Here is a 71,745-nt window from a genome sequence, read left to right on the forward strand (position 1 = left end):
TCTTCTATAAGTGAGAATGTGTTTGCATTCTGTTCAAGCAATTTCCTTTGCATTGTTTGCAGTAAGTGGCTCTTGAGGTGTCTTCCAGGGCTAATTTGTTCTGAAAAAACAGTGTAACAAGTTTTCAGTTGGAATGAAAATACATTTTGACAAACTGACTTTATTTAAGGAATGTGTAACTTTTTCATCATGCAGAGATAAACTGAAGTATTTGACAACTACATTTATCCAGTGCTGTAATTAATGGTGCTGTCATTTCTCCCTGACCCCAGGAAATGATGTATATCTGGAATGGCTATGCTGTAATTGGAAAATGTCCCAATTTAACAGAAGGCATGTTAGAAACTTTAAATGAAGCAGAAGAAGCATTGGCAAGAAGTTCAGGTAACCAATGGTAGGGTTTAAGCAGTTATTTTACACTGTAATAGCTAGAGATATTATCTGTGAATAGAGACACACTCATTAGTAAAGTTAATTGGGTCACAGGAGGAACATAGATAATGAAACCATAAACTATTTATGCAGATAGGAATATTTTTTATTTTTAAGGTAGCAACTATTTACAATAATAGTAAGTGATTTTTCCATCCACAGGTGTGTGTCAGGAATGGTTTATGACATGAAGTTCTGTTTATTATGTTAGATCAACATGAGCATATTCTTTGACTTCATTTCTTGGATCCTGAAGCTCTGTTACCCTCAGATTTTGTTATCCTCAATTTTGAAGGATAAATAGGAGAGGACTTGTTTTTTTGTTTTAAAAGTGCTGTCAGTTTGTGATGTGACCTTTGCGTTGAATGTTCTGGTGTCACCAGTGTGCTGCAGAAATCCAGGACACCAGGGATGGCCTTTCTGTCAATGAGCACAATATGGGATTGAACTGAAACAGCCTCTGCTACTACATTTTCTGTCAGTCTCTTAATTAGCAATCCATGAGAAAATTGAATTGGTGTTTACTTCTTGTCAGTCTTTCCCAGTTCCTGTGGGAGTCAAGCAGTCTGCATAGCATTTGTCAGTTTTTCCTTGAACAATATTTGATCTTACTACTATCCTTCCTGCAAAAGGATCGAGCCCCTGTTGACAAAGGAATATAGGCTAAAACACTGCATTGCAGTCTTTTCTAGGGCCTTGGACTTCTGTGCAGTGTTACACAAGATAGAAAAGGGTTGCCTGAAAGACTGGCTAAAACTATCTATGTTTAATTAATTGAAAAAGAGTATGGGAAAATATTTTCGGTGAAGGTGACATCTTAGAAAAAGGCTTTTGACTTATTCACCTTCTTTGTCACCCATTTTGTTTCATCATTTTAAATAAGTGAAGTATTTCCCTGTTCCCTTTTTTTTCTTAGTTGGCAAATTGTGGCTAAGGCTGCATTTTGCAGGGATTTGTAGCAGATTCATGTTTGTAGAACACTATAGGACATGTAATTGAAAAGTGGGATATATTTTAAACATGTCACCAATTTAAAGTGTTGCCTGTTCAAAATATTGACTTGCTGTTTTCAGGCATATTTAATGAATTGGAAATGAGCAACCAAGCTTTGCCTGTTAACTTTTAAGGATAAGCTGCCCATATGGATTGGCTAGAAAAACCTAGCAGTTTTCCTTGATATGCATTATGCAGAAATTTTCTGATGGAGGAAGAGTGTTGATAGTAAGGATTTTGAACTAGGTGAAGCTGTAAAGACTCTGGGCTCTCAGAAGTATAAACTCGAAAGAAGGTATGGTAAGATGTGAGGTACAGGTAGCAAAGTTTCACATATTTTTATTTAGCCAAATGGAGGTGAAGAATTGACAGAATCCTTGCCCACGAATAGGCCATGTGACTACAAATCAGAAGCAAAAGAGCTGTACAGGGCAATAAAGGCAAAAGGTTGAGAGATTGTAAATTGGACTTTAGTATTACAAAAAGGACACCTTAAATGAGTTCTTAGCTGTCAGAGCAGTAAGACTGTGGAACAGCTGTTCCACAGTGGGAGTAGGGAGGGAAAGAACAGCCCAACAAATTTTTGACAAAGTTCGATCAATTTATGAAACGGTTGATGTGAGTTTGTCTCTGCATTAAATTAAATTCACCAACTAGTTCTTTACTCTGTTTCTTAAGATGGACTGTACTCACACAATCCTTTGAAAAGTTTCCCTACAGGCAGGAAAGTCTTCTCTGTTGTAGAGTTTTCTAAAATGTGCCATTTCCTTCCTCCTGCAGCTACTGAACTACTGGCAGATGACCGATGTGTGATAAAGCTGTTAAAGGGATTATGCTTCAAGCATTTGGGCAAGATCTCAGAAGCAGAAGACCACTTTAATTACATCTATTTAAAGTAAGTTTTCATACCTGGCATGTAGGAGAGCTCTTGAGTTTCAAGTAAGAGGAGATGCAACCATGATATGAATAGAAGGGAGAGGTTTGCAGTATCTTTAATGTCTGCTCCATGGTATTTCCATTTTAATTTCCACTGTTATTAGCCATGTGTGGAAGTATTTCAAATCTTCATTTTTTTAATTTTATTTTAAAATATTTTTAATTGAGGTATTTTCTTCTTTTTGGGGGACTGTAGGTGCACACAATTTTTCAGATGCCACTTAGCTTTTATTGCCCCCTTCCTCTTCCCAGTCATGAAGAAGCTGTACCCAAAAAACCAAATGCACTCTGCAGAGACAGGTGGGAGCATGATTACACTGGGACCTTCTGCACATCGTGTGGTGAATGGCACCTCTTTTTGTCAGCTCACGTGGATAGAGCTCATGATATTGTCATCTTTTTCTGACTTTTCCCTGATAATAAGGCATTATTTTCTGATCCTGTGATTATACATACCGTGTAGGATGCTTATGCAAAATACACATTTAATAACCCAGGAGGGAGCTTTGGATAGAGAACATGACAAGTGTTGTAATAGAGATTGATTGCTCCTTCTGATCTTAGCTAATCTCCTATTTATTTGTGTGTGGAGCTGTTAAATGAGGGAAACAATATATCATTTCAAGGTCTCTAGGCTATTTCTTTTCCAATGCAGTGAGAAGAAGATAAAATATGACCATTATCTAATTCCAAATGCCTTGCTGGAGCTGGCAATACTGTATCTGGACCAGGATAGAAGAGAAGAAGCAATAAAACTTCTGGAAAAAGCAAAGTAAGTGAAAAGCCTGTGTTGGTGTCTGATGAATCAGTTTGGTGTTTCACTGGTTAGCAGGAAGCAGAATAATTTCATTAATATCGTGGAAACTCATTTCATTTTTCCAATGGAGCATGCATTTCTTAGTTTTGGTTTGGACTTTTCCAGTGGTAGGTGTTGCATTTGTTCAGTCTTGGAGCTGAAAAAAGAGCCAAAAAAATTAAGTATCTTAGAATGTCAAAGGCTCCATAAGAAATAATCCATGTTAACAAAATGTAATAATCTTTGTATTCTATTTGCTTATTCATATAAAAGATGTATTAAATTTAATCAAAGCTCTGTGTTATGGCTAAAATAGCATTACTTAAATTGATGGCCAGCAATGCCTGTTTCTTTCCTTGATGAAATACATTTAAGATAACGCTTTAGGTTACACTTGGTATCTTTGTATTATTTCATCTGCATCAAGGCAACTAAAACACCTGCTTTTACTGTTTTGTGTGATTGATTTTTCTAGCAAAGTAGGTTTATGGGAAGTTGGACTTGATAATTTATGTTCTTTATTATAAAATTAACAAAATATGAGTTTTGCCTCTGTTTGAACCTTTATTTCTCTGCTGAGCCAAAATTTTGGCAGTGATGGGGAGGGAGGAAATCCAACCCAAACAACTCTCCCCCTCTTCATGCATCCAGCAGCAGCAGGGTAGTTCACCTCTGCCCGGGTCCTGAAGGAGGCCAGATGTGCAGAGTCACTGCCACAGGTGTGAGCAGCTACAAAACTGATGCCTGCCCTTGGGTCAGAGAGGTCAGATGGAGTTTTTATGTTGCTTTTTGTTCAACTCAGGCAACTCTGCAAGTCAGAGTAGCAAATCAAGTCTACCAAAAATTATGCCAAAAGCCTGTCAGCACAAAAATTAAAATATTGCAATCTTTAGTCTCCTGTGCTTCTGAGCCTGGTTCTCTGTAGACTCATGGAAGATATCAAGAGCAGCAAAAATTGCATTAGCAAAGTGCAGTGGAAAGTGCTTCAATTGGCTTCATGTTCCTCAAAACACACCTGTCCTCATTTCCTTTGTTCAAATTTCTCTTAACAAGAGAACTAGAAACGAATGATTTGGAGGTGCTGATTCCAAGTCAATCAGAAGTTTGTCATTGCTGCTTGGTCATTGCATCTTTCCCTGGCAGCTCTGAGTGTCTCAGGTCCTCTCAGGAGAAAGTGTTTGTCTTAACAGACAGCAGCACTAAAAAATGTGCTGTGCCCAGTGTATGAAAGCTGCTACTCAGACTTGCTGTGCTCAAAGAACTCTTGAAAACTGTAATGACTGGGGGAAAAAAAACCAAAAGCACAAACAAAAAACCCCAAACAAACGACCAAAAAAACCCCCAAAAAACCCAAACCTGCCCTCATTACAAACCCCCTTGTTTCAGTCAGTCGCAAATAAGGGTGCAGCTCTTACGTTTCCACCTGTGGCATTACAATGCTCTGGGTTTATGAACTTTCAGCTACCAACACTGAATGTCTCAGGAGCCACGAGAGGGAGAGCAGAGCGTTGGTGGGGCTGGGGCTGCAGAATTCAGTTGGCAGGAGCGCAGGCGAGCGCTTGGCTGGTGCCTGACGTTTGATTTGCCTGACCTAAATCCACGTCCTGCTGCTGGCTTGGATCCTCAGCTCTGGGAGAAAGAGTGGGATGAGATGATAAACTGTTTTGGCTTGGTCATGCATGGAAATATTTCTATTTGTATGACTGGAAACTACAAACAAGAATATCAGCGTACTCACGAGAAATACAGGCTCGGCATGACAAAACTGATTTCATTTGAAGGAAAAACTCCAAGGGCTTTTCAGATCAGCACACAGCAGAACCTGGCCACCTCCTTTTCTCAGTCAACCTCTTGGGTGTTGCATACATAAAATTATAAGCTGGTGTAGGATGGGCATGGAATTCCTTGTTTTGGCCAAGAGACCGGCACTGCCGCAGACAGATACCACGCTGCCATGCTTGCTTTGAATTATGAATTCAGAACTGAAATGCTGTTAAGATACACAGAGTTTAATACTTAATGTTATGTTTCTGTAAAGATGACAAATATTTTCTACAAGAAAATTAGCATGGTCTAATCCTCTTTTGTATCTGGATTCTGTATCCATCCTGTAGGAGCTGACATGTTAATTCCTACTAAGTAGGATCTGCAATTTCTATGTGGTTCTGGGGGAAATTTTCTTTTTTTTAATATAAGCTTTTCCATGAAAATACAGGTTCTTTGAATCTTCCAGTAACTCTTTAGAGTATGACAGAACTACAAGAAGCTATAGGCAGATGACAGTGCAGAGCTAGGCACTGGATGTGTGTGGTGGAAATCCTGCCAGTCTTTCCCTGGGATGGTGAATTGCTCCTCAAAAGCTGCTATGGAATCTGGTGTGTGCCCACTTTCTCTTTCCAAGCTCTGGAGCAGCAAATTGTCTGCCTTCATTTCCTACACACAGAATTCACATTGTTGCCAACCACAGGATGGAGATGGGGTGTTTCCCTCCTCTGGTTCAGGACAGTTTCCCTTCTCTCTCCCTCTCTTCTTTTTCTTTTTTTTTTCTCCCCTCGTCTTTACTTTCTTGAAATGAGTCTGTCTTATTAAAATTAACTTTTTAAATGCTGAAAATATTTGTTTTCAAATCTGTCAGTTATACTTTGAGAGGGGGAAAAAATGTTCTAATTTCTGAATGTAAACTAACTGGATGTTACAGATAATTAATATGGACTCAATATTTTGATTGAGTGGACCAGATTCAATTTCTTACTCAGCTATATTTTTCTGGTAATTTCCAGACAGTGGAACTACAAATAAAGAACAAAGAGCTGCATTGTTTGGCCAGGAACACATGCCTTGTATTTTAGAGTAGGCAACAAAAGAGTTTGTGAAGAAAGAATTTTTTGCTGTCTACTGCTGTTTTGCTTAAAACAGTAATACAGAGATAACTTAGAAATGTTTAAAAAATATATATTAATTGGAGTGGATCTTCTTTTGTTTCAGACAAAACTACAAGAATTATTCCATGGAAACAAGGACACATTTCAGAATTCAAGCTGCCCTGCACCAAGCCAAATCCGCCCCAGAAAATGGAATGCACTGTGGAGCCTCGGCAGTGTCGTAACTTTTTCTTCTTTGATGTTCTGTTTGTTGCAAACTTTGGTGCAGAAAATTACTGACACTTTAGAATTATTTTTCCTTTTCTTTCAAGTCAGTGAAAAACCAAATAACTTAAAATTTCAAAGGCGATGCATAAAACATTAATCTAGTGTAATAATATGGCAAAAAATCTCTCAAACCAACCATAACCCTGAAAAATATTGTTTTTCCAACAGTGGCTTTTTGACACTTACAAACACCTACATCTGCGTAATTCATTTTTCACTTGTGTGCCTTTTTCTTGCATTTGCAACATTATGTTGTAGCTTGTTTAGTGAAAGGGGAACATTTGAAAAAAAAAAGCAAACAGCAAAACTTTAAGATTTCCAGATTTAATCTGTTAGTTCTAAATGTTTGTTTGCATCCATACTGCTAGCAGCTGAGAAGGAAGCATTGCTTTTTCCCAGTACCTGCTTAGTTGGAATGGTGGGAGAAAAATCTCACAGCAGGGTGGAGCTCTGGATCCTGGGCATGTCTAGTTGTGCACAGAAAACCTCTCTTTACCAGAAGAGAAGCTATTGTCTTCACATTTTTGCTTCTGTAAGAGCCCTGCTGGTGAAAAGAATTGTCTCCCTTATGCAAGTACCTTGACTTTTTCTTCAGTTTGGTTTTTCTGTCAAGTCTGCTGCTTGTAGCAGCTGAATTAATTTACTGAGGATTGCAAGGGGGAAGGTGGTGATGGCATAAAACTGCATCACTTCTTCTTTGACAATGGGAGGTTCTTAGGAAATGTAGTTTGTCAGAATGAACATGATCTGAAGCTTATGTCAAATTGAAAGCACAAGTCCTTGAAGGTCATTTAGGAAATGGCAACACTGCAGTGGCTGGAGCGATACAGGAGTTACTGTGACAGTGCAGCCCTTCCTGCAGTGGCTGCTCTTGGGATTCCCAAGCTGAGATGTCCCTGCTGCACAAAGCTGATGTTCCCTGTGGGAGGAAGCTGGGGCTGGAGCAGGCTCCCTCAGCACAAAGGACAGCCCTTTATCTTTCCGCTCTTTATTGATCTTTTGGGAGATTTTCTGTCTCAGGGGCTTTGAGAATAGAGCAGCGAGCTGGGTCTGCTTTCCAATGCTGCCATGAAATTCCTGCTTTGCTGGAAGACTGGTGAAGTCAGTGGTGCCACAGCTTTGCCTCGTGTTTGCTGTGCTCCAGGCTAGCTCCATGTCTGTATGCCTCTGGGGTTTTGGGGCACACTTCTACCTCCCTTTTGAAAGAGCTTTTTCCCCATTGCCCATTCTGATGGGTGGAGATGGGAGGTCTTCTGACAGCCCTTTTTCTCCAATGGAGACGTTTGTCAGGAAGATTCATATCTGTGTACCTCACAGTGCATATACTTTCTAGAGTGATTGTTCCCAGCAGAAGAGAAAATTGACAGTTTATAGCTCTGCTTTTGCCTCCTCAAAGGAAATTAAATTGTTTTATAACTGTAGATTAATATGCAAGGAGACAGAACCATCAGTTCCTCAACATGGAGAACTTGCATTGTCTTAAAAATAGATGCCCTTTAGAAAAGTCTTTGCAAGTTAAAAATCATAGATGAAGAATGCGTTTTTTAAAGTGACTTTCTCAGATAAATTCAGTTCTGATAAATTTCTCGATTCAAATAAAAATCCGGTATAAACAGTTATGCTATTTACATGTTGCACATCAAAACGTCAGTGTAAAAATTCAGTCATTCTTTGTATAGAATAAAAAAAGTTTCTTGTTCTACTTCATGCATATAATGCCTCTTCTTCCAGTTGTCCTTTTCAAATATTTTGGCAGCCTTAGCATCTTTTAAGCAAGTAATGCCACGTGAAAATTAGCATAAATTGTACTTTGCAGAAAGTGAACAATCCTTCTGAGTTTAGATTCATTTCTCATCTTTGAAATTTCACCCACAACTCGGTTTTGCCTGATCTTATCTAGATCACAAAAGGATGTACTGTGTGATGCTCAGCCAGCTTCCCTGATGCTTTGCAGCAATGAAAATCCCAAGATTTTCCTATGGTTTTCATAACCTTCCTAAGATTTTCAGAGTCATCTCCAAACACCAGCACCAGTCACACTGTGGACCTGATCTCCAGCTTCAGCTGAGTGCTTTGTAGTTCACTGTGATGTTTGACTCCTTGGCTCCCAGTTTGCTCCCAAGCCATAGCAAATAATCATCTTCCTTATGCAATGAGGATTTTTGGACTGTAATAATATGGATTCGCTTGAGGAGAAGATGAGTGGAAGTTCTGGTACATTGTCACTGTGTAAGTTTTTTTATGTGTTACATCTGCAATTGCCCAACATCACTGTGCTCAGCAGTCCCTTCATTTTGGTGTTCCTCCATGGCAGGGATCCAAACTCCGTGGGGTCACTCTGGGCTGGAAGCTCAGTGCTGGGCTGGTTTTTCCATTGCCTCTCCAGCAGCTGCTCTGTGGTGCCTGGAGCAGCTCTGCAGGACAGTAAATTGCTTCATCAGTCTGGAGTCCCAAATGCAGTGTATCAGGGGAAGCACAGAGGTGTGAGTTCTCCCCTCAGGGTACTCAGCAGAAAATAGCAGATATTGTCATTGAATTGCACAGCAGAGACTGAAGCATGGCCCAAGATTCAGGAAATGGAAGTATGACTGCAGATGGATATAGTCCACACCTCAACTCCAGAAGGAGCAGTTTCTTCTGCATTCAAACACTGAACTGTCTAAGCAGTGCTTAAGAAACCCACTCTGTGCACCAGCTTCAGCCAACAACTGCTGCAATCAGCTTTTCCCCATCCTCAGCAAAGCCAGAGATGTTACCCAAAGACAAAAATTACTCAGCAGAAAAGTTTTCTGCATTTGGTAGGACTTTTATCATAAAACCCACAAGCTTTATTTCTTCTTCTATGTCTTTTTTTTTTTTTTTTTTTAACTAGGAAGTGTTTTCCTGCCAGTAACCAGGGAGGGGTAGAAATTCCTGCTCAGTTTCCTGGATGTCTGTAGCAGCAGCCGTGGTGGCCCATGGGACAATGCTGTCACCTGAACGTGGTGCTGGCAGGAAGGGCGAGGCACTAAAAGGGGCATCCCCTTGTCATGAGCTGTGATGTGGAATCCCTGTGTGCAAGGTGAACTGAGGGAGGAGAGGGGCTGAAGAGCCAGCAGCTCCTGCTCCCATGAGTAACATGAGATGAGATACAAACTGCTGGGTGAAGGATGTTGGGCTGGAGCTGGACCTGGACACAGCTTTCCTGGATGGTTAGAAGAGAGTTTGGTGAAGTCACAACCATGATACTGTGATCTGGAAACACACATTTATTGCTCAACTCCACCTGTGTCATAGGAGCCTGCTTTGCTTGCTGACATGCAGTTCAATTGCCATGCACAGCTCACACATGCCATCAGGGATGGGTTTAGGGACTGTCCCCTTCTGACTGTGCCTGGCCTCAGGCTGTTTACATCTCAAAGCTTGGCTTAGGAAACAGCATTTTATGAAATACAGCAGCATAGAACAGGATAATATCAAACATTTCCTCCCATTTCACACTGGTTTTGGCATTAAATTCTGTATTGAGTGCTTTAGTATTTTTAGTTATCTGTGGTCTGGGTCCAAGACTAAAAGCTCACTAAAAGCTCACAGGCTGACAGCTTGTGTGCCTCTGGCCCAACAAAGGCATCAAGTAATGTTTCTCCATATGAGACAAAACTTTCCTACAGGTCAGTGCCAGAATGCAAAAAGCACTCCCAGGAGTTCAAATACAACACTCAGCCTCCAGTTCCACCTGCAAGATGCATTTCTTTGCCTTCTCAAGCATAAAAACACAGCAGCAAAGCAAATGTATATGAAATGACCAAAACAATGCATTCAACACTGTTCCCCTCTGGGAGGAAGAGGAGAAGATAAAGAGGTGAGTCATGTTGTTTACTGCTCTACAGGAAAATGGGTAATGGTTGGCAACATCACTGATGAATGAGACTGGGCAACCTGAACAGACTAGAAAAGAACTTGCTTCTTTTCTCATTACGCTCTGCAAATACATTTTGGTGGCAGGTGATGTGCAAAGCGTGTACCAGCAAGTGTTTTAATTGAATGATTTGTCATCATAGAATATTTTTAAAAGATGCTATCTAGGTTTGCTTCAGGTGTTAAAAAAAAAAAAAAATCAAAGCTCTTTCTTTTAAGTGCATGCCCAGTCAATCCCTGTCTCCAAAATTTATGATTAGCAACAGGGCTAATAAATACCTGCATGCACTGTGGTAAAGTTCTGCATAGTGTCTGCTCAAATTCAGTCATGATTCTGTAGAACTGGGCTGTGCTCCATTATCTTCTGTATTTTTTTTAAACCTCAGGACCTACTTATTTTTATTGCTGGCTAAGCATAGGCAAAATGTTTATTTAGAATTATGCATTGCAGGGAAATCTACTTGCTTTCTCTTTCCTTGGCTATTTTACAGGAAGAATACAAAACAGAGCAGTTATAACCCCCTGCATGCGCTTTTTATGGGCTGATTCAGTTTTAAAAAAGGCAAAGAAAAGTTTATCTTGTGCTAGCAAAGTGCACTTTCAGGCCTGTGGCCTAGAAGTGATGTGGTGGAAAGAGAAGATAGGCAGAAGCTGCAATACTCTGGACAGTTTTCCTCTTCCTATTCCTTTCATCCTGCAGTGCACAGGTGTGAAGGTAAGAACATCCTTGGTGCTGGAGCTGTGTGGGATGTTTGTCTGCAGTGCTGCAGCCCTGGGGCCATGCTTGGTGTCAGCTGTGTCACAGGGGCAGTCCCAGGAGGAGCTGGTGCTTTGTGGAAGTGGTGCTTTCCCTGATGCTCTGGGGAAGGTGCTGGTGTGATATGCCTGCAGATGTGGAACAGGAACTGTATGTCAGTGGAGTTCTGTAAATCATTCTGGGGAATGAAGCAAGGCTGTTATCTCCAGAGGATCCTAGAATTATATGGCTTATGTTCAGTGTCATCTTCATCTGGGTACAGTACCCAGCACTGCTCTCACCAGCACTAAGGTTGTGCAGCTGCAGAGGTTTTTGGATGCAAACATCAGGGCCAGTTACAGTTTTGATATTTCAGTCATAGATACAATAGCAGGTTGTGAGGAACCTCAAGCATCATCTAGCCCAGCCTTTCTTGCCAAAAGTAAAGGCTAGGCAAGGTGACTCTGCACCCTATCTAGCTGAATCTTAGAAATATCAGTGCTGGGAGAGCTAACATTGCTTGGAGAGATTATTCCAATGACTGATGCAATTTTGTGAAATTTTGGTTTACCTTTCATTCTTATGGCTTGTGGATACCTGAGTCAGGTTTCCATTTTGTGATGCTGGCTGGGCTCATCACTGATGCAAATAAATGTTGGTTTTTCTAAGGAACAGCAGGAATTCCATGCACAGTGTCTTTGCTACAGCTCTGTTGTTTGATCTGTCACACACACACATACATAAGGAAAAGCTATATAAATATACATAAAACACCTATGTATGTATGTATACTCACACATGGTGGTTACAGCTTCTGGAGCCAAAGGTTTTTGAAAAGCTAACTGCTTGAACTATTTATTACATTCAGGACTTAAAAAAGGCAAGATACTTTAAAAAGAAAAGAAAGCTTTGGTGATGGCTGAGGAAAATGCAGAAGTTGAAGGCCTGTACTAATGGTTTGCAGGAGGGTCACACTGCAGGACTGTGCAGTTTGCAGCCTTCTAGAAGATGAAATCCCAAGGCAAACATGCAATCTAGCAAGAGCCCTTCAGTGGGGTAACCTCACCAAAATGCAGTTTTATGCTCTAGATTTGAAGGCATCAGTTTTCACTCTGGACTAGCAGAGCTCTGCCTGAGTGGGACAGTGCCTGGGATGGCTCTGTCCTGCTCAGAAAAGAGATTTGGAGTGATTCACCCTTTCCCCCTTTGAATTCTTGCCTTGTCTGCCTCCCTCAATCTGCTGCCCTAGCGTGAATCCTGGATTACACAGGCAGCTCCTGCTAACGTGGCAGAAGTGTGGGCAAAAGAGGCTGAAAAGGTGAAGTTTGTCTGTCATGGTGCAGTGAGAACCCTGGCAGAAGTGCAGCCAGAGAGCAGAGTGAGGCTGGAAAAGGGCTCATTGTGGGCAGCCAGGGCCCGTGTGGTGAATCCAGCATTTACTGCTGCGTGCAGAGCTCTTGAAATGCCTTCCTGGAAAGAAAGAGAAATGTTTTGTAGGTGTTGGTGCTGCAAAGAGCAGCTTTATTACGTTTCAGGGAGGACAGAGGAGGGCTGGGGGCTCTCTGTGCACGCTCCGTGTGGCTGGGCCCCTCTTGCTGACTGAGCAAATATCTCGGTGCTGTAGGAGCACAGAAAGGGCTCTGCACAAAGGATTGCTTCATTATAAACTCCTCTCTGCAGCTTTTACTTAACAAAGAGCACAGTGGATGTTGTAATGAATCAGTTGCTAGCGTGAAAATACAGTTATTTCTTATGCTTAAATCAAAAAGATGCTTTAGCAGAATGCATGTAGACTGTTCTCTTTATCACAAAGCATTAACTTTGCATTTCATACCAAGAATTCCAAAGCCCCGAACTCTTATCCCAGAACAGGTTTAAATGCAAGATAATCTGCAAAGGATGGTTAGCATAAATTATCTTCTTCAAAGTTAAATGCTATATAAAAGTTAATCCTTGAAGCTAATTTTTATTCTGGGTATTAAGTCAAGAAGGGTTCTTCTGAACAGATTTTATTCATGTGTTTTATAGGCTGATTCTTCGAAGTTAAATGCTATATAAAAGGAAAAGTTAATCCTTGAAGCTAATTTTTATTCTGGGTATTAAGTCAAGAAGGGTTCTTCTGAACAGATTTTATTCATGTGTTTTATAGGCTGTCAACTAGAATGTATGTTTTTAATAAAAATGTGGTATCTGTACCAAACTGTGTTTGTAATCAGCCACCATCCACATTTTTTTCCTGAGTCCTTTTAATCCAGGATTTAACTGCTGAGACTCTGTATGTTTAGTTTCAGCCATCTTGTTATTTATTTCACTGGCAGTCTGACTCAAAAGAATTTTCATCTTTACCACAATTGCACAAGGACAGGAAATGTCAAAGTCCTGAAACTGTGGCAACTGAAGTAAGTTCAGGTATTTCATAATCCCTCAGCCCAGAAATGTACCCTTCTGCCACTGGAAAGGGAGACTGTCAGCCTTCCAAACACGGAACTGCTTTCAGCCTGGGAAGCTGCAAGACTGTCAGAGCTTTTAAACCCTTATGTGGCTCATGTTCCTTAGAAAGAAATGCTCTGGGCTGCGTTTGTTTGTTTATCTATGATTCTCCCCCAGAATTACATAATGAACTGGCAACAAGTAATAAGGATTACCATCCTTAGATGTAAAATGATTAAAGTGGTAATTCCTGTAGCATGCAAGAATTTTTAAGCATGAAGGTCTGTACAAAACTGAGTATTCCTTACTTGTCGTTACATCTCTGGCTTGAGGTGTGTGGGAGTTTCCCCTCTCATGCAAGAGACAAAATCTATTTCCTACTCTAATCTGCAAGTGGAACCCAAGCACATCCTTTCTGTGCCTCTGGGTGCAGGTGCTCCCTCCCTGCAGTTTCTGTGCAGGGGCAGCAGTGATGTGGTGCCCCTGACCTGGGGTGTGTGGCTTTCACAGCCCCTGTCCCTTGTGCTGCTGAAAGGGAGCCTGGCTGTGTGCCAGGGCTGCTGTGCCACTGCCAGCTCTGAATTACAAATGCCATCACTGCACTCTGTGCTTCCATCACACCGCACAGCCCTGTGAAAATGCTTCAAAGCAGCAGCTCTTGAGGGCTGTCGAGCACCTCCGCGCTCAGGTGCCTGCACACACTGGCTCAAAGAGGCTTTTTTGTTTGGTTTTTTTCCTTCAAACTGTTTTGCAGACATTTTTCTACAGACCTGCCCACCCTGGCATAAGAAGGACTTTGGGTGAACAGGTCCAGGTGAGGCAGAGCCAACTCCTTCCCTCACTCAGCTTCAGGATGCTCCAGCTGGGAACAGCTGTGCTGTGCTGGACTGTCTTAATGTGTCTGAAGTGCAAGTAATTTGTTAGACACCTCTAGGGCAGGAGGTAAATATATCTTCATCTTATAGATGGCAGAAATAAAACACAGATCTGGTTCCACAATTAGCTAGAATTCAGATTATACATTATTTTACATTATTTTGCATTAAATTTAGATCAATTCTTCTTGGAATTCGAAATCACCCAGAACAGTATTGTATCTAAAAACGTGAAAAATAATTTGATTTATTTGTTTATATTTACACATTTTTCTTTAAGCTAAAATTTGAACTTTTTTTGGAATAGTCTTGTGTCATCAGCTCCAGTTTTAGCCCTTCACACCTTTTCGCTTTTTAACAAGTATTTTAATAAATGTAATTTCTTCCCTTAGCCCCATCAGTATCAGTGTTAAAAGTTCAGCTGCAGGTGTCAGCTGCCAAGGAAAGCATTCAGCTCAGTAACCCATCACTTCCTACTTCTTTTAAATCTTTCTTAATCAAGTCTTGTAATAAATAAAGATTAATACCACCATGACAAAACTGTTTTTTTCAAATTGTTCATTTGCCAGTTTTAACAAGATAAAGAAATGAATACTTAATGTGGACATTGTTTTACCAAAAAAAAAAAAAAAAAAAAGAAAAAACCCAACCTCTGAAACAAACAGACAAAAAGGAGGACACAAAGGAACACATATGGAATGATGAAAAGGAACAATGATATTGCACAACTTCAGGTCTCTCTTCCCAGATATGGATCCATGTAATTAGGTATGCATGAATTCAGCAAAACGTTGTGTCCAGATACGTGTGTGGCCATTTGAGTGAAACTAGAACTGCAGAGTGTTTTCAGTTCCTTCTGACTGCTCCTTGGAGCTCTTCTCTAAGGGAGCAGGGTGCTGTCAGCTGCAGGAACAACAACAACAAATGTTGACTCTCCATTGTGCTGACCAGTTATCCATAACCCACAGAATTACAATTCTCCTCTACTGCAAATGCAGTAAGTCCTCAAAGGACCTGGGTCTTTAAACACAACTTCTTGTATCAAGAACTCAAACCACATCTGAAACACAATCCAAGAATATCCCCCACTTTGCTGTGGTTAACTTGCGATTGCGTTTCACTTCACGAGACCAGGGCTTCTCACTGTGTCAGGGTGGCACTGAATGCACAGAAGTCACAGTAGGTACATCAAGGGAGTGGGGGAGAAGAAAAAAAGGAGAAAATCATGTTAAGTGGAAAAAGGTCTTTAGAGCTACGATCTTTGCTGGAGCCTCTCTTAACAAGCACGTACTGTTTGCTACAGAAATCAGGGAATTGTGTCATTCTGGCTATAGCAGGACTGTTTGCCCCTCCACTGCTACCCTGACACTCTGTGTTTATATAAACTTTGCATTTATGTGCAGAACAAAGTCTGTTTTTCTCCTCTCTGCATTCATTCCTGTTTGGTGGACTGATGTGCCAGCCAGCAGGGCTCAACAGATACATTTAATACAGGAGACTGAGATACAGTATGTTTATTCTTAACTTCTGATAACCTAAGAACTACAAGAACGAGAGATGCACTATCCATTTGCTATTATCCAAGACAACCATTTTAGGGAAAAAGAATAGAATAAGTGATCAATGCTAACACTACATTAGTTTCAAATATTTTTTTTTTTTCAGTTATGGCAGCTTAACTATTTATTGTTCATCTGGCCCACTTTTAATCTGATCAAGTTAAAGGTCACATATTAAAGTTTAAGGACTGTTATTTCACCAAAACCGAAGGAAGTTATAAAAAAACCCCATGAAACCAGAGTTTCACTGCAGGACTTGTGTCATATCTTCATAATCTGCATCACTTGTAGAAAAGGGATAATGCATCTCAGTTTGCTTATAAGCTAGGAGATCACTTTGAAGTCTGCATATTCCTAACTGCAAACAAAATATAGCACTTTTAACAGGTTATAAATAAACTGGTTTTCAAGCATAGAGCCAGCCCAACAATAACAATACACTATTAAAAAGACCTAAGGCAATGAATTCCATCTCCAATGGAAAAAAAAAAAGAAAAAGAAAAAGAACTGTGCAAACAAGCTTAAAACTATTTCTTTGTGCCAGTGTTATAAAATGTAGATTTCAATAAAGCCTTGACCCAAATGCCAGGACTTGTGAAAAGAATCAGAACAAAACTGGTTACTTTATTTAGGAAAAAAATACTCTTATCTTGCCGCTAATAAAATTGGATACACGCAGTTTAAACATTTACAGTTGCTGTAACACTTTACACAATTCCTATATATGGGTGTAAGAACAAACATTAAAAGACAATGGTGGGTCAAGGCTTTACATTAAAAATAACAACCTACTTTTCTATAGTCTCTAAAATACTATGTTTTCCAATATTTGCAGCCATTCAGGAATATTTTTTTATTTATTTATTAGGAAATGTATACTTTGTGCATGATCTTAATTCCTAATTCCTGGCTCTTTGGGCTGAATGACAAAAGGATCAAACCCATTGAAGTGGATGGTCTCCTCGAAGGTTCAGTAGAGAAACCCTGGCTCAGTTAGTCTCATATGATGAAAGCAGTGCTGCATCCACTGGCTCCATGCAGGATGGACAGGTAAAGGATCTCATCAACCAGTCATCTATACAGTCCAGGTGGTAAATGTGCATGCACGGCAGAAATCGGATAGGGTCCCCATAAACAAAGTCCATCATACAAATGACACATCTGGAAGGGGGAAAAATAAAATATTAAGCTTGCTGTCACCAACCTGGAAATTAAACACAGTGTAGTATCTATTCCTGGATGTTTTTAGTATTTGTAGATACTGTGAGGAGTAGCCTTGTGTAAGACAGAGGAAAGAGCCTCAGATGCATGGAGTGGTTTGGGTTAAAGGGATCTTGGAGCCCAACCCCCTGCCCTCAGCAGGGATGCTAATCACCACATCAAACCTTCTGCAGGACTTTATTTCTTTTTTTAAAAAGCTACAATAAATCCCAGTCCCTGAAATAAACTCGGGATGACAAGGTCAGGTTTCCCAGAGTATCATCCCAAACCAAGGCAACAGCCACATCCCTTCCACTGTGTCCCAGGACTTACTCTCGGATCTTCTTCTCGGAGCCGTCCCTGCCGGGGTCGTAGACTCCCTTGGGAAGGTGCTGGATGAGGCCGATGCGCTGCGCTATCCGGATCTGCTCCTCCTCCGTCAGCTGCGTGGCCAGGCGCGTCTGGCTCGGCGTGGGGTGATACACAGGAACGGGCACCTGCTCCTGGAAGCAAAATGGTTCCATGAAAATCCACCCCAGAGCTTTCCCAGCCTTCCACAGCACAGTGCAATTCACAGTCCTACAAATATTTGTACGAACTCCCACTCCTACTTTGCAGTTTTGGGGCTATAATTGTAATGAGAACAGCATAGAGGACTGAGGGCAGTGTTTGAGCAAGGAGCTGCTCGTGCTTGTTCTCTGCAAAAGCTTTTGATCTCCAGGAATTGTTCAAACAGGAGACACATGGACAAGAAACTCCACCAGCCAGCAGTCAAATAAACCTTACAGGCACCTGGTGAAGTGCTAAGGTACAGAACTGAGCACTGTAAGGGCTTAGGGAGAGCCCCCAGTACCTGCAAATCCAAAAGCAGATTCTATGATTTTTATCTTCTTTTTACATTTAGGAAGAATTCTTCAGAAATATGATGATACTGCTTACTCTCAAAAGTTTTAAAGAGGAGGGTTTTACTTCCTCTGCAATAACTAAAATGTATGTGAACTGCTTTGGGCCACACAAGCTTAAATCTAGAACTGTAGATTTAATCTTCACATGTTAAAAGAATGTTACCTGGACAGCACAAACAGCAGCTTAAGTAAGTAACCCAAGTTTTGCATTTCTTCTCGTACACTAATATGACACTACAAGTTCTCCCAAGCTGGATTCAACTATGGATATCTTTGAGGTATGTATTTTCAAAAGAAATACAGGAAACATATAGCTATTATGCAGTCCTTCCTTGACCACATTCTGAGAAGCTTCTTTTGAAGATTAATCAACTTTAGATCAGATATTGCCACTAACATTTATATTAACATGGTATTCAATTTACTTGCTTTTAAAGCATTTTTGGTACATAAATACCAATTTTGAACAGGATACACTGTTAGGACAGTATTGGCCAGTAGCCATAAATCTGCTATTAACAGGGAGGCAATTTCTTGCAAGAGACCCATTTTAATGGTCCTTCCTAAACAGCAGAAAAAAAATTCAACTTATAGATGTGTCTGAAAATAAACCTGCTGCATCAGACACACAATGCACCGAACCATCTGTTTGGCAAATGCCAAATTTGCTGTTTTAGAGGACACTGGTGAAAGCTGAGGCCAGGGCAGGTGTGTGCAGCAGGCAGCACAGGTCACCTCTGACATGTAACCCTGCATTTGTCAAACCCAATAAAGCTTTTCTCCTTTCACTGCCAGGAATCACAGCACGTGGACAGCCAGCCAGGACTCCCATGCAGCTGAGGCAGCACAGGTCACCTCTGACATGTAACCCTGCATTTGTCAAACCCAATAAAGCTTTTCTCCTTTCACTGCCAGGAATCACAGCACGTGGACAGCCAGCCAGGACTCCTGGAAGGCCAGGAGAAAGCCAGGAGAGAGCAGCCTCTCGCTGGTGCCACCCAGCAGTAGAAGCCCTTGCTCGTGAGAAATGGTAATTACAGATACAAGTCTGCCTGGCAATTCTTCACTGAACACAGTGCCTGCCACTGGCAATTCAGCTGTGGGGTAAAATTCACAGTCATCTCTTCATTTAGCTAGCCTAGGATTTCCCCTTCTCATTTCCTGGCAGAACTCAGAGGAATTATGAGAAGATTCAAAAGACAGAATGCCAGGGGTTCTCCAAGTGCAGCAGCCTCTTGCTGGTGCCACCCAGCAGTAGAAGCCCTTGCTCGTGAGAAATGGTAATTACAGATACAAGTCTGCCTGGCAATTCTTCACTGAACACAGTGCCTGCCACTGGCAATTCAGCTGTGGGGTAAAATTCACAGTCATCTCTTCATTTAGCTAGCCTAGGATTTCCCCTTCTCATTTCCTGGCAGAACTCAGAGGAATTATGAGAAGATTCAAAAGACAGAATGCCAGGGGTTCTCCAAGTGATTAATTTCCTGACTACTCTAAACCATATTTCACAGGATCACAGAATTCTTTTGGATCAGCTGCCTTTTAGTGTTTTAAATTATCCCAAGTACTCTCTAATTTGGACAGAGAAAAGCACCAGATGAACCTAGAGCTGGCCTGTCAGATATAACAGTGTTCAGAAAGTGACTGCAACCTTTGGTGCCAGCAAAATAAAGTATTTTCCCCTGACAATGCTGCAGACCCTCTACACTGAATACTTCATCTCGAAGCAGAGCCTGGTCCTGGTTTTATCTTTCAAGAACTTAACACCACAAACTATCAGGAACTTTTTTTTCCCAGGGCTTTGCTGTACTTCTTTGAACAAGTTATTAAAGCAATAGCAGGGTATTACTGCTACCTCCTTCACTTGTTACACAAATGTGGAGAACAATCAACACTGGAGAGGGATGTACCCTCCTTCCCATCTAGGAAAAAGCAATACAACAAACCCCAGGCACAGCACAGGCTGGTGCCACCCAGCAGTAGAAGCCCTTGCTCGTGAGAAATGGTAATTACAGATACAAGTCTGCCTGGCAATTCTTCACTGAACACAGTGCCTGCCACTGGCAATTCAGCTGTGGGGTAAAATTCACAGTCATCTCTTCATTTAGCTAGCCTAGGATTTCCCCTTCTCATTTCCTGGCAGAACTCAGAGGAATTATGAGAAGATTCAAAAGACAGAATGCCAGGGGTTCTCCAAGTGATTAATTTCCTGACTACTCTAAACCATATTTCACAGGATCACAGAATTCTTTTGGATCAGCTGCCTTTCAGTGTTTTAAATTACCCAAAGTATTCTCCAATCATCATTTGGACAGAGAAAAGCACCAGCTGAACCTAGGGCTGGCCTGTCAGATATAACAGTATTCAGAAAGTGACTGTAACCTTTGGTGCCAGCAAAACAAAGTATTTTCCCCTGACAATGCTGCAGACCCTCTACACTGAATACTTCATCTCAAAGCAGAGCCTGGTCCTGGTTTTATGTTTCAAGAACTTAACACCACAAACTATCAGGAACTTTTTTTTCCCAGGGCTTTGCTGTACTTCTTTGAACAAGTTATTAAAGCAATAGCAGGGTATTACTGCTACCTCCTTCACTTGTTACACAAATGTGGAGAACAATCAACACTGGAGAGGGATGTACCCTCCTTCCCATCTAGGAAAAAGAGAGGAGCAATACAACAAACCACAGGCACAGCACAGGCTGGTGCCAGCGTGGGCAGGAGGAGAAGAGGGAATTGTATTTAATAGAGCTCCCCTGGCTGAAGCCATGGCTGCAAGTGATAATGCAGAAATTCCATGAAAGGCAAAAACAGGAAGCCAAAAGATCCAAGAAATCCTCAAAATGTCTTAAAGTAGCAATGAAAACTGACAGTGAATGTCTGTAGCAGAAGAACAGCAAACTGATGATCTCAGCAAAAATGATACAACAAAAGGAAACTACAGTTTAAGTAAGAATCTGCTGTGAGTTAGAACAGTCACATCTGGACAACTCTGAAGTGAGCGACAGTCACACACTGCCCAGTCAACAACTGCTTTGGTTAAGTTTTGGACAGGAAATCAACACAACTTTTAAACCTGCGACAGGCCAGACAAGAACAAAACCTCATTCTCTTGTTCTAGTCTTCTACAGGCATTTGTGACTGACCACTGAGACCCTGCAGCTGGGGAAGCCACTTGTGCATTAGTGCAGCGCCCCTCTCGCCCGGGTGTCACCTTCCCTGCAGAGGGGCTGCAGCACCCCGGCCCCCCTGGCCTGCCAAGCACACAAATGCTTTCCCCACCGCCGGCTGGATGGAAACTCCTCCCTTTGGCATCCAGTCTCGGGTTCCCTCCCGGCACAGCCACCCGACGTGTCTGACACAGCCCATTAAGGCAGGAATTTATAGTCGCCAGCTGGGGGCTTCTACAATTTCACATTCTAGACAAGAACCTCTTGTCAGAGGAGTAACTGGGTGAAAATGGTGGTGTCTTTCACCACGATCTCCTCACGCTCGTGAACGCAGAGAGCTGGGGTTGGTGCGGCTGTTGTGAAAAATGCAGAACAAATTACTGTAAATAAACCACAGAGACCACTCGATACGCAGGCACTGAACACCCTGCCTGGTGGCACTTTGATCTCCCAGCCCGACTGCTGCTAAAAGCCTGCCCAAGCTGAGCCCGGCACATGGATGCACCAGGGAAATGAAGAACACAGCCACACACGTCGCAGTGTCACATTAGAGGGTACATCAACACTGACCCTTTCAAAGCAGCCCTATCCCTCCAACAGCTAAAAAGAAAAGGTGTGTTCATACCTGTATGATTCTAAAACTATTTGGAACTATTTATTCATGAGAATCTGAGAGCCCGGGTTTCTCTGACTGCAAAGTGCCATCCCCAGCTCCCTCAGGAGACCCCGACCAGCACCCCAGAGTGGAGCTGGGCTCCTGCCCCCCGGCAGCCCCTGGGCACTCACCCAGCTGGCCCAGCCCCTTGGCAGCTGCAGCCCTGCATTTCTCCACCAGCCAATCTCTGCAGCGATTTTGGGAGTTAAAACACCCAACAATAACTCCAAGCTGCTGGTCCTGTGTGGGTTTATCACCCCTTTGCAAATCCCTCGGTTTATAAAAGCTGCTTTCACTGACCAAGGTCCTGCTCCTCCAGGGTGGGTGCTCAAGGGGAGCGACTCGAGACTTCACTCAGCTCACATCTGTAGCCAGGGACCCCTGACATGGGTGTATATAAAAAAGATTGTATTACCCAAGTAATTGTTACTTTACTCCAAAGACGAGCATGAATTTATTGCTCTGGTGTCTCACATTTCTCTTATCGACCATAGAAAATGTTTGTGCAGACAAAAGTACAGAATACTGAACTTCTAGCCAAAGTCTGTGTTATCATTTGATAAAGATGTAAGGCACTTCAAACTAAGATGAAATTTCATGCTAACTCTATTACTTCGTGCAAAAACCCCTAGAAAAGGCCAAAACAAATAATCAAATTCACATATTACTGTCAGGCAATGAAATAAAAATCACTTTCTGGCACTTAATTTGCTTTAGTCAATTATTTTTCCCCATAAGAATTTAGTAATAATGAAACACCTCAGATGCCCATAATCCTGGAGATACAAAACTTTCTCTTTGTTCACAGGTATCAGCACAAGTTTCCCTGGCTTTCTTGCACAGAAATCATTCTCTCCCAATTTTTATTCAGCCCTTAAAAACAGCAATATTAATTCAGACTCAAGGACGGCAGCAGCATTTGTGTCTCCATCTCACCCCAGCTCCTCTTCCTTGGGGGGAATCAAGAGGGCATCTGGAGGTCTGCATTTCTCACTCTTAATGAAAAAAAACATTTTCACACATGGCCTAAAAGGTCCAGAAACTTTCTACACACAGATTTCCAGGCCCACTTTGGATTCTTGGCTAGAAAAAGAAGGTTTCACCAAGAATGGTTTTTAGTTTGAAGCTTCCTCATTAATGCAACTTACTTTAGTAACTTACGCTGTTGTAAATCTGCTTTTCTCTTGTTTTTTGTCTTGTTTCTGCAAGTACCATGAATTTGTAATACTCTGAAAACAGGTCAGTGGTAGATCAGAAACTCTTAATCCCTGGATAAAGATTATTTTAAGATCCCTCTATGCCACATATCAGCAGTATGTTATCAGGGCTTTTGTTTGTTGTTTTTATAATTGCACCAACATACCCAAATTATCCTTCCAGGATGGTCAAAGGTGAGATGGATAATTCCTAACACCAAATAGTTCAAGGTTAAAGCCTCACTGCTGTCCCCGAGACCCTGTCCACAGCCTCTGCTTTCCTCTACTGATTGCTTTGCCCTGTTTCCATCTCTAAATTTTCTTCCTCACCTAACCCAGTGCTGTGTGTCTCATCCTGGGATATTAATTTGCATTTTATCACCAGATCAATGGTGTATCTTAATTCAGTCCGACAGAGGAGACAAACACCTCCCTAACTATGTTATCCTACATCTTTTTCACACTTTTTAAACCAGTAGCTGTAGCACTTACGCTCCTTGCGGTCGCTGCCTAATTAATTAATGCAAATATAACAGTTCCATTTGCATTTCCCCAGCTGTTCCCACAGCTCTGTTCTGAAATCCCTTCGACTTGCAAATGTCCTGCCTGGAACAGGGTGTCTGAAGGCAGCTGCCCTGGCTCACACACACCAGCCCCCAGCACTGCAGCCCCACTGCAGCACTCATCACCCCGACACACAGCTCAGCCTGGCTGCTCCCCAGCTTTGTCACCTCTGAGGACAGCAGGGAGCCCAAAGAACTCGCCTAAATATGAACAACCTCAGTTTATAAATGTAAAGTCAGGAGGTGAGAAAAAAAAATTGTGCTCTTCGAGGTCTGTTTCAAAAATTCCTGCTGAATTTGATGAAATTTTCTCTTCTCACCACTTTATTACTCACAAAGAACTTGCTGGGATGATGGTCCAGGGACCTTTTCTGTGAATGTCATTCTGATCAGGGTGAAAAAACTCAAACTCCATCCATATGTGAATACACATTCTGAAATAATATCCTCCCCCAAGACACATTAATGTAAAACCATGCTCCATTATAATGTGCACTATATGACAACTACAGCTTACTTTAATAATCCTTAGAATATTATGAACAGCCTGCCAAGTATAAAAGCCTTTCTCTGCCATACAGAAGAGAGCAGTTAATTTATAAAGGTGAATAGCAATTGCTATAAAACATCATGTAATGAAATTGTTACCCAATTTTTTTTATGTTTCTGCTTACAAGTAGTCACTCAGTATGAGTAACTGCAATGTAACACTGAACAGTTATTCTGAAAGAAAAATCCCCTCGTCTCCCCTCTCCCTTTTGGAGGGGACATTTGGGACAGACAGATCAGACACAAGTGCACACACACTTCCCACCATGGTGGTCCTAAGGAAAGATTACTAAGAATTCTGGCATTGTAAGAAACGGGCACTGCAATTATGGTTGGTAATTAATATAGAAACAGACTGAGGAACCACTTTGCACACAGGAGAGGAACCTGCAGGATCTGTGCTGTGTTTCTCCAGCTGCTGACTCCAGTTGAGAAGCAACACCCATTTTGAGTCATGGATCACACTTCAGAGGTGTTTTTTGGTGAAAGCCACGGTGGTTCTGCAGGTGTTTTGAGTCACGGATCACACTTCAGAGAGGTGTTTTTTGGTGAAAGCCACGGTGGTTCTGCAGAGATGGCACAGCCTCATTCACACTATAACCAAAACTGTAAAACTGTCTTGTGCATTCTTCACAATTATTCCACTGAAATTACTGAGAAATAAATATATCTGAAGAGTTGGAAGAGCAGCAACCATGAACGAAAGTGACTCCTGACTGCTGACTCTTAAAATATCACCTGTCCCCTGAGCTCAGCTTTGCTACCAAAAATAGGGCTGGGACAGAGAGAGGTGTACAAAGTAGATGTATCCTGCCTGCTGCTTTCCTAGACAGTGACAAGGGCTGTGAGAAAAGGACTTTCAAGTTTCATCCCTGTGCTGTCACACAAACCCAAAAAGGCTATCAATCTACTGCCAAGACAAACAGTTGGCAGTGCCCATGCAGCTTGGCCAGAGCAAACCCAGCCTCACCTGGCAGATGGAAATCACCTGCAGCTCTGCAGAGTCACCTGCTCTGAAATTTGATTAACCATCAAGGCAAACCTAAATACAAAAGACTAGCAAGAAAGAGTTGTAGGCAAAAAGCAGTAATTAAAAAGCAGTAACTACTCCCTGGAAGCACAATCTCCTGACACAGCCAGTTTTTACATTTCCAGGCTGCACAGCAGGTTTCTCTAACTCAAGGGCGTCAACACTGGGTACTGATGATTCCACTTGCTGATTTCTTGTTCACCAGCTTTGTGTCAGTTTTAGGTATCCTTGTTCCTTTCTCCAGAGATCCCAACAGAGTGTGAATTTTTTCAGAAAGTCAGTAACTTATACACCAACATGTCCCAGACCAGTAAACTGCTCACCAGAGAACAGATTCTTTCCCTCCAGACAGCCTCACTGACAGCTCAACTTACAGCATCAGGCCACAACTTCTGAGAGATAACAAAGCCCTCTTGTTGCAGCTCCCAGCATGTTTATTTTAATAGGCTTCTTTTTATATTGAGAAGGAAAAAAATCATAAACAATTTATAAAAATTCATGCTTTTTCTGTCAGGCTGCTGCAGTGAGAAAAGCCAGGAAAGAACAGTTGCACCTAAACATTAAATTAAGGACACTCAGGCACAAAATGCAGCCTCCTGAGACTGGTAAACCCCAGGGACTACAACGCAAAGCAGCTGGGTAGGGAGAAAATCTAGCAGAACCTCAATCAATTCTGCAGCTGGTGGTGGAAAACAGCACATGAATGTGGATCATCCTACCCCATAAGCAACCCCACATCTGTGTTACTGGTACGTGTTCTCTCCCACTTATGCCAAGTGGTTCTTTGCAGAAACCACTCCCTAGGCCTGACAAGAGCAGAAAGTTACTACAGTGCTATGGCTGCATTAAACATAGCACTTACGGTTCACTTGAGATGACTGCTGGAAAACTGAAAGATTTAGTAGAAAATAAAAACCTGAAGTTTTCGGGGAAAGAAAACAGTTCTGAGGTGGAAAAGTCTGAAAACAAATAGCTCAGACTGTCTCCTCTGCTGAAAGGTAAAGTGAACCTACCATGTGCCACCCACTTACTGCTGTAGAACTGCTGGGTAGCAGGAAGCAAAAAATAAAAAGAACACACCAAACAAAGGAATGGAGCTAACATGTTTTTTGGAGGCTGCATTCAAGCACAAGAGACAGGGGAAGCTATGATGGAAAAGCTGACAGAACACGAGCAGTCCACACAGACATTGGGGAATAGTTGACACTTCCTTTAGACACGTTTGCTTTCTGCAAAGGGTAAATATCAGTCAGTGCAACTTGTTTACAGTATAAATTGAAGGGGTAACAGCTAAAAAATGGTAGTATTGATCATCCTGGGAGCACACAGAGTCTGCAGGCAACCGTGACTCTCACTGAGCCAGGCCCTGGGTGCAGCAGCAAACAGGCTTTGCTCACACCCTGCCCTGCTTCCTGATGTGGGACATATGGGATCTGTCGGGATCTGTCCCAGACACTGTCCCTGTGCACACCCCAAACCACCCGAGGCTCTGACTCACCCCCGGCTACAAAAAGCTCACACGTGCTTCTGCCACCCGAGCCATGGGCCTGGCCCAAAGCTCCCCAAGCATTGCATCACTCTGACAAGTGTGTGCGAGTCTTCTGTTTGAAGGGCTGGGTATGGATCACTGGGCAGGCATTCCCATGGAGGAGTACAGGGATACAAGGGACTTCAGGTGGGGAACGTAAGGCACCAAGAGTGAACAGCAGTGCACACTGTGCCCTGAACTGCTACTGAACCAACAGACTCAGTGCAGCTGAGTAAGCACACGCAGCCCCGGCTTATGGTGCCATTTCAGGGAATTTGGGGATTAGGGCACAGCTGACTGCAGCTGGTCTAAAACAGCACTGCCTCAGGACTGTGGGTCCTGCCACGTCCCTTGCAATGGCTCCAAGGACACTGCTCCGACTGACTTCCCCTCACGGAAAGCAAACAAGCCATTGCCACTGACAGTGCGATCCCTGCAGCTGCTGGGAAAGTTGGGAACAGGCACGCAAGAGGAAAATGGGAGGAGTGCCCCTGTTGGGACTCAAGCCAATTGTGAGAACCTGACTCCAAACACTTAAAAAATAGCAAGAGTGTTAAAATATATCTTCTGGCAAGAATTAGGTCAGCTTGATGGCAATTCTAAGAACAAAACAGCCCTTCTGAGGACTTCAGGAACAAGATAGCAAAATTATGGAAACCAGCTTTAATTAGCCAAGAGGACAGACTGGGGACAAGGGGCCAAGCCAGGGAGTAAACATGAAAATGCACATAAGCTGAATGCAGGAGCAGTCAATCCATCAGGGGAGACATAAATACAGGCTGCATTTCAGTCTGTAAATAGACATATATATGTGTGTATTTAAGAGTGCTAGTCTGAACTAATTAGAACATTATAGCACATAGCAGAGAAATATTATGCAGAACTAGGAAAGGATTTTAGAAAAAGATTGAGTAGACTATCAAAAGATCAGAGAAATCAAGTGACAAGTGATCTCATCTCTAGGCTGAGCGTTATTGTTCAACACATGACAAGCACCCTCCTTGGGCAAAGAGGACTCTCCAGAATGCAGTTTAACAGCCTTGCCTAAAGCTCCTCTCCACAGACATCCAAAGGCATCCTATCATAGCGAGACTGAGAACATCACACTTAGGTAAGGTCCCTGTGAGGTGTCAATTCAGCTTCAGCTAGGAGGTAACAAAAACAAACAGGCACAGCAGCAGCTCCCTCAGATCATCTGCCCCTCATTCATGCACTGTCCTAGGCCATGACACAAACTGCCTTTTTGTAGCCACCCAGTTGGAAGCAAGCACCCAAGAGAGGACTGAAAGAGGACACAGCTGTTCTTTTTATAGTCTGTTACCTCACCAAAATACACAGAAGAGGCAAGGAGAGGGCTGCTGCAAACCTTGACAGGGACCTTCCCCTCACTGGGGCCCAGCAGATGAGGCCAAGCTGTGCCAGAGCCTGGCAAGGTGGGACAGCAATGGCTGCCCCAGCAAGGGAAGCCAAGCAGAAACCCGATGAACATTTTTCCATCAGGACAGGCAGCAAACAAGGACTCTGCAGCACAGGACTCTCACACACTGCAAACCTCTGCCACACCTGACAGAAGAATTTTCCATCAGGCCTCACAGCAAACAGGGACTCAGGAGAGTGGGAATCTCATGCAGTAAAAAGCTCTGGCACAGCATAAGGAAAGGAGAGAAAACAGATTGCTCTACTAAGGATAAACAACTTGAGGGAGAAAAGGGGCAGCAGTCCACACGCTACCACAGAAGAGCTTCAAAAAGCAGATGGGGCTGGTGATGAGCTGGGTCTGTGTAACCACAGAGCAGGAAAACCCGCAGCAGAGAGACTGCTGGTGTGGGGACCTGCTGTGAGACTGTGTCAGTGAGGCAGCCCATGACAGCAGGGTTTGCTCCAAAACCCAGGAATGTGTGCTATACTTCACTGCATTGTAACTTTGTACTCAATTTGAAATATTTTAATTGTCTTTTTAACACAGCCATCCTCAATTATGAATGCTTGCTCAAGCAGAAAGCTGCCACACCTTGGCAGTTTGATGATACACTCAGCTCCACAGGCCTTTTTATTTTCTTACTGGCATCTGAATTTCTAATGGACAGGGGATACCCCTGAGATCAAGGTGTGTGAGAAGCCTCAGTGCAGCAGGGGACTGTGCACAGGCAGCCAGGAGGCCTCCTGAGGCCAGTTAAAGGATACATCAACAAAGCGGCATTTTGCAACAGCATAACCACAGCTTTTTGGGTTTTTTTTTTTAGAATGTTTCTGCCTCAGCCTGCTGGAAAGCCTCACATACACCTGCCACGCACTGGGGCACCTCAAACACAGCCCGAGTCTCAGTGCACCTCTGGCGGTGAGGGGGCTTGGAGAAGTTGTCCCTACCATCCCTCCAGCCAACAGCTCCTCTCTTCCACCAGATCCTGGGAAACTGACTGGAGTTTTCTGGGATTTCAACCACATCTTGAGCCTGGAACTGGGGTCTGAATTGGTGCCAGCAGCACCCTGAACTGCTGGGCTGTGCACAGCTCAGGGCGCTCCAGGGACATTGACACTTCCCCCAGGCGCCCACTCGCTGCCATCTCCCACTTCAGGGAGAATGAGCACACACAAAAAATGTGATCTATTTGTTTAGCATCATTTGACAATAACATTAATTATTTCATCTCTGAGTTAATAAGCAGCAGCTGTAAATAGCCAGGAGGCACCGAGTCAGCCTATCAGCTCATCTCATCCAGTCATTTATTAATCTTAAAGGAATGTCCCAGGCATTAAATGAATATTTCTAAATCTCTTGGTTTGTTGGGTTTTGTTTTAAAGCAGTTCTCTATTTATAAGCAAATAATGACTGCACGAATATCAAGGCACACTAAAGCTTGACAGAGCTCCACTTCTCGATGCAGCATTAGCAGTGAACACAAGGGCAATGTTTCTATTTTTTCCAGCTAAGTCTTGTCCTCGCAAGCAATGACTCTGCATTTTCAGCTCGCAGGGCACAAATCCAAGTGTGATCTCATGCAACTGTCAAACCTCTTCTAACAGAAAAAAAGCCTGTGCCAAGAACAGGTAGAGAAATCATAAATAGCTCTCTCAGGAGTTGGTTATACAAGTGAAATATTTCCAGAATACATTTTCCATACTATTCTGAAGTTTTAAATGCACAGAGACAGTTCAATGGGCACCTGGTCATCCCTTTATGTGTCACCAGACAACACGGATTCATTTCACTGCTATGTATGAAACACCCAGTTGCTTGTGCAAGCAGGACAGATTGCAAACGTTCAGCTTCACAGATAAATAAGGTACAACCTCCACCACTAACTGCACATGCAAACACCTGGCTAATCAGCCTTTTCAATCTATGGCATAGTGGGGCTTTTTACCCTCATCTTTGGATCTTGCTTGGGCTGGTTTCACACCAAAAATACCCATGTCCGTTTCAGCACAGGTGCTTTCAGAGTAGGTGGTTTGAAGGAGGAACTGAAGCAGGTCCAAGGTTTTGCAAAGGTGAGGGGGGAGATGGGGAGCACAGAGCCCAGCTGAGTCTCTGCAGCTCCCACTTCATCTTGTCCAGCTGCAATGGGATGAAGAAAAACCTCTATTTTGTCAGACTATTCCCCTGCTTACACCCACTGTCACAGAGGACTGGGCTTTGTTTACATGCAACTGCCTTTCTGAAGGAAAACTTGGGAGTTTCCACAATGGATTCATCCTGCTGTCTGCATGAATCAATAAAATCTACCAATGTCCCCACTACAGCCCCAGTAGCACACTTAGTAAGGATTTCAAATACTACCAGGGACATGGCACTTGAGCACCTACTTAAGTACTTGCCTGAATTATGGCTCAGGCTGCCACAAAATCTCAGAAGAACAGAAAACTGTTTGAGAGGAGGGACATGAGAACAGAGAGGTCATTTTTCCGAATATGGACTGACTGGTTGGAAGACAAAGCCCCATTTCACCCTGACACACCCACAGGAGGGCAGCTGCAAAGCCTGGAGATTTTCAGCCTCAGCTCATCCATGCACAACAACCCATCGTTCACGTTGTGTGAGGAACACCAGAAACCCTGAACACTAAACACAGTGATACACAGGAGGCAGTTTTACAGTTGGAGTTGAGAAAGTCTCATGGAAATACACAATTTGTCTGTGCAAATTTAAAAGCTCTCAAGAACATTTACACACACACACACACAAAGATACAGCTCAAGTCCTATACTGAAGGGTAGCTCCACCACTCTGGGTGAGGTTCATGCTACTGTCGTTGTTCCCCTGAGTAAGAAATGAGAGCCCAATGTCATTAACATTAGCTACCAACACTCTCAGGTTTTATGAAAATATAAAGAAACTTGTACTCACTCTATCTCCTGCATTAATGTTTAGGGTGGAATAACCATGTCCTGCTGCAACCTACACGCTCACTAAAATAAGTTTTGTCAGTTTATACTCACACAGACAAACTGCAGTCACAACAAAACGCCAGAATGGAGTAACACTGAGCTTTTTTGGAAGGTAAAAAAGAAAAATACACACAGCCCCAGCAAAACAGCTATCAAGAAAGCCTATGAATTTCTTTATGTTTAATTTACGACATTTAGTCTGGACATCCAGTCTCGTTACCTTGGTAGTTATTAGGGTGTAACTACAGAGGTAACTGTAATACCTACAGAAATGTCATTAACATTATGCTACCAACACTCTCAGGTTTTATGAAAATATAAAGAAACTTGTACTCACTCTATCTCCTGCATTAATGTTTAGGGTGGAATAACCATGTCCTGCTGCAACCTACACGCTCACTAAAATAAGTTTTGTCAGTTTATACTCACACAGACAAACTGCAGTCACAACAAAACGCCAGAATGGAGTAACACTGAGCTTTTTTGGAAGGTAAAAAAGAAAAATACACACAGCCCCAGCAAAACAGCTATCAAGAAAGCCTATGAATTTCTTTATGTTTAATTTACGACATTTAGTCTGGACATCCAGTCTCGTTACCTTGGTAGTTATTAGGGTGTAACTACAGAGGTAACTGTAATACCTAGATAAGCTCCAAGAGAAAAAGCAGCTTACTGCTCAAACTTCATAAGCAGAAATAACATGACTCAATGACTATTAAACATTTTAGTTATCTTTCTAGACTTTCTAGCTCACCCTTTGATCCCTGACTGAATGGAGACCTCTCCAAGAGGCAGAGGGTGCAGCAGAGTAACCTGGGAGGCACATGGCCTTTAGTGCCACTCCTGCAAGGCTGCAGGACCAAACTCACTTTGTCTCCTCATGGTTGGCTGCAGTTAAGTGAAGTCAGGGAATGTGCTTTCCTGGGAACACCAGAAGATTTGCTGAACCAAACAGGAAAAGTAACAAGACGAACCTGAATTCCTGTCTTTAAATGGGATATCACCTTTCTTATGGGTGAATTTCTAGTGCAGTAAAGACATGAGTAGAAATTACTGCAGCAAACAATTTTTTGTTCTGTCACTTGTTTTTGATCACACAGTAGAAACAGAAATAAACTGATCCTTCTGCGAGATGGGCAGCTCTGTGCTCTTCCTTGGGGGTAAAAAACGATTGGCATGGCCTTCTCCATGAACTTTGGCAAAAATGAGTCCAGTGTTCATTAAATGAAGTCTGCTGAACACCGTAAGCAAGTACCCTGCAGAATTTCAGACTAGAAATCAGGTTAAAGAATATTTCTTTGCTCTGTTCAAGCTTTATACTGAAATTAGTCTTGAAATAACTTACAGTTCTTGTTGTAATTCTTTTGTATAATTCCATGTAGTGCTGCACTCCTGGTGAGGTCTTCATTCATGTTAGGGAATGTTTTACCCCAGTGAGAGAAGGTAACATCCAGAAGCACATGAAAAGGTGCTCACCCCTTAGAGCTGCACATTTTGCAGATCTGCAGTTCAGTATTGTCTCTATCTCTATGTCTCTATGAGTCCCCATGACAAATTCACTGCAAGATGCTGAGTGGTCAGGCAGTGCTCCCTCCATCACTTAACACATGCCCTATTTTAATATTTTCTTTTTTTCACTGTTTTTTTTTGTTTGGTTTCACTGACTATAGATGAGACATTTGGTTTTTCAGGAAAACCAAGTTGTTTGAGTATCATCTCTGCTAATAAATAAAATAAAAATAGAAGCGTTAGCCCAGAAAAACAAAGGCTGAAAGGAATATAGGATCTCTAAATAAATCAGGAGTGTAAACATCAGAGAAACAACTAAAGACCTATCTGGTAGAAGAATAACAGGTGCAAGGTTACATTAATAATCTAGAATTGTGAAATAAGCTTCTTGAGTCTCAGCTCTTGGTTGATCAAAAGAGGCTCCCTGTAGGGGCAACAGGGCAAAGCTTGACCAGTGTCTTTCAAAATCATCCATGGTCTGCAGAAAGTAACTTCACTGAGTATATGCAAAATTATCCATATATCTCCTTGTCCAGACACCAGTCCAATTTAGAGCCTTGTTAATATGCAATTTTCAAGACTGTACTGAAAACAGTTGTTATCCAAATTAATACAATCTCAGATGCAGTGCAAAAACTAGCAATAATGCTTGTCATGCTTAACTCAAAGCTAATTTAAATAAAATACAAAAGATAACGCTCATTAAATCCAAGCCTCATTTTGTTGAGGCCAAGTCAGCAAACACTGTCATGCCCACTTGGAAGTTTAAGACACTAACAAAACAAAAGCTTTAAATGTGAGAAAATAAATTTTTGGGCAAAATCAATTTCCATTAGGAGTTCTGGTTTGATCTCACGGAGGGTTTTGATAGCCCACTGGTGAAAGACACCCTACAGTGGAGCACAAATGTTCTTAGCCAAGCCCTTTCTCTTGCAGCACAGTCTACAGGCAGAATCAGGAACGAAGGCAGGGCTGAACAAAAGACATTTATAAATTTTTTTCTGCTGAACATATGCTAGCTGGAAGTTCCACTTGTGTTGCTCGAGTAGCACCAGGCAGCTGCACCACTAGTGAGGATTTGGCCCATGGCAAGTAAAATGTAAGGCCATCAGTGAACAAGTGTGCATGGCATTACTGCAGACTGTGTCAATCTACAGGCACTTTACTGCTGGTAACCACTTTGCAATTAGGATTTAAAGTAGTACTTGTCTTACTTTAGTTTGCTGTATTACTTGAGACTTTTAAAGGCAGAAAGGGCACAAGCTACTGCTCTAATTTAAATAGTTATATTCGGTCCAGCTGAAATGCATAACTGTATTCAAACTGAAACCTGGCCAGTGTATTCTGCTAAATAATCCAAGGAACCTTAGTGGTCTTATTCAGAAAACAATTTCTGCAGCTTTGCAGTGCCCCACAGCCCTGGTTAAGTGGAATATGACTGACAAGGAAGGGTGTCCTCTCCGCCCCAGCAGCCCCATCTCCTGTGGCTTTGAGGGTTTTTTTGGTAGGTCTCCAAGTCAAAAATTAAGCCTGACCCAACACAGTTAATGACATGCAAAAAAAGCTGTAAAGATGGTACTTACTGCTTGTGCTCAGTGTTCCTGGTTCTGAATTCAGAAAGCTGAATAGAAAGGTTCTGGCAAGGGGGATTGAGCTACAGAAGAGAATAGCCTTACTCCAGTAAGGAGAGCTGGTAATGCTGCATGAGTGGATGAACGAAGAATCAGCAAGATTTGTTTCTCAAATTTATTTTCTGAAACAGGGTTTTGTCCCTTTATTTGCCTTAAGTAAGACTGGTTTCAACAGGAAGCCAGTGGCCTCCTCTGAGTGATGCCAAACTAGAATAAGGAGACACAACATATAAAACAGAACAGTCAAATTGAGGCTGCCAGCCTAGCTCCTGCTCTTGCACAATTACATAATTTCTTAATTCTAAATATTTTAGACTACAGGAGGTTGTTTTATTAAAACCACGAACACTGGCAGCCCTCACATACATATGCACAAAGGTAATCAAACTCCTATCAAACAGCAATGACAAAGCTTGCCAAGCAACATTCAGACTTTGGAAACCATCCACAGAATTGTAACTGGAAGGCTTGTGTGAGGAAAGAGGCAGAGCAGAAGCCACAACGCAGATCAGTGATGTTACTGTGGTCAGTCGTGTCCCAAGGGACAGCACAGCCTGCTGCACAATATGAACAGGCTGCCCAAGTCTTCAGACACTCCTGCACTTAACCAAGTCTACTCATGAACTGTTAGGTAACACTAATGAAACTTCTTTAACAAGAAAAATAGTAAAGAAAACTCAATAATCTTTAAAGGTGGTTGTGGTAGACAAACTTAGATTCTCTCTATTTTTTATGGTTTTGGAGGTTTTTTTTAACCAGAAAGATCACATTTAAGAAATAAAGAATTAAGGCTTTGTCCACATCAGACATTTGTCCTGAAGCAGTAAAATCCCTTCAACTGAAATCACCACCCTGCTGAAGTTAAAAATGGCAACTGCAGACTGCATTTCATGCACAGACCATTCCCAAATGCACTCACTGCCCAAACCAGTATCAGATACTTATCCTGTGCATGCCCTGGCACACAGTTGAGTCCAAGCCTTAATTTCAACATGGAAAAGTCAAAATTTCTCTAATACTTGGTAGGAATAGCACACTTCTAATACCTGACACCTCTAGATCTTTCCACAGATGTCACTAAATAAAATGCAATCTATAGGTGGCAAAGAGTGCTGATAAACCAAATGTTTGCCAGGAAGTCAGTTCATTTCACTAATCTGACCAGAAGAAGAATAAGACAACCCATTTCAGACACTTGAATGGTATGAGCTGACCCACCAAGCACCAGAGCCACCATGGAGTGACTGCAGAGAACATGGCTCCATGTGGAAAACAGGAGGGAAAAGCTAAACAATCCCTTTTTGGCAGCAGTGGATGATTAGATCAGACCTCCTTGTCCCACAAACAACTACACACACAACACTGAGCACAAGGCACACCTCATTTCAGCCTGGTTTCAGCCAATGGTCTGCTGAACACCAAGACAGCCTCCGAGCTCCTCCTCGGGCTTTGGCTGTGCTCATTCCTGAGCTGGGCCTGCTGAAGTCATTATTTTTAAGTGCTGGAGCAGGATCTTGCCATCAAGTTAAACAAACACAGATGCTGCTTTCTCCACATGCCAGAGGTGTACACAGCCCACCACAGGAGCACCAACAGGTTCCACCAGCACTGGCCCTGGTGTGGGAAGGCCCCAGGAGGGGACTGTGTGGTGTCCTTAGGCAGTGGCACTTTCTGTAGGGACTTGGAAAGTACCCTTCTCTCCCCAGAAAGGCTGCAGAAGCCCAAACTGCTCAAGTTACTGATGCACTCAGATAAACCCTCCTGTACCAAAAAACCTTATGCTGACAAATGGACGGGCAGGTTTCCCTCAGCCTGCAGTACACTTCACCGTTTGACTCATCACCCTGAGGTGGAAACACTTGCCTGATCCCTCAACACCAACAGCCTGTTTGGTAGCATCTGTTATGTAGCTGTTACTACCATTTTCCCAGTTTTTGCTTTCCAATAAAAACACCACCATGCCAGCAGCGCTGCTTGCAGGAGTCTCCATCTGTGTGATCTGACCGGAGCGAAGAACACAGCGACCCCAGGATATCACGTTCTGAGTCCTGTGCAGAAACTCCTGCTGGCACAAAGACAGGATCCAATTCACTCCTTTAACAGAGGCAGTTGGTCATTTTTCAGCTGCAGCACATTGAGGGGAGACACAGAGCTGAAATTCAGTGTTACAGCCAGAAGTTGGGCAGTCCAGCCTTCACCTGGCTGTAATCCAGTCAGTGATATGTGCATAAGAGACCTCCATAAAAAGCAGGGATAAAACACCTTCCTTTCCTGCCTTAGCCTAAAACTTAGCTCTTTTCTCTTTCACTTCATCAGCTCAGAGTAAATGACAAATACATAAAGACACTTAAGGAGCCACTATATATAGGGTGAAGTGAACTTTTCCCCAGGAACCTCTAGATCTAGGTCATCTTGCTTCTTCTGGGAGACAGAAAAAAACAGGTTACTCATTGAACAAGAATACAGTTTCTAAAGGAAATAAAAGATTACTTGGAGCATGAAATCTTGTGTGGATAGTAATTTTTTGTTTCCTAAAGGACTTTTAAAAACAAAACTCACCATGAAACACTGTCTATTTGAATACCTGACTCCATCCACTTTAAACTGAGAAACTCACTATATTTACAGAAAGAATGGGCATTCTTTAGTAAACTTATTTTCAGTATTTTAGCCACACAGTAAAGTAAATACAAATTCAAGTCTCAGAAATTTCAGGGAGTTTGTCTATATTCAGACATAATGCAAAATCCCTCCCTGCACCTCATCTGAGATTCTTACAGGAGGCTGGAATGATTACACACAACCCAGACAGCTCCACGTGAGCTTTCATATGAATCCACTACAATGGATTAAATACCATGCTCCCACTTCCAATCCAGGGCAGGTGGGTGAATAACCAAGCATCTCACTCAGGTTTGGGCCAAGGGCCACCACCTAACCCAGCCCAGCCTCTGGGTACCTGGCCAGCTCAGCCACTGCAGCAACATGAAGGTGCCACAGCTGAGGAGGTGGGAGACCAGGGCAGGAACTTTCCTCAGCTCGGGACAGACCTCAGTGCAACACTACCTATGCAGTGCTCCTCGCCTGCTTCCAATCAGCAAATCCCTAAAAATTGTCAAGTAGAGGTGGGGGCCTGTATTTCAGTTTAGTGACTACAGAGGGGATTTCATTAGTTCCTGTGAGCACAGTCAAAACAGCCCACAGAGACTCGGAGAGCCAGGAACTGAGAGGTGAAAAAGCACTAACCAAGAGAAGAATTAACAGTTAATTTAAAGTTAAGTATTTGTGCTTGAATTTTAAAACTGATTCTCTTCCCTTCCAAGAAGAGCAATATACTTTCAACGACACCATTCTCCACGGGACAACCCAACTGCCTCAAGGTCTCCAAATATATAGATGCAACATTAAAGAACTCTGTGAAGCAGAAACTAAAGCAATGTCTTAGTCATATTTCATAAGCTAAACTGAAGATAAATGGATGCAACTGCAATACAAATCATAATATTTAAACAGAAAACAACCAAGGGAAATCCCAAAACATCAGAAACTGGCAATGGCAATTAAGCAAGTACTACAACAGTGCACAAAATAAAGTCCACAGATGTTAAAATATTAATTTCAGTGTCTTAACTAAATCTGAATTTAGAGCATTTGTTTGCTGAGCCTTTTATGTATTTTCCACTGAATACAGCAGTTCACTGCTTTTTGTTAAGCAACAGTGCAGACCAAACCAGTTTAGCAGTTTGGTATGTCTGCAGTCAAGCAATGCTTGCACTCATTTGTTCAAAACCTGAGAGCAATCTCTTCTCTTTCTGAACTTTAAATAAAATTAATGCATTCAGGCAAAATAAATACTAGTCTTAATCTATATTGCAAAATTACACGATGTCTAAATTAAAGATTTCTACAACTGTGTTAATAAAACACTGTGATTAACGTTCAGTGCACAGAACAAGCTCTGGATCTGGCTTTAATTACAGTGATGAATAAAAGTCAGACACAGGCATTGGCCGAGAGTATTCATGCATTATACTGTCCCATAGATACCGAAATAATGGAATCTGATGCACTTTGATCTCTTAGATAAGCCTCCCACAGCTCTGAAACAGAAAGGGCAAGAGCACCCAACCTCATCCAATTCTGCAGCGTTCGCACACTGAGTCATAAGAGATTTGTATCCCCACTACCAAGATACATCTTATGGGAATAAATACAGAGAAATATTGCTCCATTTCCTTCTGGCTAGAGCTTGTACACAAATCATCTGGAGAGCCACACAGAGTGAAAGTGGTGAGGACTACAGGGACACTTTACAGTCTCCACAGAGCTATTTATACTTGGACAGTAGTTATGTTATAATATATTTGTGGGATATATTCTAGTCTGATTTTCTCTTCTAATGCAGTTTTGCCATGACACAGATTAGAAACTGGCGGCATGTGGCAGATGTAATGGTTTTAATCATGGTTGCAGGATGGTCAATTCCTTGCTTTTGTCCAAACCAGCACAGACTGACTCATTTTTTGCTTACAACTGGATAGTCAAGCAGCTTCATTAAACTTCATTAGTCAAAACCAGGCGTTTCCTTGATGCTTCTAGGACCTCTCCTAGCAGTCCAAACTCCACTGGCATGTGGGCTAGCTACAGTCCCAAGCTCTGGGAAACTCAGCCCTGTCAGCCAGCTGAGACTTGTCTTTAACTGAGGATGAAGTTGTCCCTGCATGAGCTTTTAGCCTTGGAGTGCAGGGTACTACATGCAAGCACTAGAAATACAAATTGCTCCCTCTGAGCAAAGAGCAGATGAGAGGACACGGAGGCCACTCCAGTGTCCAAAAATACAACCAAGGGAAACAGGTTTCAGTATTGCAAGGATAATAGTCTGCACATTCATCCCTGCATGCTAGGACTAAGGGAGGAACTGAATTTCCTGAGTCACAGTTTCTCTCATCCTTCCAACAGTTTCAGTCCTCCCCCGGGCACCCCAGGTCTCCATCATCCCTCAACTAAACCAATGGCTAAAACAAGAGAGAGGAGGAGAAGGCTCAAAAATCAGCCTGGCCTTTGACAGAGGGTACGTGTGCGTGCAAACGTGCACAGAGCACGCGTGAGCGGTGCGGTGGGTCAGCAGAAATGCCCAGCACAATAACCCAGCTGGTTGTGATTTGGCTGACGCAACCGCGGTTAAAGGATGGCTCTTTTATCTCCTCCTCCAGTCGCTGCACGCATCTGCTCTTTGTCCATGTCACCGTGTGTGGATCCTGGCCCAGCAGCTTTTATGCCACCGGCATTCTGACCTTCTTCTTCCCTGATGAAAAACAGAGTGGTTGGCAGATTCCTATGGAGGGGCTGGTAAATAAAATAATCGCTCTCTGTAACTGCTTGGTCTCTTGGAGATTGTTTCATTAGTTCATAGGAAAGTCACAGTTCATTTGCTTTAGTCCATTCCACAGATCATTATCTCTTTAGAACATAAAAGTGGTTTATTTTCTGTGGGTCAGAAACTGACTCCAGATGTACAGCCAGCAACAGCTGATCACAGCACTCAACCCAAGGTACATACGGGAAACATATGGGAAGAGCTTCCTAAACGCATGGTGGTCCTAGGTTTTAGGGAGGGTGGTATTTGCATGTTTGGGTTGGCTTGTCCAAAAGAATGCATGATCTTCCAGCATAGCAAAGATTCATCACCCTGATTAGGCAAGATTTCTTATTACCATCTCCACAGACTCTTCATCCTATTAATCAAGCATCTGGAATGCAGGCTGCCAAATAAATGCTGAACTATCAGATTCCAAAACAGATTTTAGGAGACTTATCTACTGCCTTAAACAGATCTTCTGATAAAGCTCCCTCTCTCCGGCATCAGGTTTGTCATAAATTTCTGCAGAGGTTCCTTTTGTAATAGAGGAACATTATTTTATTAAAATCAAATTACCATTGAACACTTTACAAACTTGAATTAAATTACTAAGCATGCCTGCACTAAAGATAAACTTTATTACTCCTCCACTCCTCATTTTACAGTGAAGAAACTAAAGCACAGAGCAGTTAAGTGGTTTGCTAAAGTTACAAACAGAACAGAAGAGATTAAATAAGGATGATGATGGCTAACCCTAGGGCTGCTAGACTGGGGTTTTTTGGTGGATTTTGTTTTGTTTAGTCTTGGGGCTGGGAGTTTTTTTCATTGAAGTGCAGTTTTACCCAGCAAGAAGTTACACAACTCTAGCTCTGCTGGGACAGGTCACTGCTATGGCTATCCCCCCAAGAGGCAGGCAGAACATGACAGCATCTTCTACAAAAACACATCCTACCTTCAGGGGGGAGCAAGACACATCTTTGCTTCTGAGACCTTCATAATGTCAGGGACAATTTTTCCTGTGGTCTAAATCGAGATCAAAGCTTGCTTTACCTTTCAGAGTCAAGAGAACAGTGACTCCAGCTTTTTCCCCCCAAAAAGGTTTAATTCTTACTCAACCATGACATCCCTAAATATCTGCTCATTTTATAATTCTTTGGTCTCTGAGGAACTGCTTCATTAGCTCACAGAAAAGTCATGGCTGATTTGCTTTAGTCTACTCCACAGACTATTACGTCTCCAAAATACAAATATGTTTCTCTGTGCATATGGGGAGGCAGAAACAAGGACAAGCACAAGGTCTGGAAGACACAAGTCTGCCACAAGCAAGAGGTGTTATTTTTAGTTTCTTTGCCTTATATTCTGCAACCAGTTTGACTACAGCCATTAACAGGGTCTGCAGAAGTGCTCATCAAGCTGAGCTTCCTTCCTTTGTTGAAATGATGAACAGGGACAGACTCTGTAGAGCATCTTGAGCCAACTTATGACACTTCTTGCAGAAATCCACGTGAAGCAGAATGCAATACTCTGTTAAATGGGATTATAAACATATTATCTTCTTTTCATAATACCCCTTGGAAGATCTCCTGGACAGAGTGGTTAGGAACAGATCCTTACCAACTGCCAACTCAACAGTGAATCTAGAAACCAGCTCTAGTTTTATAAGAAAGGTGGTAACACAGAGAACTCAAATATTAGCATACTCTTCCCACCTTCTCCAGCCATGCCTAACACATTTTTAACCAACTGTAGTTTAAAATCTATTTTAAGCAGATAAAGCATTACAAGAGTCAACCAATATTAATTAACATATTCATTTAAACTGATTATGAATGGGTATTTTCAAGACTGAAGTTACCTAACTCTGTGATACCATCTGGTATCCTTTACTTTCAGGTCTTTCTTCCTTTTTCTCTTCTCCCTCTGCCCCACCAGCTTTTTTCACCAGCAAAATGAAAGACAGCCCCCCTCAGCCAGTGTGGCAGGCTATGCTGAAACCAATATGCACTGAGACAGGAAATACAGGTGCAGGTTTTTTCTAACTGTTGTCTAGAAAGGAAGATTAGACTTAGCACCCTCAAGAAACTTTTCACCTAGAACTGATTACCAGCAATACAATTCTCAAGACAACTTGCTAAATTCTTCAGCTGTGGAAGAATAAGAAGTGTCATGGCATATTGTTCACTAACCAAGTAATCTTGAATGCTACAATAATGACATTCATAATACATATATTTCATTACTGTATGGAAAATGAACTGCATAGCCCTATACTGATATTAAAAAGATGGTTTATTGCATTGCAAATACAAATAATTTACCAGAACTGCAGCATAAAACATGGAGCACTTACAGCTTTTCTGAATGCAGGTCTAAATTACATCGTAACTATTTTTCAGGAGTGACTTTAATGCTTGGTCTTTCACAGATAAAATGTTATTCCAGAAAACTACTAAAACATTTCTTCATTTCTGAGATTGCTTGGGTGACCGTATGTAATTCAATCTCATCCTTGAGGAGAAGCACCAAACATCACTGGCTACTCTACCACTTCTTATCCATGCAGCAAACTCTCAGTTTCAGCTCCTCCATCACTTTCCCTCCTCACAGTAGCTTATTTTCACCTTGGGCACTGCTGCCAGAAGGCACCAACCAGCAACACAGCAACAAAAACAAAGGGTTTGAAACCCTTTGAAGTTTCCAGCAGACTAAGGAATTGTGGACTGGAGTGATATTTCAGTTCACATCCACAAGAGCAATTGTAATTCATACACATCATCACCAAGATGTGGAGGACAAGCAGAAAAAAGGGCAAGACATGCATAGGCAACTTTTAAATACACTGCTGTCTCTTATATGAAAGTAACCCTACCAGCTGGTTTGCTTTTTTTCATGGATAGTTTTCTGTATGTAACATTTTCCCATTGCATCTTTCCCCCTTTTATGCTGTTCCAACACAGACCAAGAGTTCCAGCTTTGCACAACCACTCCATGGTAGATTATAACCTGTTACACTGCCAGTCTTCTTTCTTGTACAATACAAGCAATCACAGATGCTAAATCATTTCCATCGGGGCCCAAGGGAATTTTTGTTCAGCTCTTTCTATAAATGGGTGCAACTCCTAGATCAGAATTCATTTGGCTAGCAATTTTTAATTATATTAATTACCATGCCTTTGAAAAGACAGCATCAGAACACCAATGTAACATACACCTTAAGTCACGAGGAGAGAGTAACAAAGGCTTGGTTTCTCTCTTGAGCAAAAAATATCCAACACTCTCACCCACAGGGCAAGCTTCACACAGAAATGCAGTGGGCTCTTTCAAGAGTCTCTGACTGTTCAAACTGGGCACTTCTTCAGCATCTCCAGGGCTGCACCTAGTGTGCTGTGCTCCTCACTGGCCTGTGGCAATGCCAGGACAGGCTGATGTGCCACCTCCCTGAACTGGGAACAGCTGGAATGAAGCACGACGAGCCAGAGGGATGAGCACGTGCACACTGTACAGGAGACACTCAGCTCAGAGGAGGCCCAAGGAGGCTATTGCAGCAACCTCAGCTTCAAGAGAAGCCATGAGACATCCTAAATTACACTTTCAAAACCTGCTGTCTCCAACAGCTTTTGGAGGATTATGGGAGCACAGCATTGGGTTAAGCTCCTGTTTGTGATCTCTCGTCTCATTTTGTGCCTACAGCCAAATCAAATGAGTATCCAGGCCAAAAGGTTTTAAATTAATCCCTCGAAATAAAAAAAGAGAAAAAAATCCACTATATCCACTGAAACATTTTATCTTGGCCTGCAAGACAACACACGGTGGGACGAAGTACCAGAGGATGCTCTGGAGCTCTGCAGGTAAAATATTTTATCAGTCTATCTACCACATCAGCATATCAAACGAGCTTGTATGAGGTTTCATCAACACCAAGATCTTGTGCTTATTTCTCATAGTTTTAGCTAAGTAATTTAGCAAGTGTCATACATCTTTTTCAGAAGACTGCAGTGTATTTTGTCCACAGTACTACTTGATAGAAACTTTGGGGGAAAAGGTGCAAAGCATTTTGTACTTTACTGGGTAAAAAATCCAAAATTTAATAAAATGGCAAATTATTTCCTACAGCTATTAAGGAACTATTTAAGAAAATAAATATGAGACATGGATTAAGAAAAGTGACACATCTGTTCTGGGAAAAAAAAAAAGTCTTTGAGGAGAACTAGTAGAATAAGAGAAACTGAAAAAAAACCCAGTGAACCTGTATGGAAAAACAGCAGAAGGCATATTGCCAACAGATGGTGAAGAAGTCATACACCAAAAAGGAAAACAAATTTGAAAGCATACTCAATTTTGAAGACTTGAGGAAAAAAAAAACAAAACCAAAGCTAACTCCTCCCTAATCACAGATTCCCTGGTTAAAAATGGAGCTGCATGTTCTTAACACTTAGGAAAGCAGTTGTAATTTCTGGGTTCTAAAATGGAGGCATTCAAAATTAGCGTCTGTCTATGAAAATGTTGGTCCACTCTTGAAATCACTTCCTTCCTCCCCGCTATGAAAACACACTCTTTTTTTGGTGTGTTTTCATTTTTTCTCGTGTTAGTGGTTAAGCTCAATGCACTGGAAAATACCTGATGCTTCAATGGGGCACTTTCTTATTAATTCAGATGCCTGTTTAAAAAGATGCTTCCTCTCTGAGGCCTTCCTGCAGCAGCTGGTAAGAGGTACTGCCACTGGAACCAAGAGACAGGTATTTGCAGAGCCTCTCAATGGAAGTTATTCCCCATGATTCTAGGTGTCCATACTGTCAATCCAATTCTCAACCTGGCTTTTGAAAGTAGGAATTTTGCACAGCCAGTTTAATAGCACTCAGTGATCAAAGGAATTTGACATGTTATACTGCAATTTTTACTGGGGGTACATTTTGCAGTTGGAACTCAATAGGTAAATAAATATTAAATCACAACAAGAGTCCCACATGAACACCCCTGGCACAATCCTGTCAGAACACAAAAAAGTACTTTAAATGTCAAAGTAACACAGAAGTCATCCTCTACAAGTATTTATTTTCCCCAGCAAACCTCCTTCCTTTAGTTTGCATACCTTGCAAGAGCTGTTCAGGAAGCTGACACACTGTTGCTGCAAACCCAAGAGCAACAGACACATCAGATTTTACTCTCTTCTAAAATACTCAGACGACATTTCAGCAGCTGGCTTCAAAACTGTTCACCTTCCAGTTTCTCAAGGCTAGTTGCCATAAGTTTTCAAACTTGTTTTATCCCCTTCCTTCCTTTCATTTGTAATGTCTACACATTATACACTAACTCTGGTTAAGACAGAGAAAGAAGTAATTACCACGAACAAGGGCACAACTTTCCCATCTGTAACACTGACTCTGAGCAGCCACTTGAAAGTTAAAATAGGTGACTGACTTCTAGCACAAAAGTAATACTGGAGCATCAGCAATTGTTCATACTTAAGAGTTTTGTGTATCTTGTAAACATTAACTAATTTTAAATTATAAATCCCCTCAACCTCTAAAGCGCACAAAATGCTGCGTAATATTGTAGCTAAGGCCTATCTTTTTTTTAAAGTCACAATCCATTGTGGTTCAAAATCTGTGGAAAGAGTAGCTTTGATTTTGACTATGAGACACTAAAGGCTACCCTAAGGTGAAGCTTGAGGAACTGCCAGGATCAGTGGAGGAGTTTTCAGGACAGACAGTGATGTTTGACACAGCCGAGTGCCTGTGGGCACATCACCTGATGCTGCACAGCTTCTTCAGCTGAGGGAAGGTTTGCTATGAATACACTTACTCGATAATAGACACCTGTGGGTTCATTTATTTTACTGTCTGTCGGGGTTCTCAGTCAACCATCCACACTTGCAGACAAATCAAGAAAAAATTTAAAAACCTCTGATGACAGAGGAAGAGTCCTTATCTACACCAACATCCACACTAGAAGGCCTGCATAAGGCATATACCTGATTGGTGACTCTTACAAGAGCTAACAGGTTGCTTTCAAAGGGAAGAACAAGAAAAAAGAATCTCCACAAAACTTCCTAGAATCAGATATAAATGCAATACATTGCACAAACAGTCAAACTTTTTATGCTGATGTGACAAAAATACAACGCACTTCTAAACCTCATGGACCATTCAGGCTCAATTTATAACAACACAACCTTTAAAAAACTTGATCTGCCACCAAGCACTTTCTATTTACTGGACTTCAGCGGACACAGTTCAGAAATCAGAACACAAAAATTCCTCATGGAATTTATTGTGGCACTCAGCTTTTGCACCCAAACAAAACAATCAGGCACACACTGCCAAGAAACATCCACGCAGCTTCAGGGCACCAGCAAAGGGCTGCTACGTGTAGGGCTTCTCTTCAACACTCTCGGGGCTCCTACCAGGGTGGAATTCTTGAACTCGCTAAAGCATTTGCAGATTACACGCCTGTCCGGTTAAACACTTCCTGCAATTTTGTTAATTATACATCAGGGTCTGCAATTAGGGAATGACTCCCATCCTAGACAACACACAGCTCTCAAGTCACCCCCCAGAGTGTGTGTGTCTACTGCCGTTTCTGTAGATGCCTCTGGTATGTATGCTATCATCCCAGACAGGAAAATACTTTCAAAACTTGAATAGAATGTGCAGTTCTACCGCTGGATGGTTTTCCTTTTCATTTTTCAGTGCTGTAGACCGCTTGTTTAGGTCAATACACATTTCTGTAGGTGGGGATGGAGATCTCCGGGAGCAGACAAGTGCAACCCCAAGTTCAGGGTCCCTTTCCGTGTCCATCCCTTCCAGAGGCAGCCAAGCGCAGGCTTTCACACCAACCATCCCCCCTCCACATCGGCGTTATCCTCCGCTGTCAGCAAAGCCACCACACGCGGCCTTTTTCTTCTTTCCCTCTTGATTCGTCATCAAGATGTAAATTAACAGATTCTCTCACAGACAGAAAAAAACCGAAAAACCCATCGAACAATGGGAAACACTTCCCCGCCGGTGCCCCACAGGACAGAGGGAAACAGGATCCCCTGCGCTGGGGGAGTTACTCAGTGGGGATCAAATGCTGCTAAAAATACGGGAGCGGTGCGAGCGGGTCCGGGCAAAGCCCGGGCAGGGCCCGCGGTCCCCGTCCCGGAGCGTCCCCGCGCCAGACGGTGATGTCACCGCCGGCGGCAACAAAGGACGCGGCACCGGCCGGGCGGCCCCTGCCCTCCGCCCCGCCGGCGGCACCGCGCCTCCCGCCCGCCCGCCCGGAGCGCCGGCACCGGCCGAGACAAAGCGGCTTCCCCCGCGCTACGTGCGGGCGGAAAGGGAGAGGTTCGGGACGCCCAGCGCCGGAGCGGCGGCGGCGGGGAGGCGGCGGCCCCCGGGGCGGTGCGGGCCGAGCCCCGGGCGAGCGGCCCCGCGACCCCCGGCAGCCGCGGCGGGGCCCCGCTGCCCCCGGCCCGATGCCGCCCCCTCCCTTACCTGATATGGCGGCGGCGGCTCCTGATCCGGCTCAGCCCCGTCTCCGTAGCTAGCTCTGTCCGACTGGGACTCGTGGAGCAGCGAGATGTCATCCGAGGTGGGGGACTTGAGGCAGTTCCCCATCTTCCCGGGGGGAGCGCGGCCCCCCGTCCGCCTCCTCCCGCTCCGGATCCGCGCCCTCAGCCTCCCCGCCGCAGCGCGCAGCCCGCAGCCGCCCCGCCGGGGAGGCTCATGCCAGCCCCGGCCCTAAGCGGCTTAGCAGCTGCAGCCCGGCAGCCTCCCGCTCCGCTCCGCAGCCGCCCCGACCCCCGAGCCGGGGGGGGCGGCAGGACGGGCCTCCCACCCCCCGTGGGGCAGCGGGCTCCGGTGGGTCCGCCCGCCCCGCGGCTGCCCGGCGCGGTTCTGCTTCCCGGTCACCAGCTCCCTGCGCACTGGGCTTTGTCGCACGGGCCGCCCTGGCTCCTCCTCTCACCCCTCCCCGCCGGGCCCGGGGAGCAGCCGCGGGGCCTCGCCGGGCTCCGCGCCCCCCGGCTCCGCCGCGGGGACAGCCCTGCCCGCCCCCGACGGAACGAGGCGGGACGGGACAGGCTGGGGGACCCAGCCGGCTGCTGGGCTCCCCCGGCCCCAAAATGGTGGGAGCCGCTTCGCTCCGCCCCCGAGCGCCGTGTTTGTTTGTGTTCCGGGCATGGCGGAGCCGGCGGCCGCTCGGGCCCGGCGGGGCGGGACGGGGCGGGATGGCAGCGGGACCCCCGCGGGACCCCCGCACCACCCGGCCCGCCCGGCTGAGGGATTTGTGCGGGGCCTAGCGACCTCCCCAAGGGTTCCCCCGCGGGCGGCTCCCCAGGCAGGGCGGGGGTTCCCCGTGCTGGTCGCTGGCGTGACCCAAGGAGCACGGTCAGTGTAGGCACAGGGCATTGAAGCCCAGAGTGGAGCAAAATCAGCAGCAGGGACTTGGCTTCTGCGTTTCTAAAGGTTTTTTATGTTATGAGCAGGTACTCCAATAAGCTGTATATTTAGCGCCTTTTTTTTTCTCCATAAAAATATGTCCATACTTGGATATAAGCATAGGTGAGTACTGATAAATGCAAATTTGAGGACAGTGAATGTTCCTGTGTCACTGTGTTAGTGTGCCAGCACTGACCCACACAGAGTGGAATATATGATGGTCCTGTTAATGTTCTTTGGTTCCTGAAAATTCATCCTTGGCCTTCAGATTCACACCATGGAAAATACTTTAAAATCCAATTTTTAAAGTGAAGTATTTTTTAAAGTGAAGCAAATGTGGTGCAGATGAGAGCAGCTGCAAAGTCCAGTCTGTAGGCAGTACAGCGTGGCTGCTGCTTATCACCAAGTTCTCTGCTGATACAGCTCGGGCCTGCTTTGCACCTTCTTGGGTCAGAGTATCTCCAGACCTGTTGTCCACAGTGACGTATTTGGCTCCACAACCTTTGCTGGTGGACCTCAGTCTGGGATCAGAATTTTTGCTGATTATCCTTATGAGTTCGTTCTTACAGATTTCATTTTATTGCAGTTTAGGGTGGTTTGTTTTGCTGCTTATCAATTGGTAACTTAAACAACCCTGGTGTAAAGCCTGTGATTGCTGCCATTTTTGGTGTTCTAACACAGTCTCGGGCTTTTCAAGGAAACTGAAACTGAAAATGGGGCAGGATTGTGAGTGTTGCTCAAGATAGTGAGGCTTTGCAATGGTGCATTGTAAATAGTGAGTGTTGTACGTGGCTTGCTCATTTGGGTGTTTATCCTATGAGTCTGTTGGCTTGGTTTAATAGAATTAGGCAAGCAATTGTTGGAGGAGATCCAGCAAACCACTGCCTCACCCAGTCGTGATTTCAAGGTTAAGGCAATGTCAGAGCTGTCTGCTGTGAGAACCTGGTGATGAAACTCCAGCGTTGTCACTGGTATTTTCAGTTGGGCAGTGGCTCCACTGGGAATGAGATTATGGGCAGCTAAAAGACTGAGTTAGCTGTTCTCATATTTTGTTTTCTCTGTGAGGCTGGGGCCTGTATCGTTGATGTAGTTCAGTGAAAACCACAGGTCACACTGTGCCGTGGTGTGAGGCTGTGATCACAGTTTGATCCTCCACAGCGAGGAGGTCCTATGGAAAACTGTGGTGCCTCCCTGCTGGCTGACGTGCCAAAATAGCCTTTCTCTGGAAACCAGAGTGCAAACTGGTCTCATCCTGATATGCAGTCAGGACATAAGCGGGATTTCCTCTGCATCTCATGGTGGAGATGTTGCATTTATTTACCTTGAGGCCCGTCACCAGAAGGAATAGCTGTTAATCCCAGTTACAACTTTTCCCTTAGTGGGTACAGGATGCTCTGAATCTGGACATGTTTGAAAAAATGCAGACTTGTCAAGTGCCAGAAGAGACCTGCTTTTCATGGTGGACTCACAGAGACTAAAGAGGAAGCAGAGGTTCATGTTTGACCTTGCAACAAGACAGACTGCACCTGTGAGAGCTCTGAAGGGGAAGAGCTACTACCAGTCATGCCTGGATCCTTTGAAGTAAGGGTGGTTGAAGGCACTGCTTTTGTCAGCCGTTCACTCCTGTTTTGTCAGATAGGTCGTTAATAGTGGCTTTGCACCACTGGCTCAAAAGCTGTAAAAAGGTCCAGCAGATGGAAAATCGAAAAATTTTAGTGTTCACAAATGTTTTTTAATATCCCTGTATATGCTGAGGTGTAGCTGTGAGCCTGCTCCTTTTGCTTTTTGCAGGTTGGGGACAAGGAAGCAGAGGAATGGGTCCTCAAAGGATGGGATTTATGAGTATGGTTTCTTTGTTTTAGCAGAGCCATAGGGCAGCTTAACTTCAGTTCTCTTTGGTTTTTACTTCCTCTGCTTAGTTTGGGGAAGAAGTAATAGTCAGAATGGATTTTCTAGGGCCTTAAAATGCTTCTATAGAGGAAGAAAGATTCATGTTGTGGCTTAGGGCTGCACAAATACTACAGACGGAAAAGATCATGCAAATAAAAAATTTGTGTCAGACTAATATCAATACAGAACTGGTAACACAAGTCAATGAAACTTTTTCTCACCTCTAGACATTTAAACAGTTGGCTGTAATCTGTTGTCAGAGTGGAAATGTTTATGTTCTGAAGTTTGCCAGTGTACAGAATTCATGTTCTGGTACACTTCAATACAACAATGTCACACGGGGTCTGTCCTCACCCCCTTCTGGCAGCTACCATCTTCTCAGTGAAATCCATCTTTCAAAACAGAATGGAAATTCAAGAAAAAGAGCTTTAAACTATGCAGACAAAGTTTATGTTTTATTTTATAGGCTTTTGATATGAGAGAAGGCAAGTGACATATTGATGTATTCTTGAGGCTCATACAAGATAGAGATGAAGAACTGTTTTACTGAAAAATCCATTTCCTTTTGAGTTAAGAATCTAAAATCCTCTGAGGACATAAAAAGTCCTTCTTGTTAGGAGTTCCTCTACAAAATTGACATCATAATTTGCCTAATTTTTAAATGAAAGACCCTTTGATAACACTATTTTATGTGATCCATGTTCATGTTATTGTTGGACAACATTTTGGATATATTTAATATGTCATGCTTAACAAAAGTTTTTGAAAGACCTTTTCTGTCCTGAGCATGGAAAAGTTTTTTCACTTCCTTTTCTTCCATCAAGCTTATTTTCCCAGCACTTATCATCTCTCATTAGGTCTTATCTTTCTTCTGGATAGGATTGTTTTCCCAATTCATACACAGAAGCCCAGTTGATTTCTGAGTGCAGTCTTTCCATGCCATGGTACCCAGAGGTTCAGAGATAACTCTGTTTGCTCGGGTAATGTTGGCGAATAGAACACAATGCAATTTTAAAACCTTTTTCTGGAAGAAAAAAAAAAAAGGACTTTGTATACCTCTGGAGAATGGAAGTAAATTACATTCTTCCATTATGTATGTGAATCTGATTATGAAGATGGTGGAATTAATTTATCTGGTTATAAAGAACATGGCATCTTCTAAAATGCACATGATTATTTTTAGTTTTGTTGATTTTAGCTGAACTGTAGATGTTTCTCAGTGTATGTTACAACTGCATATTGCTTTCTGAGGCAGAGTGAATGCAGCACTGGAAAGCAATTATGGAACTAATATATTTCCCTGAAATGTACTTTGTGATGCAGGATTTTACTCATGTTTCTAAAAATTACTTAAACTTCTGCCTAAATTATCCTGGTATCACAAATATGCCACTTATATCAATTTATCCCAAAGATACCATCTTGGTAAGGGGAAGTATTCCATGACTGGCAAGAATAACTTGTTTTCCATAATAACGATTTTCCCCAGGTCCAAAATGTTTGTTTCAGCCAGGAGTGTAATGTCTGCCTATTCTGTGCACTGGGGCACCTGCACTGTAAGCCACAAAGAACAGAAAGAACATGTATTTTGGGACTAAAACACCCAAGCAACAAAGCAGACAGTCATCATACAAAGGTAACCTCTTCAAACAAACCCTCTGTCACCCAGCTTCCTGGGGAATTTTGTGTAGGATTTTTTTTTCTCCTTGTACCACATGTTGCTGTAGTCTCAACTTCAAGAATGATCAGAGACCTATAAAACATGATCTAAGGGGGAAGATTGAAAGAATTGGGGTTGTTTAGTCTGAAGAAAAGGAAGGTGTTGGGAAAAATGGTAATGATCTTTCAAAAATATAAAATGTTTCTCTGCAGAGAGAAGGAATCAGTTTTTCTTTATGTTCAGTCGGTCTAGGGCAAGAGGTGATGGACTTGGAGATTTAAAGTAGATATTGGGAAATTATTTCAAACTGAAAATGTAGTTTGGCAGTGAAAATGATTATCTGAGAATCTCATTTGCTGAAGGCTTTGAAAGGCAGATTAGGTCACATGTTTCAGGAATGGTTTTAGTTGCAGTAGATTATATGGAGATAACCCCAAAAGGTTCCTGGCTGGTTTATGATGTTTTGTTTCTCTCAGGTGATTTACAGCAGATGCTTTACTGCTGTGTTATTTTGATTCTCATTCTTCCTTATGCTCTCAGAAAATGCCAGTAAGAAAAGATGTCAGCAGTTTAAAAATTGAGTAAGTAGGACGGGTGGGGATGTTTCCAATGGCAGAGTACTAAGGAATCTCAGCTCCTTCAGGAAAGCTGGTGTGCTTGGGCAGAGTGTGACATGCTGACATGTCACATTCAGCGTGTGTGACATTCAGCCTGTCCTGACATGCTTTGGGACACAAGTATTGGGCTGGCTTTCAACAAGTGGTGGTTAGTCAATACACAAATTTTAATTGGAGCGTCACTTTCTGCTGTGTTCGAGTATTTCCTGAATTTGCAAGGAGTGAACTGTATCTGCAGTTCACCAGAAGCCAGTTTGTTAGACTTCTTGTTCCTCCAGTTCTCTGCAAAAGTAAGGTGTTGGTATCCAAAGTGCTTGTAAACTGGTACCCAAAGTGCTTGTAATTCTTTGAAACAGAGTTGGGGAAATAATTGTTCTAGTTAAATATGCATTCTGCTGCAAAATTTAAAACACCTCTTGTTCACCTTCTCCATACTCTTCCTGTTTTTCTCATTTTCACCATTCTCCCTGTAGCCTAAAATCTCTATTTTCTTCCTATAGGTAACTGTAGGTCTTCTGCAATAAAATAGTGAAAAATGACACTTGAATAGATTCATGAGAACCTAGGGAGTGTGACCTGTCAACTCAGGTTGACAAAGACAGCTCTGCCCAAGTCCAAGATCACCTATGTCTTTGTCTTTCCTTGACAGAAAACTGTTGAAACTCTTTCTGGATACTGAATGAAGGTACTAGGTACTGTGTTCTAATCCCTTACTGCTTCAAAAAATGTCCTGAGATTGCTGTAAGTCAAACTCTTTTATTATATATTCTGTTTGTATTGTTAAAGCAATTTTATATATCTGAAAACTGTTACAATGCTTTGTTTCAGTTTTTCCTTATGGATCAGGATTTGTAAATCTCTGAGATGATTCACTGTCTTGCAACCTCCTTCTTTGGTCCACTTTTCCAGTAAGCATGGCACCCCAAGCTGCACTGAGTGATCCAGTTAAAACCTCAGTGTTTAATAAAGGAATATTATTTAGTGTATGCAAAAATGCCATTGACCAAATGTAGTGTCCTTCCTTTTCCTAACACACCATTGCCTGCAGTGTGTAGCTCCTGTCACTCCCTATCCATCTCCATGCAATTCCTGCCTACTCAGATTTTCTTATTTTATGCTTCTCCAGATGATTATTCTGAAGAGTACTATTTTGCACTTCCTGTTGAAGCTTTGGTCTGTGACAGCTTAGCTGACTGAATTGCAGCAGACAAGTTACTGGAGACTGAACAGAAGGAATGTGAGAAGGAACCATTGAAGATTTTGTACTAAAAGTATCAGGTGGTTGTGAATGACTGCCCTTGGGAAATTCACTTTATACTCTGGCCAGAAATGTTTCTTCTTAACATTTAGTTTTGCTTTTTGATTAGTCTGTGTTTGTACAGCCTCCTCTTGGAGGGACAGGCTGGAAATTTGTACCAGTATTTGCTTTTGCATGCTCAAACGCTACTGTGTTTCCTGAAAAAAAAAATTCTAGAAAACAGCTATATCATGCAGAAAACAGAAGTTCTCATAAATTAAGCCTCTAACAATATGAAAAGGAATACAAGAAGGTAATTTTACAATTCCTTGGTCTGTTCTAATTTTGGTTGTGTGGAGATTCCTATAAGACATGAAAATCTTGCTTGTTTACTTACATGACAAAAGAGGAGAAAGGCCTTTTTTTTTTTTAGCAGAACATACTGTTTGAACAAACACCATAGTGAAACAAGACAGCTAAAGGCAATGTAAGTCTATTCTTTTTTATTGTTTGTAGTCTTTAGAAATTTTTGTGTCTAAGAATAAATTATTTTTCTTTTCATTTCACATTTTCATTTCTTTTCACAATTAATTTTCATGTTTGTGAAGTGCATGCCTACAGTTAGTTTTTATGACAGCAAACTGTTCCTTCTTTCAGTTAAGTTTACAAAAATTGCACACTCTGTGGAACTACTTTAACTTTTATTTGGAGGCATTATCGTCTTAGCAGTGGACTTGCAGGCTGCTTCAGAAATTCTGAAGGCTGCATATTGACTTAGAAAATGTCTCAAAAACCACAGGCACACCATTTGGTGTTTTGGTCTGTGTGCTGTTCCACAAGCACTCCTTTAGACATGGGGGACTGCACAGAATCTCTGCAAGACACAGGGTGATTGCAGTGGAGCATTTTGCCTCTGGTTTACAAGCTGTACACCAGCACAGTGTAAGGGTTAAGGACAAGATAAAATCACTTGCTGCTGTTTTGATTTCCTGAGGAGTTGTTTTCTTCACATGAGAAATGAGGAATGCAGTAAAGACCATTCCTGTGCCAAAATTTCAAAGTATGTTTCTGTCAACTGTGGTGCCATTCATAGGTTTTACATCAGAATCTTAAATTTGGATATAAAGATCTCTGTTGTAGAAGCCCCATCTTGTGGACAACCAATCAATGACTACTTCAGCACAACTGAAATCTGAAATACTTAGAAAATCTGGAGATATTTTGGTAGTTTTTGCAACAAACTGGAGAGTCTTTGTATTTCTGGAAAATATGGAGACTTCATTCATGTGTAGAAATCAGCATGTGCTTTCCAAAGACTATTTCCACAGGAAGATATTGTGAATTGCAGAGAGGTATTAACACTGGGGTGGAACCAAGGATGGTGCCCTCAGAACCCTGTTTTAAGTACAAATCAGCTAAAACACAAGCCTGAATCCTGGCTTGAATTCCCAAAATAGTGTCCTGTAGCACTTGGATAGTACAAATGAGTCTTTAAGTGGCAAAATCATATAAGGGCAGAAGGACATCCTTTGAAAAAAATTGTTAAGAGAGAAAGAATAGCAAAGTATGCATGAAAACTGAATCTGGAGACTTTGGAAAAATCCTTAAGGAGATTGTTTGTTTCAGCACAAAGCAGTGGATGAGGTCAGCAGCTCCAGACTCAGTGAGTCAACACACTTAGTAGGAAGTAAAAAGAGTATGAAAACAAGGCTGTGATAAAAGCTATTTTCAGGTTTCAGTGTGACCTTAGTAGGATATATTAGATATATTCTATTAAAGCGGATTATATGTGCATATAATTAGAATGTCTTTTTGATGCTCTGAAGAAATAGGGTTGCTCTATGGTAGTTTTCTGTTTCTTCCATGAAGAAAGTAGGATCCTTCATGATAGTTTTCCGTGTAGTAATTAAGGCTGTACTGAAGGAGCCAGAAAATGTGGCGACATCTAGGGAAAGGTTGGCAGAAGTGCCTGCAACTGAAACAACTCCCACTGAAACTGTGGCCACTTCTTTTTCTGTGAAGGTGGCGTATGCAGGGAATGTTTGGTTGGAGTGGCTTATTTGGAAGGGATGCCGAGAGTAAAGAAGGTTCTGGCATGGGAACAGGGTGCCACTGCAGCCCCTTTGATGGGAGCAGGACAGGGGTTGCTTTTCCTACATGTGAATGTCTGACTGAGCAAGGGGATTAACAGGGGCAGAAGTTCAGAATTTGGTCATTGCAAAGCCAGGAAATAATTTCTTAGTCCTTACCAGTAGTAGTCTGGAGGAATCTTCACTTTTAAGACATACCAGTTGCAATACATTTTAAAATTACCCTTAGAAGTGAGTGTACATCTGCCACTTCACAGTCTGAGTTTCAAATAACTGTTTCTTTCATATTGAATTGAAATAATGAGATTTGCGTCATTCTGTAGTCTGGGAAATTCATAAACAGCTCATTTGTAACATATATAGATCTGAAAAATCACCTTTCTTAATCAGCTAACAGGTACAACTATAAATGCACATTATCTGTATATTACTAATAAATTCACAGAAATATCTGACTCCTTTTGCTTCTCATATTCTTTTGGAACAGAATTCTACATTTTTGATGGAGGGCATCTTTGGTGAATTGTCTGACCAGTGCAAAATCTTTGAGAAAAATGTATATTCCAAATTGTTACCTCAGTCTTCTCCTTAAGGAAGAGAATGTTAAAACTTTAGCAATATACAGAACTACAATTTTTCCCTGAGAGCAAATTCTGCTGGAACCAGCATGTGCAATCAAAATCTTTCTTAGTGTGAAGTGAAGCCATGAAAGGATCTTTGCAGCTTCTTTCAGTGGAAGTTGTTTCTTCCTCAGGACACAGGGAACAGCAGATGCTGATTGACCCCTCAAGGGAAGAGCAGATGAAGTGGGAACAGCTACTTAGAATTCCCTGCACTTAAATAATAAAGCATGAACAGTTCAGCAAGAGGAGTACAGACAGGTATTAGTATGTGTGAAGTCTAGAGGAGCTGCAGCCTAGGAAAAGAAAGTGAAGATGTAAAGCTTGTCATGAAAGGGTGTTGGAAAGCAAGGATTTATTCCAGCAGGGTTAAGGGAGGGAATAAGGGCTGCTCCACCAGGTGAGTGCATTGTAGTACAGAGCAAGGACAGGTCTTGGTGTAAAGGACAGACTATTGCCTTATTCTCAGCAGAAGGCTCTAGAAAAAGTAATTCTTGGTAAAAGCAAAGTCTCTGAAGGAGTAGAAGAAAAGGGTATAATTTAGTGATACTTCTTGGATTGGATTGTATTATAAATTACAGGTGTTTGTTGATGCCCATATGAGAAAGAAGGAAACTGATTACATCAAGAGCAATTTGTTGTACCTTCCCTGCTTAGGTACAATAAAGTGTTCAGTTGCAGAGGGTTCCTTGCTAAAAGTTGCAGAGTAGTATTTATTTCTCATAGATTTTTTTCAAGAAAATACAGCAGAACTGGAAACTCAAAGTTTGAGTGTAAACCTGCAGTAATCCACTGTCAGAAGAATTGTGTAGGTGTATAAAATTGATTTCAAAGGGAATGAAGAGGTGTGACTTGTGAATTGCTGCTTTTTAAAGATAAAAAATTAGTTCACATGTAGGTCATGTTAAAAAAAGAAAGTAATTTTTTGTCCTTATCTCTTTATTATGCACATTTTTATAGATTTTTTGGTTGCCTCTAGCCTTTCTTCTATTTTAAATATTCTCAAAATTTTATTGAGATTAAAATGTTGACAGTTGTAATAATACTGATATATCAAGTGATTTAGCATTAGAAAAGAGATTTTCAATGGCAATTTGAAAACAAGGCTTGATGTGTTATGTCAATCCAAATCTATGCAGCTGAACCTTGAGCACTTGTGTTTGTAATGTATAAAATTGTTCTTTTAAAGCTGTCTCTGTCTTGTGTCCCTTCCTCTCCAGCCCAGTCCCTTTGTCCAGAGCTGTGCTGGTGCCCCATTGCTGTGACCCCATTGCACCAGTCACCACCAGAGGATCCACTTCCCCAGGGATGGATCCTGGTCCCTGTGCTGTATCAGCCAGGAGAGGAGAAGGACAGACCCTGCTGTCACCAAGGACACCCCAAATCTCTCCTGAGCCTTGTCCAAAAAGGTTCTGTAATTTACAGTTCTTTATGGTAGGACACTTCTTCTGGTATTGTCATGAGCATTTTAAAATGTTATCAGACAATAATTTCTATCACAACCTTTAATTCTGTGTTTCTGTTTCAAATTTTCCTCAGTTCAATCAGAACCAAAAGTTAATGCCCGTTGGCTAATTTCCAGTGCATGCCTCCACAGAACAACTGCTGCCTTTAACTGGTGGAGAGATCAAGGCTTGAACTGACAAAAGACATCTGTATTTTGGAAAACAAATTAATGTTTATGTTTTAATTTATAAGTTCCTGGCTCTTTTATGGTTCCTGTTTTTCAAGTAATGTCTCTTTGGATCCCTAGCTGATGGAGAGTCAAAATGGAAAAGGCCCATGAGAGAATTATCACAATAGAACATCTGGTCTGCATTGGAAAAAGCTGAGAAAGATATTCAACATCTCTGAGACTGAGGCAGCCATGAGGCAGTTTGAAAGTCAGTCCATGAAAAATTGTGCAGGTTGTGGCCACCTGGGCCAATCTAGTGTTGTTTTGGGAAGAGCTACTCTGCTCATGAGCGTCTGAATTTTAATCTCCCTTGAGCAGGGATATGTGAGAGCTGGGAGTGGTATGAAAGGTGTTTGCTTTCCATAATGTTAATCTGAGTCCCAGCATTGTCCTAATTATATTGTGGGTTTTTGCCAGTCTCCCAGATTTCTTTTGAGCACGTAGGCTGGAGTCAAAAGGCTTTCCCAGGGCTTTTGGCATAGCTTTACAGGAAAGTGGATGGAAAGGACTTTGTATATTTTTGCAAGAATATTTTGCATCCTGCTTTAAACTATTCCAGAAGGTAAAAGGACATTAGCTAGACTGTGTTGGCTCATGTACTGCTATGTCACTAATGAGAAGGAGTTTTATTCCTGTTTTCTGCAGTCACAGACTGTAAGAAATGCAAAGAAATCATGGACCAACCAGGGTACCCCTGGATTCAGAGGGAATAAACTCCTTCCACCACATGGAACTTTGGTCCTTTAAGTCATTATAGCTCATGCAGAACAGAAACAATTTGACATGTATAACAAGAAACATTGCAAATTGTTTGCCAAACAAAGACTTATACTGCAGATGGAAGAACTGATGAAAATTGTTTATAGATGGGGAACTAAATGTAGATTTTTCAAGAACAAGGTTGCTGTTTTCCTTGCCAAGACAAACAAATCTGATAGACCATCTCATTGCTTTAGGCTGCCTGAGGACCCACTGGAAAGTCTATGGACCTTTTTCCACAGAAAATTTGTGTATTGTCAATACATAAGTGTATTGTCCACAGTTACACTGTGGCAGCTGCAGAGGAAGTGGAAGGTTCTCAGGAATACATTAGGGAGAACTGGATTTTTGGCTTCTGAAACAGTGTGGAGTGCTTTTGGAAACTGTGGAAGTTTACAAGCTGGATGTTACTGCTACAAAAGGTTATCTGTGAGTAAAATATAATACTAATTAATCTGCTATCTTTAGATGTTAACATTAACAACACAATGAAATTGAGAAATCCTGTCTTCTAGAATTGCAGTTCCAAGGTGCCTTTATTCCTGTGAACATACCCTGGTGTGCATTTAGAGATTTTCAGTTACCTTTAGAAATCTGTGCACAGATGTTTTTGCAAAGCACTGTGTAATCATCCCAAACAATGGTTTTAATGGGCCAGTTATTTAGGAAATCATGTAATGAGAACATAAATACAATCCCTGATACTGACATAAAACATGTATTAGCAAAATGATATAGTTTGTATTTCCTTGATATAGAGCAGACCCTGGAAATACATAACTCATCATGTCCTTAAAATTCTGTTATATCTGTAAACATCTATATTGGCAGAGAGACCCAGCAGCATCCTGGGCTGCTTTAGAAAGAGCATTTTTAGGAAGTTAAAGAAGGTGATCACTGCCCTTTGCCCAGCACTGTATTAGCAAAATGATATAGTTTGTATTTCCTTGATATAGAGCAGACCCTGGAAATACATAACTCATCATGTCCTTAAAATTCTGTTACATCTGTAAACATCTATATTGGCAGAGAGACCCAGCAGCATCCTGGGCTGCATTAGGAAGAGCATTTTTAGGAAGTCAAAGGAGGTGATCACTGCCCTTTGCCCAGCACTGGTGAGGCTTCAGTGGGAGTGCTGTGCCAGCACAGCAGGAAGGACATGGACATGGTGGAGGGGAGGGCAGGAAAGGACCATGAGGGTGGGCAAGAGGAACATCTGTCCTGTGGCTGCCCAGGGAGGTTTTGAAGTTGACATCATTGAAGAAACTCCAAACTCAGCTGAGCAAGGTCCCGAGCACCCTGCCCTGGGTGATCCAGCTCTGAGCTGGGCTTGGGCTGAGTGATCTCTGGAGATGCTTCCAGACTGGGAATATTTGAGGCAGTTTGCTTGTGTCTTGTCAGTGTTTTAGCTGCAGCTCAACTGTGGAGGAATCCTAAGGAGAGCAAAGGCTGTGACCCCAGAAATTCATCCAGATGGCTGAGGCCCAGAAAAGGCATAATGGGAGCTCCTAAGTACTCAGAATGTCTCATCAGAGTGATATTTCACTTGAAAATACAAAATAGAAATTACTTGGGTCTTAATGACACTGAATACCCATAATGTTCTCTCACTTCAGCTGGACTGCAGATGGTAACCTCTCTCTATCTGAACATGTTTATTTTAGTTTAATCTTGCTCTGTACAATCTTAACATATATTTTACTCTAGAAATTAATACTTTGTGCTTTACAGTGCAGAATTTATTTGCTTGTTTGTTCCACACTTTCTTTCCTTTGTAGTACTGATATTAACAAATTACAATCTACTTTGACATATTACTTCAGTAATAAGCACATACTGTGTCTCAAGGAGTTGAAAATATCCTAATTTGAGCAAGGTGAAATCAAAATATATAATTACATTGCATATTCTATGGCACTTAGTTTGTAGCTATTCTTACAGTACCTTCAAAGTAAGAAGGAAGATGAAATTCAAAAAGGGCTTTCATAGTTGAAAAATATTTATGTTGAAACAAGATTTATGTTGAAAGGCAAAGATAATTTTTTAAAATCATCTGAATAGTGGTAGGAATATTCACCTGTGGTTTTTCTTTATGAAAAGGAGCTAACTTGCAGTATTGAGAATTTCCAGGTCCTTCTTCTTTGGAAAAGTCTTTGTCTTTTATATTGCCTCTTAAGGAAAAAGGAAAGCACACTGGAAAACAAGAAATTGAGCAACATTGCACAAGTAATTAGGTAATAAACAGATTATAAAACATTTTATTTCATTTTGGTTTTGCACTTCAGCAAGTGAAACAATAAGTAAATAACCTGTTTCTTTATTATCAATATATGCAGTCACATTAGGTCTGACAGACCAAGGCATAAATGTATAAATGACACCTGTGATAATTAAATGTTAGAGGACATCAGATTTTCCTGGGGATGAGCCCATTGTGAAACCACAAAATTAAGACTTCAGAAGAAAATAGCACATGAAGGTCAAATGTACTTAGTCATTGGTTCAGCAACCAATTTCTCTGCACCACTTTCCCCTGACTTAATGTTTTTACAGCACATCTCTGATTCAGTCTCCTCTATCCTGTGTGGGATGGGGTTTCTGGGGGGAGAGTATTACTTTAAATTGACACCTTTAGCAGCAGTTCCTACTTGTACTGCTTTCCCTTTATAAATGTGTAACCTATTATATCTATCCAAGCCTGGCTGAGCTCCAAGCCACCCATTTCTCAGTAATACAGGAAATTAAATCTAATGTCTAATAAGCGTAGAGGCTTATGCAACCTTCATTCCCTGTAAAAAGTATTAAATAACATAATAATATTACCTTGTCTTTTGATTGCTAGAGAGCTGTGCACTTAGTTTTTATGTAGACCAAACTGGCTCTGCATTGGGGCTTGAAGAGTCTGGTTTATCCATCCTTTTTTGCAGACTTACTGAATTTCACCTGGAAAATTCTCCTCTTATTAAAGGACCCCCTGAAATGTTCATATGTAGGGTTTGGTCCCTTTCTCCACTCCTCCCTTTGTTCCCACAGAGGGCTGTGTGCCCCGTGATCTCATCCTGGGGGTGCTGCTGCTTTCTCATTCATTCTCTCTCCCCTGGGATTTTCCAGCCTGAGCACATTTCTGCCTGTTCCATCCCATTTTCTGATAATACCCATCACATCTCTGTGTCAGGTGGTGCAGCCTTTAAAAATGCAGAAATCTGACTTTAGGCTGTACAGGTTAGCAACATAATTTCAGAGCTTTGTCTCCTGCATGTGCCAGTTCAATAAGTGGATTTATACTGAATAATTTTAAACTGTTACAGCCCTCTGAAATAATTTCTCTCTTGCTGCTGTAATACATAAAGTGGCATAAGGTCACTGATGCTGTGGAAATTGGTTTTGGAGTTGATATGCTAATTCAGCAAGAAATCAGTTCTAGCAGAAATGCAGAGAAAATTGTTTTAATCTAGTGCCATGCTACTTTGTTGGCTTTTAGGAAAGAGATAATTAAAATATTCAAGGAAGTTCCAAGTCTGTGTAAAAAGTACCATTTTGGAGATTTAAGGTTATTTGTGCCTCACAGTTTATTAGCTTCTTCTCTGAAAGCAAATAAGCTGAATGTGATGGATACAAATATGACATTTTCACATGCTCAAAAAAATAAGAAATAAGATTTTTTTTTTAACTGAGTTCTGTATAAGAATAAACTTGGTTCAATCTTTTCTGTGTCACTCACCCCATGTTTACAGTAACTGCTTCTGCAATTCTGTGGATGAAAACTTCATGCAGATACATCCAGAGCCATTAATGAGGATGCATTATGCAACTAATTGCAATGGGGAACAAAATTACATTAATGGTGCCTAAGGAGAAAGAGAATCTCTGCACTCAGTGTGAGTAAGGGGTAGCCAATGCCTGTTTTTTTTCCAAAACAAATATTTAAGTTGAATTGAAAACGATAGTTGATCTCTGAGAATAATCACTAGGAGTTTGAAAGTCCTATATTTTTTTCAAAACCCTGCACTTATACTAAGGAAATTTCAAGCATAAAAAATAAAATAACTTTAATGCTTACTGTGTGAATATGCCAAAGGAAAAAAAATTAGCAGCATAAACTCTTTAATCTTTTTGAGATGAAGAACAGAGAAAATAAAAATGCATTTCTAAAAAACATTTTTAAAATATCTGAATTGTAAAAGTAGTGCTGTCATTGCCATATTTTAAAAGGTATTTTAATTTTATAATAAAAAAAGATTACATTTTACTCTCTGTTCTTTTCTAAAACAGGTGCAGTGCTGCTGTTTGCAGAGGAAGGGCACCAGCTGCAACAAGAGTAGTGTCTGTTCTAGAGTGAGGGATGAGCTCCACTGGGCATGAGTTGGCTTCCCTGGCTGCAGGGCTCAGTATTTCATTTCAGCAAGTCTGACATTGCTCCAAGTCTTCGTCTCCTCCTGCACTTTATGCTACTGCCAGGACAGGCTGTATGTTATTGAAGAGAGAGAAGTAGAAAATGAAATTCAGTGTTTTATTTTATGCTCCCCAAGTTTACTCAGACACACCCAGAGAGAATGTGTGCTGCACTCAACTTGGAGATCTTGTGTTAGAAATCCTGGCTCCCCCGTGCTTTCCTGCTTTGCCTGTAGCTGATAAGAGAGTTCATAACAGGAACCCCCTGTTACCTCAGCTGCAAAAGGTTCTGAGAAACTAACAGCCAAGAGAATGGAATTTGAATTTATTTTTGTTTGTCTTGTGTTTCAGCAAGCATTTAAAAGATCCCCCAGTTTGTCTTTGTCAGAGATTGTTTTCCTTTTGGCTTAGGATGGACACCAGTCTCACTGTTGAGTTTACATTTATGGAGTGGGACCCAAGGTTTTCCAGTGTTAAGATTTTGACTTTGCAATACTTGTTGCTTGGGATAGGTGTAAAGGTCATGTCTGCATGTACAGCAAGAACAGAACTGGAGTGTGGATGCTGCTACTTAGTCAGTTGAGAAGGAACAAAAGTAATCCTGAAGGCTGCCTCTCCTCTTGGCTGGCAGGCGGAAGAGTTGGTAAAAGCTGCAAAGACAACTGAGTATAATGATGGTATTTATTCCACATTTTATTTCCTAGGTGGATTTTGAGGACTAGTTTCTAAAATGTAGTTATTTTACTCTCCTTTAGCAAACCATGTGTGGCCACAGCTATTTTTCCAAAATGCCTGGTTTTCTTGCTTTTGTTGCCACCAGTCGAGTTCTCACTCCACATAGCAATGTCCACAAGGTGGTGCCACAGCTAAGAAATTTGCAACAAATAAGGCAAAAGTAATTTGATAATTCTGTCTGCTTTTTGTAACTGACTAAAGTAGCTGCATCATTAAGTAATTAATTATTTCATAAGCCAAATATCACAGGTTTGCAAGCTCTTTTTTAAACCACTTGTGTGAGCAAAGGTGGGCCTGTCTGCTGAGCAAGAGCAGCATCCACAAGCCTGTGACAATCCCAAATCCTGTACAAAAATGAAGAGGCAACTCAGGGTTTAGCAGACAGGCTGATGAAGAGCTGTGTATTTCCTAGCAGGATTACCTGTGTCAACACTGGCATGTGTCTTATGTTTTTATCTGATCATTTCAGCAGGAATCAACCTGAATCCTGACAAGCAGAAAAGTTCATCCACAGCTTCAGCCAAGACAGCTTCTAAAAACCCTAGAGTGGCTATGGCACATCAGACCCAAATCTCCTGAGTTTTTCCTAGAGGCAGGGATAACCAGGCTCCCTGTCCTATGCTAATCTACAGCTGACTGTTAATTCCAAAGGGTGTGAAGTGCTTACAGAGGGACCTGCACTGATGCTCAAGTTTCCGAGCATCTTTCTAGAAAAAATCAGACTAGAGAAGGTACAAGGCAGTAACAGGGAATGGAAGAAGTCACGTGTCCAGTACACAAAAGACAATAAAACTTCCATAAAAAGTTGTTTGTAGGGATCTGGATGACTTCTGTATGTCCCAGAAGAGCTGAAGTGCAGCAGGTCTTGGCCGTGCCCCTGAGAAGGTGTGTGTCAGTTCTTCAGCTACCCTTGGCCATGTAGTGCTTCTTGCACCCCTGCCCTGCTCCCCTCAGTGGCCTCTGCAATCCAGGTATTTGTGCTAGTACAAAAAATAAAATACTCCCTGTCAGCTTCTGCAGTGGACAAATGAAGTTTGAATCATTTGTTCATTATGTATTTTTGTACCAAAAGCAGCAAGAAAAAGGGATACCTTAAAATACCATTCAGACAAGCAGTGCATTGACTTGCCTCCAGCTAGAATCTCTCTTTGGTAGGCCTGTAGCAGAAAGAGAAAAATAACAGGGTTTGCATAATGTTTCCTCTAAATTGCTACATTATTATTTTAAAACATACTAAAATTCTTCTGGCTAGTAAGAGACTCAGTGGAAATTATGTATACCTAGGAAAGATGGTTTGTCCCCTAGTTACAAAGTGGAATGAGAGTTAGAAGCTTATTGAGTCCAATTCTAAAAGTTGTCAAATAACACAATGGCCACCTATTTTGTTTTTAAGGATCATATCTATAAATTACGTGTAAAAGTGATTTACATAGTTTAAATGGTTCACAAGTATTTTGAAACTTTGTATTGGTTTCAATATCTGTTTGAAAAAGTCAGTATCTAACCTGAGAACTAACTAGAAATATAAAGTCATGAACAGGTCAAGTAGAATTAATTTCTGAGTCAGTCTGTTGAGTTAGCTTGAACTAACTGAATCATTACACTGACATTGTCAGAGTATTCCTGTAAGATTGTTCTGAGTGTATGGCTGCAATGTGTCTTGCAATTAAATTGACATATTTCTGGTTTAGTTTGGACTTTGCTTTTTCTTTGACTTTGGAAAATTCTTTCAAAAATGTTTACTTTTCAGATATTTTGCACAGAGAAAAAATGATGCTCTATTCTGAAGGGAATGAATGACAGAGTATCTAAGATCATACATCTAAGTCTCCACGGTGTGGAAGCCCCAGGTATGCATTATTTTAGCAATTCAACAACAGAGTTGAAATCCTGAACACTCTCCCTTGCAGTATTTACAATAATTTTCTGCTTTTATTTGAAATCATAAGTATTTTTAAAAGATAAAAACTGTTTTTTCCCTAAGCCTGATTTTCTGGATTCCCATTTAAGCAATCATGAACAAAACCTGCTTCAGCTCTGTGCCTGAATCATCCTGGGAGGAGGTGACTTGCAGTGTTGTGAGTTAGGAGGCTGGCTCAGAACTCCTCCTGCAGATGCAGGCGCTCACCGGAAGCAATTGAGGATGGCAGTGGTATCCTGCAGGATGTGTGCGACTGCTCAGCGGGGGCTTGATTTACACGGGGACACATTATAGATTATACATTCTGGTAATTGTGGTATTGTTATTGCTGGGCTGGATCTCAGCACAGGAAGTACATATAAGCACGTTTGAAGTGATAACATCCACTCCTGTTTAAAAAGCAATATTTTATTCTCATACATAATGCAGCGTTTGCAAAGGAAAATAGATAATTTGCTAACTAGTACTTAGCATGACTTGTAGGGAAAAAGCTGACTCATTATGGGAAGGTCACAACCAGCATTTACAAATAAATCCACTTAACTTTTAATAATTTTAATTTTTTTTTCAGTATGGACTGTAATCCAAGATCAGGAAGGAGACAATGCATTGTCATCTGAAACACAACGAAGATCAAAATAAGTTTTCAGTGTGTCACCAAAACCACAGTGCTAGGTTTCTGTTAAGGAGAATGAGTAATACCATTCTAGCTGTAAAGGTTGCTGTGAGTGGGTAATAATTCCATCTGATAGGGCAGATTATGTATTCTGCAAGAAAATGAATAATCCCAGGCAAAATCTTGCCCTATTTCTTCAGCTCAATAAGAAAGCCATACCCACCATACCCACTTAGCTGAAGCTGCTGTATGCATACTTGTCCAACTAGGATTCAGGAACAGGTCTGTTCTCCATCCTACATGCCCATCCTACAAGCCTTGTTCAGGAACACATTGCCTCCAACCTTGGTGTGGAATGAGGAATCTGTTCCTGCTGCTGCTCCCAGGATGTGGGATGTGGGTTGACCCTCAGCTCTGCAGCTGCAGACAGTGTGTGTCGAGGCCCCTCTCAGAGCCTCTCTCTCCCTTTCTCTTGAAGAGTGTAGGCTCCAGACCTTTCTGGGCACCCAGGGAAATTGGTGCCCAGCCAGGGCTCACCCAGGTTCCCTCCTGGAGGGGGATAGGAATCTGTTCAGAAGAGGAATGCAATAACCATTTCAAATTTTGTGTGCCAGCCTATTTTCCACAGACAGCACAAATTGACAGAACACAGGTAACATATTGTTCATGCTGTGCCTATTTCTTACTTTGTGTTGCCAGGGAAAATAGATTAAAATTGGTATTAAGTTTCCTTCTTGTTCTTCCAATAATAGAAAATTACCAGTGAAGAGAAAATAAGACAGAAGTTTTGTTCTCTGGAAAAGTCTTCCAGCTAAATGGTTTTTTTTTCAATATTATGAAACATTCTTGCCTGCCTTAATAGATGAGAAAAGTAACAGTAGAACTGTGAAACAAATTAATACATCAAAAATATTGAGCCATGGACCATAGCTAAATCTGTATTCATATTTGTGATAGTGTTGCAGATGGATAATACAGTGCTGTACTGATGCTATGTTGTATACATTGATTTGTTGCAATGACAGCTATGGGTGAGGTTCTAAACAAACACTGCAACATATAATAAAGGACTGACCTACTAACAGATCTAATAATAAAACAGATCTAATAAAAACATCTAATAAGATGTGACAAGCACATACATAAACTAATCCAAAACCTAATGATTTATTTCACAGTTTCATGAAAAAAAAAAACTTTTTATTGTATTCTGTCTTTATTATTTAACATTAAGAATACATTTTCCTTAATAAATTTTAAATGCTACTGGTCTGAAATTATTGTGCAGACAGTCAAACTAACATTGAACAGAAGTAGTTTTTCCAGATGTTATACCTACAAAATTTTGAAATTATAATCCTGCTGATGCCTCCTGATATTAATATGCCTTTGCATTGGGGTAGCCTCATGACAGTCTTTTTTGGAAGTGTCACCTGCTTAAGTAAGATTTGATTTACAAAGTAATTCTAAGATAGGTTTAATTTTAATTAAGTTCTTCACTATTTTCCTGAATAGGAATCTCTGTCCCTAGTTTTAACTTGTTTAACTGTTTAACAAAGGAGCAGCTTCAGTTATATTGAGAGGACTTATGCAAGTTTTCACAGCTGATTGTTGGGATGAGAGCTGTGAAAACAAAGATCAGGTGAAGATCCTTTCTTGGAACACACTAGGATATGAGTCTCTATTTTTATTGGTAGTTCATAAGTCTATTAAATAGACAATAATAACTTAAATATATTTATATTTTTGTGTGTCATTGGAGTCAAACAGCACACCTACGTGGCTGCAGTATGTGTGACTCTTCCTGCAGTACATTCAGGTTTTGGCTTTCATTAGGCAGTAAGGCATGTTGCCTGCAAAAATATGACACAACTTGAAAAGGAGACTCTTAATTTCATATGGGAAATTTGTTTCATCCCTCTTTACATGACATCAAAATCACTTTGCCTTTAATTGTGACTACGGAAATGAAAATACCAGGCCACAGGATTTGCAATTAACTTAAGACATCCAGAGGAAATTCTGTAAGTTGCTTTCGTCTCTTTATTTTGCCTTTTCTGAAATCTGTCTGATTTTTGTTTGAGTTTATAAGAGCAGTTGTTAATGGAAATGTCTGTGTTTCCATTGAAGTGCTCTAACAAGCTTTTTGGTCTCACTTGAGCAGTGTAACAGGACACCCAAAACAACTGAGATGTCTTTAGGTCTTAGATATTTGGTTTCAGTATTCCATAAAATATTTGAAAAGGTAAGAGTTCCTTAAGCATCAGGAGACAGAGAGTTTAAAGATCAGACTGAGCCATGCCTCCTGCATTTACTTCTCCAATAAATCTGTCAGGACACTGACCAGCTGGGCTGCCAGATGTATTCCTCCACATTTTGGGTAAGTAATCACTTGGGCCTGGGATCTACTGGACAGGCTGTGCCTGAACCCATTTGCAGTTCTTTTAGGTGACATACTAAAGTGGTCAGCATAAGCTTAAAAGACTTTATCCAGCACTTTGACAGCATGCCAGAGGAAATTCCTTGGGATTCGGAGTCTAAGATTTCATTTCAATTAATTGTCAGAATGATGAATATTATTTATTCCACTCTAAGGCTCATTTTAATCTAAAACATGGTCAGATGGTGTCAATGCAGGCAAAATGTTATTTCTTCCTGCATAAGAGCCCATCTAGATATAATCCAGTTTGCTCTCCTGTCTCTAGATTTGGTCTGAAAGGATAACAGGAGTGGAGACTGCAGCTGGCCTAGGATTCCCTGGCACTTGAACCTCATCTAATTAGGCAAGTCTATTTTCCCACCAAATAAAATTATTAAAAGCAACAACATTATGAATTGAAACTCCTCAAAATTGTTAAATTCTGTCCAGTTTGGAAGAGGAGCTTTATCAGGCATTGGAGCCCAGTGGGCAGAGTGCTGGGCAGGGATTGAGAAATCTGAGTTCTCTTCCAAACTCTCCTGACTTTTAAATGACCTTGAGCTGTCACTTCTCTGTGCTGCAGTTTCACAGTCTGTATGAGCAGGATAATAATCCTCCACAAAGGTTTGAGAGTTGCTGGAGGAAGGATCTGTATGAACACAACATTTCTTGCACTAGCCTGAGCTAGGTGCAGCTGTGGTTAGAGGTGGCCAGGATTTGGTCAATTCCTCATCTCTTCCAGAAAATCTGGGAAATTGTCATTGCTAGACTCCCTGCTTTCAGTTGTCTGTCAAAACACATTTTCATGTTAAAGGTCTTTCTTATCTTCAGACCATTACAAAATAACTCCAGAAAATTTCATTTTATTTAGTTATGCATTAATACTCACAGTTCATACTCCTGTTACTGGGAGCTGCAAAGTGCCTCTCAGGATGATACAAATAATTACTTAACATGGATAATGTATCTTTGACCTAAAAAATAAAAGGCTTTTGCAATATTACGATTAGTATATGTGGGGGAAAAAATATCTTTTGGTTTATGTTGTAAGATATTTCAACTTGCCTTTCGGTTTGAAAAATTCCCCTTGAAAGGACAAAAATTTTTTTCAAATTATATCTTGATTTTACACATTTTGTGTCAATAGACAACAAGCTCTGTGCACAAAAAAGAACAGTCTACTTTCAAAACTGCTGAATGGTTTGACCTCAAGGGAATAGAAACTGTTGACTCATTGTTTTTACTGCATATAATATTAGTCCTTTGTCACATCCAGGGAATGACATCATCTTCCTCATTGTTAGCAGCAGGTTTGAATAACAGAAAAAGTGCAACATTCGTTGTCTGCTGTGTTTTTTCTTAATAAATGAATGGATATCTGGTACCAAGAATCAGATTAGGGGTTTTGAGTAACATTTAGAAGGAGTTTGTGCCCAGACCCTGCAAAGAGCTTTGCTCCTGGCCACCATCTGCAGGGCAGTGGAGCTGGCTGGAGCACGGAGCCTGCGGAGGGAACATCACTGGTGGTTCTGGCTGCTCCAAAGTGATAAGAGAGGCAGGAAAGAAGAGACTAAGCACAGAATGAAACAGATCTGTTCTTCAAGGTCAGCTTAGTAAAAGGAATCCCTGCACTTCTGTGAATCATACTTCTCTGGAATCTAAATTTATGAAAAGTAATTATCTGAAAAGAAGTCATCTCTAGGACACGCAAACAAAAAGGGAACTGGTTATCTTCAAAATGCAGCATTATAAGTATTCCATCCATTCCAAATTTTATTCGTGTCTATTAGTCTTCTACTCCCTATAACTGAAGCATCTATGTCCTAGTCTCAAAGAGTAATTCCTTATCAGAAGTATTTGGTTATATCTGCTTCATGGAAGAGGGATACATCATTATAGAGAGTGATCAGGCTGGTGGAATTCGTCTTTGACGTGATAGATCACCTTCTTCTATGGCAAAGAAAGTTTTAAGTGTTGCTTCCTGAACAATAAATATTGCCAGTGAAACAGAGATTCCTTGAGAGTCTGACAAAGTGCCAAATCCTAATCTGCATTACCCACTGCCTCGAAGCTTTCCCAGGAAAATGTGATTATTTAACTATAAAATTATACCTTTGTGGTTCCAAAAATGTTTATGCTGAAGATAAGTTGCTGTGTTGAGAGAATGAATCAAACTGTACTTTGAAAAGCTAAAATCCATACAGCTGTGAGAGAGACACCCAGGAGGCTGGGAAAACTGGAAGCTGGGAAAACTGGAAGCAATGGGTTAAGGAATCCGGGATGGCTTAATCACAGAGGTCCACATACCAAGAGTGGGCTCAGACAGGGGCTACACACATGGAAATACTTCTAGAATGCCAGAGCAAAGAATGAAAGCACGAGCCATGCTGTAGAAGATCAGACCAGACCTTGCTGACTTTGAAGCAGAAGAGATCTCATGGATCAACCTCTTCTCTCATGCAGGTAGAGAGACCTACCTTGCACATAAGTGGCTCAGACTGGAGCAGGTGCATCTGTCCCAGTTCCTGTCCCAAACTTAGATCCCAATTGTCAGACTTATCTGTTAGGAGAAGTAAGAAATGCTACTTTTTTTTTCTTTATGTTTCCTATGGTTTTGCTATTTTCTGTTCCAGTCCAGAGTTCAACGTTTCTGAAAGGTCTCAAGTAGCACGAATTTTGGTGAGGCCAAATCACTTGATTTTCCCTCACCCTGTTTAGAAGAGGCTTTACTTGAACCAAAGCAATAATGCCAGCCATTTCCCTTCATCCTTTAAAATTACTGGCCACCTCTAAAGAACTTGGCCTCTCTTTTGTGTCACTTTTTGACAACTCATTTGAGTTAAACAGGTTGCTGTGGCCAAATTAAATGCTTGGGAAATGGACCATACAATTAATTTGCAATAGTAAGTTGTCTCAGCATCATTTCTCTTCCTCTCGAGGGGAATGCTGGCTCAAGCAAAAGAAAAGATTAACGTAATAAAAATATTCTAAAGACATCCTGTTAATTGTCCCAAGCTCAGATGGTATTGTCTATTCTTCTGTTGTGCACAGCCAGCAAACAGTGTAAAATCCAGAATTCCTTCCCACCATGAAAGCAGAGCTTCAGTGCTACAGGATAATCCCTGCCTTTCTGGAAAGCAGATGAAAATGTGGTGTGGCAGAGCTTTGCTTTGGGTTTCAGAGGTGAGCTCAAATTTGCCCCATTTATGAA

At 41.8% G+C, this 71,745-nt stretch overlaps 2 protein-coding genes and 2 long non-coding RNA genes across 4 annotated transcripts in view; 3 read left to right on the forward strand and 1 right to left on the reverse strand.

Annotated features, from left to right (window-relative positions):
• Nucleotides 1-7,946, forward strand: part of TTC39A (tetratricopeptide repeat domain 39A) — a 34,076-nt gene extending 26,130 nt beyond the window's left edge. The window contains exons 14-17 of the mRNA XM_041421530.1: nucleotides 273-384; nucleotides 2,206-2,320; nucleotides 3,017-3,133; nucleotides 6,143-7,946. Coding sequence (XP_041277464.1) covers nucleotides 273-384; nucleotides 2,206-2,320; nucleotides 3,017-3,133; nucleotides 6,143-6,263 — 465 coding nt within the window. The 3' untranslated portion in view covers nucleotides 6,264-7,946. The remainder of the gene's footprint in view (nucleotides 1-272; nucleotides 385-2,205; nucleotides 2,321-3,016; nucleotides 3,134-6,142) is intronic.
• Nucleotides 7,947-15,743: 7,797 nt separating this feature from the next.
• On the reverse strand, nucleotides 15,744-47,488 carry RNF11 (ring finger protein 11). Its single transcript, XM_041421370.1, has 3 exons — nucleotides 46,959-47,488; nucleotides 17,337-17,506; nucleotides 15,744-16,964 (listed from the first exon to the last, which is right to left on the reverse strand). Exons 1-3 carry the CDS (start codon nucleotides 47,079-47,081, stop codon nucleotides 16,793-16,795), a joined length of 465 nt encoding a protein of 154 aa, XP_041277304.1. The 5' UTR covers nucleotides 47,082-47,488; the 3' UTR covers nucleotides 15,744-16,792.
• A 3,159-nt stretch (nucleotides 47,489-50,647) lies between these two features.
• Nucleotides 50,648-54,012, forward strand: LOC121344956. The gene is made up of 3 exons (XR_005953907.1): nucleotides 50,648-51,429; nucleotides 52,720-52,811; nucleotides 53,197-54,012. It is a non-coding gene; the product is annotated as an uncharacterized LOC121344956 (long non-coding RNA).
• A 4,592-nt stretch (nucleotides 54,013-58,604) lies between these two features.
• LOC121344955 lies at nucleotides 58,605-65,232 on the forward strand. The gene is made up of 4 exons (XR_005953906.1): nucleotides 58,605-58,880; nucleotides 60,629-60,685; nucleotides 62,186-62,329; nucleotides 62,724-65,232. It is a non-coding gene; the product is annotated as an uncharacterized LOC121344955 (long non-coding RNA).
• The last annotated feature ends 6,513 nt before the right edge of the window (nucleotides 65,233-71,745 follow it).

Source organism: Onychostruthus taczanowskii, unplaced genomic scaffold (genome assembly GCF_017590055.1).
Source record: "Onychostruthus taczanowskii isolate IOZ18803 unplaced genomic scaffold, ASM1759005v1 scaffold7, whole genome shotgun sequence".
NCBI classification, from domain to species: Eukaryota; Metazoa; Chordata; class Aves; order Passeriformes; family Passeridae; genus Onychostruthus; species Onychostruthus taczanowskii.

Coding starts and splice junctions, on each gene's coding strand:
- RNF11 (XM_041421370.1), bottom strand. CDS start 47,081: ATGGGGAACTGCCTCAAGTCCCCCACCTCGGATGACATCTCGCTGCTC. Junction 17,507..46,958: donor AGCCGCCGCCGCCATATCAG/GTAAGGGAGGGG, acceptor TTTTGCTTCCAG/GAGCAGGTGCCCGTTCCTGT. Junction 16,965..17,336: donor TCCGAGAAGAAGATCCGAGA/GTAAGTCCTGGG, acceptor TCCCCCTTCCAG/ATGTGTCATTTGTATGATGG.